Below are 60,948 nucleotides of genomic sequence, written 5' to 3' on the forward strand. Positions count from 1 at the left end.
ACAGGCAATGAATCTCATGAACAGGCACTGATTACAAGTGAAGAATCTCCTTTGGAACAGTCGTTGGCTACAGGCATGGAATATCCACTCGATCGCCCCCCCACTGCAGCACTTGACTTCCCGTATAATCATTTCCTGGATTCAGGTGAGAAACATCTTGAACAGGTGATAACTGCAGGTGAGGAAACAATTGAACAGACACCAACTACAGACAAGGAATTGCTTGAACAGGTGTTGGCTACAGGCGAGGAGTCTCTTGAACAGGTGTTGACTACAGGCGAGGAATCAAATGAACAGACCCTACCTACAGGCAAGCAATCTCTTGAACAGGTGCTAATGCCAGGTGAGAAATCAATTGAACAGACACTGCCTTCTGGGAATGAAACTTTGAACAGACCATATCTTGAACAGACCATATCTTCAGGTGAAGAACGTACAGTTGAACTGACCACATCTTCAGGTGAAGAATCAACAGTTGAACAGACCATATCTTCAGCTGAAGGATCGACAGTTGAACAGACTTTTGATCAGGTGTTGACTACAACTGAGGAATCTCTTGAACAGGAGCTGACTACAGGCGAGGAATCTCTTCAACAGGCTTTAACTACAGGCAAAGAATCACTTTTGGAACCGTCACTGGCTACAGGCATGCACTATCCACTCGACCACCCGCTGAGTACAGCATTGAACTTCCCATTTGACCACTTTTGGCCTACAGGCAAGGAATCCATTGAACAGATGCTGACTACAGGTGAGGAACTTTTTGACCAGACACTTGCTAAAGGTGAGAAAACTTTGGAAAAGGCACTTCCTACAGATGGAAAATCTCAATTGCAACAGATGCTGCCAACGGGCATGGAACCTCCACTCAAACAAGATGAGTCTACAAGCAGGCAAACTCCTTCTCTGGCATATCCGATTGCGGGTGGTGTTTCTGCACCTGGATCAGTGACCACAGTCGAGGACGCTCCTTGTGAAGTTATCTCAGTCACAACCAAACCACAGGACTCACCAGCAGGTACACACTTGGACCCCACAAAATTCCACAATACAGGCAAAGACATCACAGTGGGCCACATCCTAAATGCAAGCAAGGAATCTCTCACAGAACGGGCCCTGAGTACAGGTGAGGAGATACTTGAACAGGCGCTAACTACAGATGAAGAATCTCTTCAACAGGTGCTAGCTACAGGTGAGAAACCTCTTGAACAATTGCTGGCTACAGGGAAAGAATCTCCTTTAGAACAGTTGTTGGGTACAGACATGAAATATCCACTTGATCGCCCTCTCACTACAGCACCTGACTTTCCATATGATAATTTCCTGGATTCAGGCAGGGAACCTCTTGAACAGGTGATAACGACAGGTGAGGAATCAATTGAACAGGTACTGACTACAGGCGAGGAATCAATTGAACAGGTAGTGATGACAGGTGAGGAATCAATTGAACAGGTACTGACTACAGGAGAGGAATCAATTGAACAGGTAGTGATGACAGGTGAGGAATCAATTGAACAGGTACTGACTACAGGCGAGGAATCAATTGAACAGGTAGTGACTACAAGCAATAAATCTCTTGAACAGGTGCCGACTACAGGCAAAGTATCTCCTTTGGAACAGTCACAGGTTACAGGCAAGGAATATCCACTCAACCGCCCTCCCACTACAGCACTTGATTTCCCACTTGGCCATTTCCTGGATTCAGATGAGGAATCAATTGAACAAACTATGACTACAGGTGAGGAATCTCTTGACCAGGCACTGGCTACAGGTGATATATCTTTATTACCAATGGATGTGGAACCTGTATTTGAACACAACATGACTACAGGCATACAAAGTCCTTCGCCACCATCTCTGGTTTTCAGTGGTGTCTCTGCAGCCGGGTCAGTGACCACAGTGGAGGACGCGCTCTGCGAAATTATCTCAGTTACAACTGAGCCACAGGTATCACCTACAGGTGCAGAATCACACCCCACACAGTCCCAAGGTACAGACAAGGGGATCACAGTGGGCCACTTCCTGATTGCAGGTGCGAAATCTCTCTCAGAACGGGGCCTGAGTACAGGCAGAGAGATACCCAAAGTAGATGCTTTGAGTACAGGTGAGGAATCTCTTGAACAGCCTCTAACTACAGGTCGGCTGACTCTTGAACAGGCTGTGACTACAAGCAAAGAATTTCCTTTGGAACCATCACTGGCCATAGGCATGAAGTATCTACTTGACCGCCCTTTCACTACAGCTCTTGACTTCCTGTTTGACCATTTCCTGACTGCAGGTGAAGAACCTTTGGGTGAACAAGTTGCGTCTTCAGGCAAAGAATCAGGCAAACAGGCACTGACACCAGGCGAAGAATTGACAGAGCAGACCATGACTACGAGTAATGAGTCTATAGGATCATTGATCCTGGCTACAGAAAAGGCATCTTCAACCGAACAGCCCCTGTTTTTGGGCCAAGAATCTGCAGGCAAGCAGGCAATGGCAAGGGGCAAAAAGTCTCCAGATGAACAGGACATATCATCAGATGAGGAAGCTACAGGCGAACAGACTGTATCTTCAAGTGAAGGAACTACAGTTGAACAGACCATATCTTCAGGAGAAGGACCTACAGGAGAAAATGATGCACCTTTGGCTGAAGAACCTATAGATGAACAGGCCATATCTTCTGGTGAAGAATACACAGGTGAACATGATGGCTCTTCAGGTGATGAATCTACCAGCAAACATGAAAAGACCATACCTTCAGGTGAAGGATCGACAGATGAACAGAACATATTTTCAGGTGGAAAATCTACAGGAGAACAGACCATATCTTCAGGTGAAGGATCAACAGTTGAACAGACCATATTCTCAGGTGAAGGACCTATAGGTGAACGTGATGTATCTTCGGGTGAAGAACTGACAGGTGAACAGGCCATATCTTCTGGTGAAGAATACACAGGTGAACATGATGTCTCTTCAGGTGATGAATCTACCAGCAAACACGAACGGACCACATCTTCAGGTGAAGGATCGACAGTTGAACAGACCATATCTTCAGGTGAAAGACCTATAGGGGAACATAATGTATCTTCGGGTGAAGAACCTACAGGTGAACAAACCATATCTTCAGGTGAAGAATACATAGGTGAACATGATGGATCTTCAGGTGATGAATATAGCAGCAAACATGAACAGACCATATCTTCAGGTGAAGGATCGACAGTTGAACAGACCATATCTTCAGCTGAAGGAACGGCAGTTGAACAGACCATATCTTCAGGTGAAGAATCTACAGAACAGACCAAATCTTCAGCTGAAGAATCAACAGTTGAACAGACCATATCTTCAGGTGAAGAACGTACAGGTGAACAGACCACATCTTCAAGTGAAGGAACTACAGCTGAACAGACCGTATCTTCAGGTGAAGAACGTACAGTTGAACAGACCATATCTTCAGATGAAGGATCAACAATTGAACAGACCATATCTTCAGCTGAAGGAACAGCAGTTGAACAGACCATATCTTCAGGTGAAGAACGTACAGTTGAACAGACCATATCTTCAGATGAAGGATCAACAGTTGAACAGACCATATCTTCAGCTGAAGGAACAGCAGTTGAACAGACCATATCTTCAGGTGAAGAACGTACAGTTGAACAGACCATATCTTCAGATGAAGGATCAACAGTTGAACAGACCATATCTTCAGGTGAAGAACCTACAGGTGAAAAGGCCATATCTTTAGGTAAAGAACCTACAGGTGAAAAGGCCATATCTTCAGGTGAAGAATACACAGGTGAACATGATGGATCTTCAGGTGATGAATATACCAGCAGACATGAACAGACCATATCGTCAGATGAAGGATCAACAATTGAACAGACCATATCTTCAGGTGAAGAACCTACAGGTGAACAAACCATATCTTCAGGTGAAGAACTGACGGGTGAACAGACCAAACCTTCAGGTGAAGAATCAACAGTTGAACAGACCATATCTTCAGCTGAAGGAACAGCAGTTGAACAGACCATATCTTCAGGTGAAGAACGTACATTTGAACAGACCATATCTTCAGATGAAGGATCAACAGTTGAACAGACCATATCTTCAGCTGAAGGATCGGCAGTTGAACAGACCATATCTTCAGGTGAAGAACCGACAGATGAACAGGCCAAACCTTCAGGTGAAGAATCAACAGTTGAACAGACCATATCTTCAGGTGAAGAACCTACAGGTGAACAAACCATATCTTCAGGTGAAGAACGTACAGTTGAACAGACCATATCTTCAGATGAAGGATCAACAGTTGAACAGACCATATCGTCAGATGAAGGATCAACAGTTGAACAGACCATATCTTCAGGTGAAGAACCTACAGGTGAACAAACCATATATTCAGGTGAAGAACGTACAGTTGAACAGACCATTTCTTCAGATGAAGGATCAACAGTTGAACAGACCATATCTTCAGCTGAAGGATCAACAGTTGAACAGACCATATCTTCAGCTGAAGGAACAGCAGTTGAACAGACCATATCTTCAGGTGAAGAACCTACAGGTGAACAAACCATATCTTCAGGTGAAGAACGTACAGTTGAACAGACCATATCTTCAGATGAAGGATCAACAGTTGAACAGACCATATCTTCAGGTGAAGAACGTACATTTGAACAGACCATATCTTCAGATGAAGGATCAACAGTTGAACAGACCATATCTTCAGCTGAAGGATCGGCAGTTGAACAGACCATATCTTCAGGTGAAGAACCGACAGATGAACAGGCCAAACCTTCAGGTGAAGAATCAACAGTTGAACAGACCATATCTTCAGCTGAAGGAACAGCAGTTGAACAGACCATATCTTCAGCTGAAGAACATACAGATGAACAGAACATATTTTCAGGTGGAAAATCTACAGGAGAACAGACCATATCTTCAGGTAAAGAACTGACAGATGAACAGGCCAAACCTTCAGCTGAAGAACGTACAGTTGAACAGACCATATATTCAGGTGAAGAATCTACAGAACAGACCATATCTTCAGACGAAGGATCAATAGTTGAACAGACCATATCTTCAGCTGAAGGATCAACAGTTGAACAGACCATAGCTTCAGGTGAAGAACCTACAGGTGAACAGACCATATCTTCAGCTGAAGAATCAATAGTTGAACAGACCATATCTTCAGGTGAAGAACCTACAGGTGAAAAGGCCATATCTTTAGGTAAAGAACCTACAGGTGAAAAGGCCATATCTTCAGATGAAGGATCAACAGTTGAACAGACCATATCTTCAGCTGAAGAATCAACAGTTGAACAGACCATATATTCAGGTGAAGAATCTACAGAACAGACCATATCTTCAGCTGAAGGATCGGCAGTTGAACAGACCATATCTTCAGCTGAAGGATCGGCAGTTGAACAGACCATATCTTCAGGTGAAGAACTGACGGGTGAACAGACCAAACCTTCAGGTGAAGAATCAACAGTTGAACAGACCATATCTTCAGATGAAGGATCAACAGTTGAACAGACCATATCTTCAGATGAAGGATCAACAGTTGAACAGACCACATCTTCAAGTGAAGGAACTACAGCTGAACAGACTGTATCTTCAGGTGAAGGACCTATAGGCGAACATGATGTATCTTCGGGTGAAGAACCTACAGGTGAAAAGGCCATATCTTTAGGTAAAGAACCTACAGGTGAAAAGGCCATATCTTCAGGTGAAGAATACACAGGTGAACATGATAGATCTTCAGGTGATGAATATACCAACAAACATGAACAGACCATATCGTCAGATGAAGGATCACCAGTTGAACAGACCATATCTTCAGGTGAAGAACCTACAGTTGAACAGACCATATCTTCAGCTGAAGGATCGGCAGTTGAACAGATCACATCTTCAGGTGAAGAACCAACAGGTGAACAGACCAAACCTTCAGCTGAAGAACGTATAGTTGAACAGACCATATCTTCAGGTGAAGAATCTACAGGACAGATCATATCTTCAGCTGAAGGATCAACAGTTGAACAGACCATATCTTCAGGTGAAGGATCAACAGTTGAACAGACCATATCTTCAGCTGAAGAATCGACAGTTGAACAGACCATATCTTCAGCTGAAGAATCGACAGTTGAACAGACCATATCTTCAGCTGAAGGATCGACAGGTGAACAGACCAAACCTTCAGGTGAAGGATCGACAGTTGAACAGACCATATCTTCAGGTGAAGAATCTACAGAACAGACCATATCTTCAGCTGAAGGATCGACAGTTGAGCAGACCATATCTTCAGGTGAAGAATCTACAGAACAGACCATATCTTCAGCTGAAGGATCAACAGTTGAAAAGACCATATCTTCAGGTGAAGAACCCACAGGTGAACAGACCATACCTTCAGGTGAAGGATCGACAGTTGAACAGACCATATCTTCAGGTGAAGAATCTACAGAACAGACCATATCTTCAGCTGAAGGATCGACAGTTGAACAGACCATATCTTCAGGTGAAGAACCCACAGGTGAACAGACCATATCTTCAAGTGAAGAACCCACAGGTGAACAGACCATATCTTCAGGTGAAGGATCTGTAGGCGAACAGGCCATATTTTCAAGTGAAGAATTTACAGAAGAACAGACAATATCTTCAGGTGAAGAACCCACAGGTGAACAGACTCTGAATATAGTTGAAGACTCCTCTTATGCAGAGATCCAGACTTCAGGTGGAGAACCTCCATCTGAACAGGCCCTGACTGCATATGAAGATTTCAGTTATGCAGGTGAAGAATACCTATATAAACAGGCTCTAGCTATAGGTGAAATTTCCACAAATGTACAGGCCCTAACCACAGATAAAGGTGCTTTTTATGCAGAGATTCTGACTACAAGCAAAGAATCCTCAGATGAAAAGTACCTGATCTCAAATGAAAAATTTTCAAACGAACAGTCTCCAGCTACAGCTGGAAATTCCCTTTATGAACAGTCAACACTTACAGGCAAGGAAACTAATTATGCAGAGATCCTGACTATAGGTGAAAATTCCTCATATGGACAGGTTTTAGGTACAGGCAAAGAGTCTCTAACTGAACAGGTTGTAGACACAGGCGGAGGATACACTTATGAACAGACACTAGCTACAGGCAAAGAGTCTTTAACTGCACTGGATGTAGCTGCAGGTGGAGTCTGGACTTCTGAACAGACACTCACTACAGGTGGAGAGTCTGTAACAGAACAGGATATAGCTACAGGTGGAGAATACACTTATGAACAGCTTTCAGCAACTGTAGAAGAGACTCTAACTGAACAAGATGTAGCTACAGGTGGAGAATACACTTATGAACAGCTTTCAGCAACTGTAGAAGAGACTCTAACTGAACAAGATGTAGCTACAGGTGGAAAATACACTTACGAACAGCTATCAGCAACTGTAGAAGAGACTCTAACTGAACAAGATGTAGCTACAGGTGGAGAACACACTTACGAACAGCTATCAGCAACTGTAGAAGAGACTCTAACTGAACAAGATGTAGCTACAGGTGGAGAATACACTTATGAACAGCTTTCAGCAACTGTAGAAGAGACTCTAACTGAACAAGATGTAGCTACAGGTGGAGAATACACTTACGAACAGCTATCAGCAACTGTAGAAGAGACTCTAACTGAACAAGATGTAGCTACAGGTGGAGAATACACTTATGAACAGCCAGCAGCTACAGGTGAAGTGTTTCTAATTGGACATGAGATAGCTACAGGTGGAGAATCCACTTATGAACAAAGTACAGTTACAGGTGAAGAATCTCTAACTGAGCAGGATAAAGCTACAGGTGGAGACTCCACTTATGAACAGGCATCGGCTACAGCTGAAGAGGCTTTAACTGAACAGGATGTAGCTACAGGTGGAGACTCTATTTATGAACAGACACTTGCTACAAGTGGAGACTTGACTTATAAACGGGCATCAGCTACAGGCAAAGAGTCTCTAATTAACATGGATGTAGATACAGGTGGAGACTCTACTAATGAACAGACATCAGCTGCGGGTGAAGAGACTCTAATGGAACAGGATGTAGCTACAGGTGGAGAATCAACTTATGAACAAACTACAGGTACAGGCGAAGAGTCTCTAACTGAACAAGACGTGGCTAAAAGTGGAGACTTGACTTATGATCAGGCATCAACTACAGGCGAAGACTCTCTAGCTAAACATAATGTGGCTACTGGTGGAGAATTCACTTATGAACAGGCATCAGCTGCAGGTGAAGAATCTCTAAATGAACATGATGTGGCTACAGGTGGAGACTCCGCTTCTGAACAAAGTACAGTTACAGGTGAAGAGTATCTAAATTATCTGGATGCATCTGCAGGCAAAGAATCCCCTTACAAACAGGCTCAAGCTACAGGTAAAGAGTTTTTAATTGAACAGGATGTAGCTACAAGCAAAGAATCTGACACCAAACAGCGTGTATTTACAGGTGAAAAGACTCTAACTGGACAGGATATAGCTACAGGCAGAGATTCCCCTGATGAACTGTTACTGCCGACAAGTGAAGACATCTATTATGCAGAAATTCTTACCACAGGGAAAGAACCATCTTATGAACAGGTTTCAGCTACAGGCAAAGAGTCTCTAACCAAAGAAGGTGCAGCTATAGGCAGAGATGTTTACAATGCAGAGGTTATCACCACAAGCAAAGAACCTACAAGGGAACGGGTGCTGGTGACAGGCAGAGGGGGCCCACAAGGACAGGTGCCCCGCTTGCCCCCGGACCCTGAGAATGTTCTCTTTGGCATCCTCCACCCGCAGATGGGTCGAGGGCAACGGGGCGAGGTGACAGACAGCGAGCTGATGCGGGTTCCCCAGGATGACAGGCACTTCTGGGCAACCCTCTATTTTGCAGGGGTAGGGAGGGCCCGAGACCTCCTGAAACAGAGGGGGCTCCAGGCACAGGGAGCCCCACGCTGACCCTGCAGCGAAGGGATTCATCACGGGAACCTTGACCCTCCTCCTCATCCCCACACCCCCTTCCTCTCACATTAAACGATCGTCCAACTAGCTGCCTGTGTCTTCATATTCTTATCTGTGCACAGAAAGGGAGGGATCTGAGGAAAAGGGGTCAGTCTACACTCAGTAAACTGCCCTCACCACAATTGTAGTGTGTCTCTGACCCTTGTACACTGATGTTCCTCTGTTCCTCAACACTGCCCACCATTCACGGTGTGTGTCCTACTCTTGTATACTGAGGTCCCTCTGCTCCTCGACACTCCCCACTATTCAGTATGTGTGTGTCCTATCCTCGTACACTGAGGACCCTCTGTTCCTCAACACTGCCCACCATTCACGGTGTGTGTCCTACCCTTGTACACTGAGGTCACTCTGCTCCTCAACACTCCCCACTATTCAGTGTGTGTGTGTCCTATCCTCGTACACTGAGGACCCTCTGTTCCTCAAAACTGCCCACCATTCACGGTGTGTGTCCTACTCTTGTATACTGAGGTCCCTCTGCTCCTCGACACTCCCCACTATTCAGTATGTGTGTGTCCTATCCTCGTACACTGAGGACCCTCTGTTCCTCAACACTGCCCACCATTCACGGTGTGTGTCCTACCCTTGTATACTGAGGTCCCTCTGCTCCTCGACACTCCCCACCATTCAGTGTGTGTGTCCTATCCTCATACACTGAGGACCCTCTGTTCCTCGACGCTCCCCAACATCCACAGTGTGTGTCTTACTCTTGTACGCCAAGGTCAGAACCTTTGAGAGAAGTGTCTAGAGGACATTTGCTTAAAGTGAGTGGGGTAAACTTTAAAGTAGATGTGATTTTGTTCCTGTACCTCTTGATCTAGAACTATCAGAGCCATGGATAATGTAAACACAGAACATTTAATCTACAATACAGTACAGGCCCTTCGGCCCACAATGTTGTGTTGACTTTTTAACCTACTTTAAGATCAACCTAACACTTCCCCCCTATATATCCCCCACCCAGCTTTTCTACCATCCATATGCCTATCCAAAAGTTAGCTAAATGTTCCTAAGTTATCTATCTCTACCACCATCCCTGGCAGCATGTTCCATGCACACACTACTCTCTGCGTAAAGAACTTACCTCTAACGTACACACAGTACTTCCCTCTTTGAAATAATGCCCCCTTGTATTAGCCATTTCCACCCTTGGAAAAGTTTCTGGTTACTGTAGCAACACACACAAAATACTGGAAGAACTCAGCAGGTTAGGCAGCATCTATGGAAAAGAGTACACATTCGGCGTTTCAGGCCAAGAACCTTCACTGGATTTTCTTGTTTCTGGTGATCTACAGTAGGCCTTTTGCCATCTTATACACCTCTATCAAATCACCTCTTATTGTCCTTCGCTCCAATGAGAAAAGCCTGAGCTCACTCAAATTACCCTTGTAAACCACACTCGTTAATCCAGACAGCATCCTGATAAATCTTGTCTGTGTCCTCTCCAAAGTGTCCTATTCCGATTACTTTAAGTGTGGTCTAACCAGAGTCTCAGGGAGACCTGGGGGAGACAAGACCTGGCAGCTCTCGAACTCAAACCAGAATCAGAATTAGGTTTAATATCGCTGGCATACGTTGTGAAATTTGTTGTTTTGAGGCAGCGGTACATCACAATATGGAATAATAAATCTATAAATTACAATAAGAAACATATTTCAAAATAAATTTAATAAGTAGCGCAAAAGGAGAAGAAAAATGGTGAGGTAGTGTATGTGGGTTCATTGCCCATTCAGAAATCTGATGGCGGTGGGGAGGTGGGGAGGAGGAAGTTTTTCCCGAAACATTAAGTGTGTGCTCCTGTACCTTCTCCTAAATGGTAGCAATGAACAGAGGCCACATTTTGGGTAATGGGGGTCCTTAACGATGGATGCAGCATTTTTTGAGGGTTCACCTACTGAAGGTGTCCTGGATTTTTGGAAGGCTGTTGCCCGTGGTGAAACAGGCTAAGTTTACAACTTCCTACAGCCTTTTCTGATCCTGTGCTGTGCCCCTCCCCCCATACCAGGCAGTGATGAAACCAGTCAGAATGCTCCCCACAGAACATCTGCAGAAATTCGGCGAGCGACTTTGGTGACGTACCAATTCTCGTCAAACTCCTTATGAAATATAGCTGCTATTGTGCCTTCTTTGTAATTGCATCAATATGTTGGGCCCAGAATAGATCCTCAGAGATATTGACACCCAGGAACTTGAAACTACTCACCCTTTCCACTGCTGATCTCTCAATGAGGACTGGTCTGTGTTCCCTTAACTTCTCCTTTTTTAAGTCCACTGTTCCCCTTGGTCTTATCGACGTTGAGTGCAAGGTTGTTGTTGCAACATCACTTGATCTTGCTTCTCTACACCCTCTCGTCACCATCTGCCAACAATAGCTGTGTCTTTGGCAAATTTATAGTTGGTGTTTGAGTTGTGGGTGGAAAGAGAGTAGACCAGTGGGCTAAGCACGCATCATTAAGGTGCGCCAGTGTTGTTTGTCAGCGAGGAGGAGATGTTATTTCCGATTCACATAGACTGTGGTCTCCCGGTGAGAAAGTCAAGGATCCGGTTTCAGAGGGAGGTACAGAGGCCCAGGTTTTGGAGCTTATTGATTAGAACGGTGTTGAACACTGAGTGGTAATCAATAAACAGCAGCCTGAAGTAGGTATTGCTATTTTCCAGGTGATCCATGGATGTGGACCCCAAGATCCCTCTGTTTGTCCACACTGCTAAATATCCTGTCATTAGTCCTTTATTCAGCCCATCGAGTCTGCTCCATCTCAACCCCATTATTATCTCCTCTCAACCCCATTCTCTTGCATTCTCCCCATAACCTTTGACAACTTTACTAATCAAAAACCAGTCAGCCTCCACCTTAAAATATACTCACTGACTTGGCCCCTACAGCCTTCTGGGGCAATGAATTTCACAGATTCTCCGCCCTCTGGCCAAAGAAGTTCCCTTGCCTCTCTGTTCTGAAGGGAAGCCCTCCTATGCTCTCTGGTCCCAGACTCCCCCAATGGGAAACATCCTCTCCACGTCCATTCTATCATGGTCTTTCAACATTCGATCCGCCCCCCAACCCGAATTTTTTTATATATCAAACCGTCGATCAATGCCTCTTCTCACCTTGTGCAAACTTTATCAAGTCAGCTCTTGTCCTCCATCGCTCCAAGGAGTAAAAAGCCTCAGCTCACTCAACCTACCCTCCTAAGACAGGATCTCTCTAATCCAGGGCAGCATCCTGGTTGGAAGGTCCTCGCAACCTGGTGGGGTTACTGTGCTGAACCGGAGAGCCAGTACAGACACGACGGGCCGAACTGCCTCCTCCCGCGTTGCCGATTGAAATCCCGAGGTTTTTAAAATTTCAGGGTGTGTGTGTGTGTAGGTGATTCAGGTCGCCTGGAGTTACTTTTAATTTGCGATTTTGAGGAATGCGGAGCACACGTGACGGCTGTGTAGTTGTCGGATCCACTCTGCCGACTCGTCTCTCTCTCTCTCATCCCTCCCCTCCTCCCTCCCTATCCACCTAACCTCTCCGAAGAGGGAAGGAAATAGAGTGCAGTGCGGTGGCAGTCGACTCAGTTCTCACCCCTGCTCCGGGATTCGCCAGCACTCGACTTCTGGTGAGTTGTTCACTCCTGAGACAGTTTTTCTCGCCCCCCCCCCCCGGTATTGCTTTAATCAAAATGACTCGCATCGGGAAAAACGACAACACCCCCCTCTCCCAACACTCGAATCCCGCGAGGAAAAAAAAGGTAGAATTTTAACTTGCAATTAAAAGCAGGTTTGAGTAAACGAGTGTGGGGTGGGGGGTAGGAGTTAAAGAGTGGGGGAGGGGGAGGGGGAGGGGGAGGTACCTCTCAGGTAAAACGAATCTAGTATTAAACCAGATTTTCAGGTTTGACGATTTTTATACACCGGCTGGAGTTACGACATGGTTGTTCCCGGCTGGCGGCGGGGATGGATGATGGCAGAGGTGTGTTTGTTGTCTGTGATTCGATCCTCTCGCTGTGAAGCCGTGTGGGTTTTTATTTTCGGGATTGTCAGAGAGTGAGAGAGAGGAGACCCTGTGTTTTCCACACCAAAGGCACCACCACAGTTTATACTGAACTCCCGGCGAGTTTTCGTTTCTTCTGACGCTCTTTTCCTTGGGCATTTCTGTCTAAACTCGACCTTGTTTATTTACCTCGGAGGTCCTCTGGCGTTGGGGGGGGGGGGGGAATCGGTGAGGTATCGGAGCAGAATTAGGTCGTTCGGCCCCTCGAGTTCCGCCATTCCATTATGGCCGCTTGATTTTCCCTCTCAGCACCAACTTGCAGCCTTTGACGCCCTGACTAATCAAGAGCTATCAACCACCGCTTTTAAATATACCCAATAACTTGGCATCCACGTTCGTCTGTGGTGATGAGTTCCACAAATTCACCGCCCTCTGGTCAAAGAAACTCTTCCTCATCGTTGTTCCCAAGGAACGGCCTTCTATTCTGAGGCTGTGCCCTCTGATCCTAGACTCCTTCGCAACAGGAAACATCTTCTCCACGTCCACTCTATCTAGGCCTTTCAATGAGATCTCCTCCCGCCCATTCTAAACTCCAGCCGGTATAGGCCCAGAACCATCAAACACTGGTCGAAGGTTAAATAAAAAAAGGGGGGGGGGGAGGATTTTGATTCCTTGAGGGGGGACTATTCTAAAAATCTTACACCACCTGTGTTGAATTGTTCCTGAAAAGTATTGGGGGATTTTTGTCTTTAAAATCCCATTCCAAAGCATCTTTGTTCACCCTATTCTCAAATTTATTCCTTAGCTATTTGGAAAGTGTGCTCTGTCCTGGAGTCTATGGTGGACAGGGTGCAGGAAAAGATTTGGGAGGATATTATTGGCACCTTAGGGCTATCTAGACTGTGACATTTTTTTACTCTGGAGTGTAGGGGACTGAGGGATGACCCTCATCAAAACATGAGGGCCAGAAATAAGATGAAGGGCTGCAATCTTTACTGTGGGGTAGGGGGGATCTTAAACCAGAGGGCATAGGTTTAAGGGAGACTGAGTCTGCTAGGGAAGTTTGGGCCCGCTGACTTGCGAATCCAGGAGTCGGCTGCAGGCGGAAGATGGCCTGCCCTGGGGTCAGTGGTGTGTGTGTGTTTGTGTGTTTTGCACTTGTAGTTTTATTGCTTGTTATATACCCTGTGGTTCTGATGAGCATTGTGACAGCAGATGTTGACAGCAGAATGTGTGGCTGCCCGGGTACATCCTTGGGGTGTTTTGGTTGTTGATGCAAATGGTGCATTTCACTTTATGTTCTGGTATACATACGATAAATAGCTCTAAATTTAAAAGCTTTAAAAGGGGACCGGATGGCAAACCTTTTCACACAGAGTATATGGAACAAACTTGTAGAGGCAGGTACAATTACTGTATTTGCAAAATTCTTGGACAGGTACGTGGATAGAAAAAATTAAAAGGGGCCCCTACCAATAACTGAGGGGCCCATGGACCTCAGGTTGGGAACGTCTGGTTTAGAGGGACATGGGTCAAACACAAGCAGGTAGGACTAGCTCAGATAGATATCCTGGCTAGTATGGACCAGTTGGGCTGAAGGGCCTGTTTCTGTGTTGTAATGACTTTAAGAGATTCAAGTTTTATTTATTTTCAAAGAATGTGTGAATTATACAGCTTTGAGATTTGCTTGCTCACTGGTAGCCACAAAGCAAGAAACCCAAAACAACCCAATTTTAAAGAAAATAAAAATAAAAGACACACTCAATGTGCAAGAGAAAGGAAAGAAAAATCATGTAAACAATTGAAATGAACAATCTGAACCAAAATTGAGCCCTCAGATCCGCAGCCTGGAGTAGGCCCAAAGCCTTACTTATCAGTTCATCATGTTAGCGGGCACAGAGCACAGCTGCCGGGGCAGTCTTCGTAGCCTCAGCGCCATGGAGATGACCGTCTCAGAGAGCAAGTGAAATTGGCTCTCATCCCGGCCGACACGCTGTCTTTTCAGTCTGTCTGAGCCAGACTTTGAATTAACCCAACGATGGAACAGCGAAAAGCTGCAGGGCTCTGGAGAGAGGAGTGAAGATCGTGGAGAGCGAGCAAAATCTGTTCTGGCCTCCAATGTGGGCTGGTGCTTAAATTGTCGGAACAGCGTATCGTACCTCACACTAAGGCCTGGGCACCGCTGCTGTGAAAGGCCCCGGCCAAGACCACCGAGTCTAGCAACTCGCTCTGGGCTCAGATTCCGTCGCCCAGCCTGAAGCTGCTCTCAGGGTCTTCAGATCAGCTTGCTGCCCAGAGCGATACAACTTCACGCCCTTAAACGTGACATTATAGACTCCTAATTTTGCAGTCAGTTTTTGAAGGAAATGGGAACCGGGTGTCTGGGTGAGTTGGGAACAGGAAGGAAGTGCTGGCTCTTGGTCACAGGTTGAAGTTCAACTAGCTCAGCTCAGGAGTTGGACTGCAAGTCAGGCAGGACCGAGGGTGAGTCCCTGTGTCAGGTGGAGGCGACGACAAACCGGGTGCTTTTGGGTTAGTACGGCGCAAGAACAGGCCCTTTGGAAGACAATGTCTGTGCTTAACATGGTGCTGGATTAAACCTCTGCCTGTTTGTGATCCATGGCTCTCTGTTCCCTGTGTACTCACAAGCCAACCTGAAAACCTTGTGAGCATCCCTATCGCCTCTGCGAGACCCTTGTAGAAAAGCTTTGTTCTCCCCAGAGGTTTGGCCAATATTACCCGTGATCAATGTCAATAAAACAATCGGCTCAATACACACAAAAAAAAGAAAGTCTGCAGGTGCTGGAAATCCGAGCAACACATACAAAATGCTGGAGGAATTGAGCAGGCCAGGCAGTGTCTATGGAACAGAGTAAAGAGTCGACGTTTCGGGCTGAGAACCTTCAGCAGGACTGGAGACAAAAAGGTGAGGAATAGATTTAAAAGGAGGAGAGAGAGAAGCACAAGGTGATGGGTGAAATCAGGAGGGGGAGGGATGAGGTAAGGAGCTGGGAAGTTGGTGAAAGAGGTACAGGCTGGAGAAAGTGGGGGGGGGGTCTGATCGGAGAGGACAGAAGGCCATCGAAGAAATGGGGGAGGAGCACCAGAGGGAGGTGAGGGGTAGGCAAGGAGAAAAGGTGAAAGAGGGAGAAGGGGATGAGGAATGGTGAAGTGGAGGGGGATTACCAGAACTTCAAGAAATGGATGTTGGAGGCTATGCAGAGAGAATATAAAGTGTTGATCCTCCAATCTGAGCATGGCCTCATCACGACAGTGGAGGAGGCCAGTGCTGGAGTAACTCAGCAGGTCAGGCAGCGTCTCTGATGGAAATAAACAGATGACAGTTTGGGCCGAGACCCTTCATCAGGTCACCATTGTGCTGGTGGAGATGACAGTTCCCTCCTGGTGGCACCTTCACAGGACAGCAGTATCCATTTGGTTTCCAAAAGATTCTGTTCCTTACCTTCAGTAAAGAGGAGATACTTGCCCCAAAAGAAAAGAGCACAGCAGCAGTACCCTTAATCATAGTGAAACAGTCCCTGAATGTAGACAAACCTGTGGGGCCAGCGACCCAGTGAGTGGTGGGATTAGACAGAGACAGTGGGCTAGACAAGATGGGGCTCGACATCATCATTGTTATGTGCCGTGTTGTATGATGTAGACGATCATGCAGTGATCAAGGCTCTGTGGAGCCCATACCATTTGAAACCATATAAATTTTAAATTTATACGCTTTCATATTAAAGTTCCATAAGACTTTAGCACAGTCCAGTAAGTCCATGGCTTGGAAATGCTGCCTATGCTTTGAAACCCAGTCTAGTCCCATCTGCTTGTGTACAGTGATGTGTCTGGATTGCGTGTAAGTGAGCCAATGAGACTGCCGCGAGGAGCGAGGTACAGGATCATGCGACCCACGCCACCCAGGTTCAGGAACGGTCATTACCCTTCATCCATCAGGTTCCTGAACCACTGGGGATAACTTCACTCACCTCAACTCGGAGCTCATTCTGTAACTGGAGACTTCTTAAACCACATGCTCTCCAACATGTTGGTCCATGGCTGCCTCTTGTGCCAAGATGAGGCCACACTCAGGGTGAAGGAGCAGCCCCTTGTGTTTCTTCTGGATACCCTCCAACTTGGTGGCACGAATATCGATTTCTCCTTCCAGTTTAAAAAAAAAATCCCCTCCCCCTCCCCCTCCCCCTCCCCTCCTCAATTCCCCACTATGGTCTCTTACCTCTTTTCTCCTGCTTATCACCTCCCCCAGGTCCCCTCTTCCTTCCCTTTCTCTGATGGTCCCCTCTGCTATCATATTCCTTCCTCTCCAGCCCTTTACCTTTCTCACCCACCTGGCTTCACCTATCACCTTCTAGCTAGCCTCCTCCCCCCCCCCCCCCCACCTTTTTATTCTGGCATCTTCTCCCTTTTCAGACCTGAAGTATGGACTGTTTGTTTATTAATTTCCTTAGATGCTGTCTGACCTGCTGAGTTCCTCCAGCATTTTGTGTGTGTCAATATGTTTTATTTGCATAGTTTGTCTTTTGAACATAAGTTGTTCGTTACAGTCTTTGTTTATGTATTGTTTTTCGTAAAGTCTTTTATAGTTCCCCGCCCCCCCCCCCCCCCCCCCGTAATTGTCTGCAAGAAAATGATTCTGAACGTAGTATATAATAATATTGATCCTGAGTAGGAAATTCTTTTGTTACAGGAGCAACATTTAAAAACACACTTAACAGTCTGCAGACTTGAGTAATAATAAAACGCAGAATAACAATGTACATAGTAATGTATGAAATAATAAAGCAGAGATAATATATGTGTACTTTGATAGTAAGTTTACTTTGAGCGATGAACTTTGTCGCAAGGGATGGGTGTGTTCGAGAGAGAACAAGTGCAGGCAAGCAGCCCAGTCTTGTCATATCCATACCTGACTCAACTATAATAAATACTCGACCCTGACATTCACCACGGTTTTAGGAAAACTTTTGACCTTGGCACATGAGTAGTCGCTGTATGGGGAACTTTGTGACCATTCTCTGCCCTGGTATCTACTTGGCTGGCAGCGGAGAGGTATATCAATGGACTCTCTGTCCGTTGAAAGGTGTACATAAAATGCCGACCACACTTGCTACATCACAAAGGCAATTACGGTTCAAAAATACTTTATTGGCTGTATAGGTTGTTCCAAAAGGGATGTGAAAGCAGGTCCTGAGTTCCACTTGTTATAATCACTGTGATGGGCATTAACTCTCAAAATTCTGGAGAAACTCAGCAGGTCAGGCAGCATCTGTGAAGGGAAATAAGCAGTCCACATTTCAGGTTGAGAGTCTTTGCCCACAGCTGCTGCTTTGCCCGCTGAGTTCCTCCCACTCTTTGTGTGTTGTAGGTCTTTGTTGGAGTGGACCAGTGTTAGAGTGGGGGAGGCTTTGCCTCAGCAGGCTTGGGCAAGCACAAGCAAAGATTCTAAGTAAGTTAATTGTACATAGCCACTGTGTTGAGAATGGGTCCAGAGTTAGTGGTATGTTTTTTGTGTGTGATGTGGGAACTTCGGGAGGCCGCCAGTCTCCCTTGTAACTACATTCGCCTGAAGTGCATTGAGTTGCAGCTCCTTGGAGACCGCGTTAAGGAAATGGGAGCTGCATCTCGATGACCTTTGACTCGTACAGAAGAATGAGCAAGTGATAGTTAGGAGCTACAGGGAGGTAGACACCTTAAATTACAGGAGGCAGGTACCTGGGTGACTTTTAGGAGAGGGAAAGGAAATGGGCAGCCATAGGAGAGTAATCCTGTGGTCCCTTGATCTTTCCCCTTACTGGTTTTTCACCTGGACAGCTGCCTATCACCTCCCTCATACCACCGCCTCCTTCTACCACCCATAATGCTTTCCCTTTGCATTCCTTCTTCACCTTTCTTGCCTATCCCCTGCCTGCTTCCCCCCCCCCCCACCCACCGAACTTTCCCTTCACTGGTTTTTCACCTGGCACCTACCAGCCTTCTCCTTCCCACCCTCCCCCCACCTTCTTTATAGGGCCCCTGCCCCCTCCCTCTTCAGTCCTGACAAAGGGTCTCGGCCCAAAACATTGACTATTTGTTTCCACGGATGCTGCCTGACCTGCTGAGGTCCTCCAGCATGTTGTGTGTGTTGCTTTCATCCTGTGGCCATTCCCCTCGATAATAAGTACCATGGATTCCAGTTAATTGGAACACATCGGGACTGGTACGTTTTGACCCAATTAAGCAGCTGCCCCAATTACCTGAAATTTCATGGAAATAGTTAAAAAGGTATTAAAAAAAAACTATTGTTTTAACTGAGTGACAGACTATGTATTTAAATGAATTGCAGAACAAATTAGAACACTATCAAACTACTACAACACTACAAAACTGTGTATTAGTTCCTAAAAGGTATCAATGGAGGAATTAATCCAGTGTACACTGCCATGTTCCTTTGACTGTAAATGAACAAAATCAGTGCAGACACCTAGTGCAGATAATGGACTGTCTTCATACAATGCTTTCAACGATAGTGTCCTCAAAATCTAAATTTTCATTCTAACATTCATGATGTTTGCCAATACTTTCAAATTCTTCGTAGTTCCTAACTTGCTGAAGTCGCAAAATTGTTCCTTTTGTGACTCCCGGCCGTTTCTGGCATCTCCAAGCCTGAATGCTTGAAACTGCAGTGAGCAAAACAGTTCTGAATTGTCTTACCCTTTATTTCTAGCCAACTATCAATAACAAAAATTAATATTTTTTTTAAACATATATACATGCAATTGATATTTAAAAGTTGTTCACGTGAAGCACAGTGTAGTATCTAACAGCCACACAGTACACGCAACTGACACTAGTTCGAAACTGTTCGGCAACAGCTTCCTGTCCCAGATAAGCAGCATAGTGTCCCAAATAAGTGAAAGGAATCACTGCTAATTCCCCTGTTTTTGTTCTTTAAAAGTCGTCTAAATAAGCATCTGCTCTGATTAACCGATGGCCCCATTAACTGGAATCCGCTGTATAATGCTTTGAGCACTGTTGGGGGGGGGGGTGGGGTGTATGACCTACTGGGGAAGCAGCAGTGACTGGCTCTCTGGGTCTGGGTCAGTAGTGATAGGGGATTCCATACTTGGAGCAGCCAGGAGATTTTGAAGACGTGAAAGAGATATCTGGGTGGTACGTCGCGTCCCAGATGCCGGGGTCAGGGATGCTTTGGATTGAGTCCACAGCATTCTAAAGGGGGAGGGTGAACAGCCGGAAGTTGTGGTATGGATTGGTATCAATGACAGGAAGGCAAAGGGAGGAGGTCCTGAAGAGAGAATATAGGGAGCTGGGTAGAGCTGAGGGAGCAGGACCTCCCAGGTAGTAATCTCTAGATTGCTGCCTGTTCCAGTGAGGGTAAGAATAGGATGATTTGGCAGGTGAATGTGTGGCTGATGAATTGGTGCAGGGGACATGGCTTCAGGCTTCTGGATCATTGGGCTCTCTTTTGGGGAAGGCATGACCTGCACAAAAATGATGGATTGCATCTGAATCTGAGGGGATTAATGTCCTTGTGGGCAGGCTTGTTAGGGCTGTTGGGGATTGTTTAAACTAATTTGGCAGGGGGATGGGAGCCAGAGTGATGGACTGAGGTTGGGGCAGTTGGTATACAAGTAGGTGCAGTGTGTAGTGAGTCTGTGAGGAAGGACGGGCAGGTGACAGGGCAAAATTACGGTCAATGGCATGAGTTGAAGTTTAACATGGAGGCAAAATTGAGAAGGGCGACAAATACAGGACTGGGGGTATAACATTTGAATGCACACACTGTGCAGACTAAGGCAGATGATCTTGTAGTGCAGTTAGAGATTGGCAAGTTTGAAGTTGCAGGCAGCACTGAACCATGGCTGAAATAGGATCACAGCTGGGAGCTTAACATATACTTTGTATTGAAGGGATAGGCAGAGGGGTGGGTGGCTCTGTTGGTTAAAAAAAAATCAAATCCTTAGAGATGACGTGGATCAAAAGATGTAGAGCCCTTGTGGGTAGAGTTAAGAAACTGCAAGGGTAACAAGACTGAGTTATAAACAGACCTCCAAACAGTAGTCAAGATGTGGGATACAGCTTTCAATGAGAGATAGAAAAGTCATTTTAAAAAGGGCAGTGCTGTGACTGTCATGGGGGATTCCAGTATGGAGGTAGATTGGGAAAATCAGGTTGGTGCTGGATCCCAAGACAGGGAATTTGTGGAATGCTTATGAGATGGCTTTTTAGAGTAGCTTGTGGTTGAGCCCACTAGGAGAAAGGCAATTTTGGATTGGGTGTTGTGCTATGAACCAGATTTGATTAGGGAGTTTAAGGTAAAGGAACCTTAAGGAGGCAGCGATCATAAAATGACAAAATTCACTCTGCAGTTTGAGAGGGAGAAGATAAAGTCAGATGTACTTGTATTGCAGTGGGGGAAAGAGAATTACAGGGGCATGAGCGAGGAGCTGGCCGAAGCTAGTTGGAAGAGGATATTAGCAGGGATCACAGTAGGACAGCCATGGCTGGGGTTTCTGGGAGCAATTCAGAAGGTGTGGGATAGGTGCAGCCCACAGATGGTAAAGTATTCTAAAGGGAGGAGGCGGAGGCAAGCGTGGCTGACGAGGGAAGTTAAAGACAGCATAAAACCAAAAGAGAGGGCATATAATATAGCAAAAATTTGTGGGAAGCTAGAGGTTTGGAAAGTTTAAAAACCAATAGAAAGCAACTAAAATAGTCATTATAGGAAAGAAAAGATTAAATATGAAGGTAAGCTAACCAATAATATAACGGAGGACATCAAAAGATTTTTCAGATCTATAAAGAGTAAAAGAGATGAGAGTGGATATTGGACTGCTGAACAATGACACTGGAGAGGTAGTAATGGGGGCAAAAAAATGGCGGATGAACTTATTAAGTATTTTGCATCAGTGCTTACTGTGGGAGGAAGTGGCGGTATGCTGGAAATTCAAGAGTACTGGGGAGCAGAACTGAGTGTAGTTGATATTACTGAGGAGAAGGTGCTTGAGAAGCTGAAAGGTCTGAAGGTAGACAAGTCACCTGGACCAGATGGACTACACCCCAGGGTTCTGAAAGAGGTAGCTGAAGAGATTAAAGAAAATTCAAAAATCAGAGGTGCAAAGGGTCGTGGGAGTCCTTGTGCTGGATCCCCTAAATGTTGCCTTGCAGGTTAAGTTGGAGTTAAGGAAGGCAAATGCAGTGTTAGCATTCATTTTGAGAGGAAGGATGTAATTCTGAGGCTTTATAAGGCACTGGTCAGATCACACTTGGAGTATTGTGAACAATTTTGGGCCCCTTATCTAAGAAAAGATGTGCTGGCATTGGTCTGAGTGCAGATGAGGTTCTTGAGAATGATTCTGGGAGTGAAAGGGCTAATGTATGAAGAGCGTTTGATGGTTCTGGACGTCCTCGGTGGAGTTCAGAAAGGTGAGGAGTGATCTCATTGACACCTATCACGGCCTTTCAGTATTCGATAGGGTGGATGATTGGTGATTCTAAGTCCAGAGGGCACAGTCTCAGAACAGGGGGCATCACTTCGAGCAGATATGCGGAGGAATCTCTTTAGCCAGAGGGTGGTGAATCTGTGGAATTCATTGCCGCAGACAGCTGTGGAGGTAGAGTTGTTGGGTATATTCAAAGCAGAGATTAATTGGTTTTTGCTTAGTCAGGGTGTCAAAGGTTATCGGAAGAATGCAGGAGGGATAATAAGTCAGCCATGATGGCATGGTGGAGCAGACCTGATGGGCCAAATGGCCTAAATCTGTTGCTTGTCCTGTGGTTATGGTCTAGCAGGTCAAGCAGCAGGTAGGATGGGGAATAAACAGCCGGCACATCAGGCAGAGACTCTTCAGCAGGACGAGAAGGGGCGGAAGACAGAATAAGAAGGAGGGAAGAGGGGAGAGAGGTCAGTTGGCAGGTGATGGTGAGGGGAAAGGTGGGTGGGGTGGGAGGATGAAGTTAGAAGCTGGGAGGTGATGGGTAGAAGAGGTAAAGGGCTGAAGAAGAAGGATTCTGATAGGAGAGGAGAGTGGGCCATGGGAGAAAGGGAAGGAGGAGGGGCACTAAGGGAAGGTGATGGGCAGTGAGGAGAAGAGATGTGAGCAAGAATCATTCTTTTGTTATGTGTCTTGTCTTAACAAGAATGTGAAATGGAAAAAGAGAAGGATGGAGAGGCTATAAATTGCTATTAAGTTAGAGAAATTGATGTTTACATTATCAGATTGGAGCAACATTCTTATAATGGCTTCTAACCCATCCTTTCAAGTCCTGATGAAGGGTCTCAGCCCAAAATGTCACTTATTCTTCTCCATAGAATCTTTCTGAGCTGCTGAGTTCCTGCAGCTTTTTGTGTGTTTTGATCAGCAGTCCCTCGTGTCTCCAGTTTAATGGTAGTGTTCCTTTAAGGCACCCTTTTGACCTGTTGTCAGCCCTTGGTAATAAAGGGTTACTGTTGGTCCAGAGTCTTTCTTAATGACTAATGGATGACTCAGTGAGTTCTGGCATTTCCTGAGTCAGCAGCTCCTCGATTGAAGTCCCACTCCACGGACTTGAGCACAAAGTCTAGATTGCCGCTTGGGGGGGGGGGTTGGGGGGGGGCCGCTAAGGGAGTATTTTAAGAGTCGTTCTTCAGTGGAGATGTTGACCCTACACCTCATTGCTGTTTAATAGAGCTGGTGAGTTACTCTGGCAAAGGCAATGTTTTACCCGACAGTCACTGTCACTTGAGGGTGTTTGTTCGTCTCCTTTCCTCCTGTACAAGCATGGCCAAATGTCAAAAATACTCTGGGCCGCCTTGAGATCATGTGATGTGTGTTGTAAATCTGAGGTTTCTTTCATTCAGCATGAACGAGAAGCTGCCTCCTCGCACAGGAGATCCCCAGGTTAACTGTTACGAGCTCTGAAATCATGTTTTACTGTTTTGGTGTTGCAACCAACATCCTGTTGGTTTACTGATTAGCCACATCACATTGTTTGCAACTTCTGGAGTTCAAGTTTCTTGCAAAGCCTTATTTTAGAGTATTACAGAATGGAAACAGGCCCTGGTCTGAGCCGACCACAGCATCCTCTCTGCTGGTCCCAGTCACCACGTTTGACCTGTAACCCTCCAAACTTCTGTCCTCCAAGCTGCTTAAATGTTGCATTTGTACCCACTTTGATTACTTTGGCAACTCATTCCAGGTACTTTGTGAGAGTAATTAACTCTCAGATCTCTTTTCAATCTCTCTCTCCCTTATCTCGTATTTATGCTGTCTAGTTTTGGATTGCCCAGCCCCAGGGGAAAAACAGATGTCTTGCGGGCAGCCCTGGTGGGGGGGGGGCGGGGGAACAGACTGTCCTGTGGGCAGCCCTGGGGGTGGGGGAGAAGACTACCCCATCCATGGTTTTATGAACTTTGATGAGGTCACCTCCCATTCTCCAAGAAATGAAGACCCAGTGTGGTCAGCCTCTTATAACTCAGGACCTTTAGCCTAAGTAGCTTGTTCACATCCCTTGGGCAGCTCTTCAGCTTGACCGCGTCTTCCTACAATTGGGTGACCAAAACTGTACGCAATGCTACAAGTGCAGTCTTGCAAATGACATATATAATTGCAACAGGACCTACTTGCTCCTAATCTGAAACCCTGACTGATGCACAGTGCCTTGAAGTATTCAGCCCCCAGCCCAGCTGTTGCACAGTGCATTAGATTTATGCAACACTTGTGGCATAGCATTGAGGCCAAAATATTCCATTTTAATATCATTCGACCACAAGAGCTTCTTCCACACCTTTTCATTGTCTTTGTGACACTTTGCAAAGTCTTTCTGCTCAAGGCTGTTTTCTTTTTAGTGGTACATGTGGTGTAAATCTAATACTGCGCATCAGCCGGGTAATGCCATCCCTCTGGTGGAGGTAGCATCGTGCTACGGGGATGCTTTTAGCAGCAGGGACCGGAAATCTGGTCAGGACTGATGGGAAGATGAATGTTGCTAAATACAGAGAGATCCCGGATAAAAACCTGTTGGCCTCTGTCACAAAGCTCAAACTGGCAGGGAAGTTTGTCTTTCAACAGGACAATGACCCAAAGCACATTGCCAGAGTGACCATGGAGTGGCTTCGAATGAAGAAAATTGGTGTATTTGAGTGGCCCAGTCAGAGTCCTGACATTAACTCTCGAACATCTCTGTCAAGACCTCAAGATTGCTGTCCACTGCCGCTCCCCAGCTAACCTGACACGGCTTGAGCAATTTTGCAAGGAAGAATGGGCAAATCTCACTCCATGCTGTGCAACAATAATGGACTTATTCAAAAAAGACCACTGCTGTAATAGCTGCTGCGAGAGGTGGTTCAACTAAATACTGAGCAAAGGGGGATGAATACTTTTGAACAGCTGACATTTCAGTTTACGAGTATTTAATTTTTCACGCTTTGCAATTTTCCCTTTTGTTTGGGCTCTGCTGTGGGGGAGAAAAAGCATGAGGTTCACAAATAAAAATTCTCAGTTAAATTAATCAAAATCCCTGGTTGTAATACTCATTGATTTGAACAAAGGGTTGGGGGCTGGATACTGCAACTGTGCCCTCTAATTCTGGACTCGCCAACCCTGAGGAAAAGACTATGACTGTCCACTTTATCCAGACCCCTCATGAGTAAATAAACTTCTGTGAGGTGATCCCTCATTCTCCCAAGCTCCGGGGAATAAAGATCTAGCATAGCCACCCTCTTCTATAACTAGGCTCTCAAATCTCATCTGCGCCCTCTCCAGCTTGAAGATGCCTCTTCTGTAGGAGTCAGAAAGTTGGTTGAGATGTTGATGGTCTGTCTGGCTTAACCCTTGGACGTGTTACTACTTAAGCAGTCAGTGAGCGTGTAACAATATTTTTGTCAGAATCCTGGCAGCCCCTCTGTAAGACACAGGAGCAGAATTGGGCCATTCAGCCCATCGGATTTTCTCTACCATTCCATCGTGGTTGATCCCGGATCCCACTCAACGTCATGCACCTGTCCTCTCACCATATCCTTTTTATGCCCAATCAATCAGGAAACTTTCAATTTCCATGTTGAATATACCCATAGACTCGGCCTCAAACGCAGTCTGTTGCAGGGCAATCCACAGATTCACCACTCCTTAGCTAAAAAAAAATCCTCCTTATTTCTGTTCAAAAAGGTTTTTTTTTACACAGAGAATGGTGGGTTCATGGAGTGTCCTGCCAGGGGTGGTGATAGAGGCATTTAAGAAAGGGATGTTTAAGAAGCTCTTAGATAGGCACATAGATGTAAGAAAAATGGAGGCTGATGTTGGAGGGAAGGGTTAGGTCAATTTTAAAATGGGTTAAAAGGTCAGCATGACATTGTGGGCCGAATAGCCTGTATTGTACTGTTCTATGTTCCCGTGTTTTGTTACTGAATTTGAGATGTTTCCCTGATCCGTATCTGAGTCCCGCGTCATTTTGGTTTCATCATCACTCAAGGTCTACGTGACCAGATGGTTCAAGAAGGCAGTTCACACACCCCCCCAAACCCCCAAACACCTTTGATAAATGCTGGCTTTGACAGTGATGTTCACCATCCCTCTCGAGAGCAACATGAATGCTGAGGTGGGGCCGTCCCATGTTTTCTGTTGGCAACTCGAGCACCTGATTGGTGTGGCGTTAAAAGTGGAGCCCGGGGCAGAAGTTTCTGTGTGACTGTGCAGTGTGTGGCAAAAGAAGTGAGCGAATGGTTTGTAGGCCTCCGGAGCGAGTGTGCTGGTAGGAAGGAAGTGGTGGAGCATTTCAATTTTAATTCTGCATCTGTGGTCCCGGTATTAGATTCCACTGACTGTATCAGTGAAGGAAGTATCAGCAGAGATCCAGCTGTTCAGGGAGCCCATTGAACACTTGTGTCTGGTGCTGTAATTTATCGCTGGCGAAGATAATTCTAAGGTTACTCCTCTTTTGCAGTTCCCTGTGCCTCAAAGAACGTAGAACACTGTACCTCAGAAACAGGCCCTTTGATCCATGGTGTCTGGCAAGATGCCAGATTAAACCAAACCTATCCCACCACCAAGCATGTCTTTCCCTCCCTCCACTTTCTGCTTTCCTACGCGACTCCCTTGTCTATTCATCCCTCCCTACTGATCTCCCTCCTGGCACTTATCCTTGCAAGCGGAACAAGTGCTACACCTCCTCCCTCACTACCAGCCAGGACCCTAAACAGTCCTTCCGGGTTAGGTGACACTTCACCTGTGAGTCTGTTGGGGTCATATAGTGTATCTGATGCCTCTGGTGAGGTCTCCTGTATATTGGTGAGACCTGATTATTGACTGGGAGGGACTTCACCGAGCGCTTCTGCTCCATCTGTCAGAAAATGCGGGATCTCCCCGTGGCCACCCATTTTAATTCCACTTCCCATTCCCATTCCAAAGTATCAGTTCATGGCCTCCTCTACTGTTGTGATGTCCACACTCAGTTTGGAGGAGCGACACCTATTCCATTTGGATAGCCTCCAACCTGATTGCACGAACATCAATTTCTTGAACTCATGGTAATACCCCCCCCCCCCCACCATTCCGCATTCCCATTTCCCCCCTCACCTCATCTCCTTACCTGCCCCTCTTCTCTCTCCCATAGCCTTCTGTCCTCTCCTATCAGATTCCCCCTTCTCCAGCCCTGTATCTCTTTCACCGATCAACTTCCTTACTTTGCCCCTCCAGGTTTCACCTTTCACCTTGTGTTTCTTCCTTCCCTGCCCCCACCTTCTAACTCTGACTCTTCATCTCTTTTTCTTTTCCCCCTCCAGTCCTGATGAAGGGTTTTGGCCCGTAACGTCGACTGTACTCTTTTTCATAGATGCTGCCTGGCCTGCTGAGTTCCTCTAGCAGTTGATATATGTTGCTTGGATTTCCAGCTTCTGCAGATTTTCTCTTGTCTATTTTGACACCCCTTGGCATGGTAGCGTAATGGTTAGGATAATGCTGTACAAAGCCAGTGATTTGGGTTCAATTCCCACCGCTGCCAGTAAGGAGTTTGTACCTTCTGCCCATGACTGTGGGGGTTTCCTTCCACAGTCCAAAGATGTAAGGGTTCGTAGGTTAATTGGTCATATGGGTGCAATTGGGCGGAACAGGATCATTGGGCTGAAGGGCCTGTTGCTGTGACATATCTCTAAATAAATTATATTAAAAAATAACTTGAAACAAAGTTCAAGTTTATTCATCTGACTGTACATGTATAGAACTAAATGAAGCAAGGTTCATCCGGACTATGGAGCCCCCATAAAGTCAAGTCAAGTCACTTTTATTGTCATTTCGACCGTAACTGCTGGTACAGTTGTGGTGAACTACATATACCTGTCTGGACACGCCCCCTGCTGACTGCTCCTGTGGCTCCTCCCACTGACCGTGGCTCCTCCCACACTGTCTCCCTGTGGTGAACTACATATACCTGTCGGGACACGCCCCTCTGCTGACTGCTCCTGTGGCTCTTCCCACAGACCCCGTGTGGTGAACTACATATACCTGTCGGGACACGCCCCTCTGCTGACTGCTCCTGTGGCTCTTCCCACAGACCCCGTGTGGTGAACTACATATACCTGTCTGGACACGCGCCCCCCCCCCCCCCAACTGACTGCTCCTGTGGCTCTTCCCACAGACCCCGGTATAAAGGTGATTGGAGCCTGAGCCCTGGTCTCAGTCTCCAGGATGTAGTATGGTGGTCAATTGCTGCTTGTTCCTTCTTCCAGCCAATAAAAGCCTTTATCTCGCCTCACGTCTCGGAGAGTTATTGATGGTGCATCAACAGTACACAGTAAAAATGAGACAACATTTCTTCAGGACCATGGTGTTACATGACACAGCACAAAAACTAGACTGAACTACGTATAAAAAAAACCACAGGAAAAAAAACTACACTAGACTACAGATCTACCCAGGACTGCATAAAGTGCACAAAACAGTGCAGGCATTACATTAAATAATAACCAGGACAATAGGGCAGTAAGGTGTCAGTCCAGGCTCTGGGTATTGAGGAGTCTGATAGCTTGGGGGAAGAAACTGTTACATAGTCTGGTCGTGAGAGCCCAAATGCTTCAGTGCCTTTTTCCAGACAGCAGGAGGGAGAAGAGATTGTATGAGGGGTGCGTGGAGTCCTTCATAATGCTGTTTGCTTTGCGGATGCGGCGTGTAGTGTAAATGTCTGTGATGGCGGGAAGAGAGACCCCGATGATCTTCTCAGCTGACCTCACTATCCGCTGCAGGGTCTTGTGATATGAGATGGTGAAATTTCTGAACCAGGCAGTGATGCAGTTGCTCAGGATGCTCTTAATACAACCCCTGTAGAATGTGATGAGGATGGGGGGGTGGGAGATGGACTTCCCTCAGCCTTCGCAGAAAGTTGAGATGCTGTTGGGCTTTCTTTGTTATGGAGCTGGTGTTGAGGTACCAGGTGAGATTCTCTGCCAGGTGAACACCAAGAAATTTGGTGCTCTTAACGATCTCTACCGAAGAGCCATTGATGTTCAGCGGGGAGTGGTCGCTCTGTGCCCTCCTGAAGTCAACAACCATCTCTTTTGTTTTCACATTCAGAGACAGGTTGTTGGCTCTGCACCAGTCCGTTAGCCGCTGCACCTCCTCTCTGTAAGCTGACTCGTCGTCCTTGCTGATGAGACCCACCACGGTCGTCTCATATATCATACACAACATGTGTCACACACAGCACATAAAACAAAATATTACCACAAATAAGTTAATAAAATATAATTTCAAACTGCATTAGTGAGCAGCACAAGTGAACAGTTGGCTGTCCTTTGTGTTGAGGCCTCGGTGATGGCAGGGTATTCATTATTCTCTGCCTGAGGGAAGAAGCTGTTACCCAGTCTGGCAGTCCTAGTCCTATCACCTGGTGCTGTGTCTGTGATCTTTCTCTTCCTGTTCTATTATAGCCATAATTACATCAATATCACCATGAGTTGTAAAGTGCTGCAGATCTCTGAGCTTGACCAGGAAGTCCTAGAAACAGGTAACAGACACACGATAGAGGAACTCAGAAAGTTGAGCAGCATGCATGGAAGGCAATAATAGAAACGCAGAGCACTTCCCAGAAGGAAGTGACTCCCTACGTTCTCCCTGTGGGTTAACTCCGTGTGCTCCAGTTTCCTCCCACATTTCAACAACGTACAGGCACGTAGGTTAATTGGTCAATGGGTGTAATTGGGCGCAGACTTATTGGGCTGGAAGGGCCTGTTGCCATTGCTGTATCTCCAGATAAAATATAAAAGCAGTCGACATTTCGGGCCAAGATCCTTCATCAGGGCTAGAAATGAGATTGTGTTATCCCTGCAAACACGAGGAAATCTGCAGATGCTGGAAATTCAAGCGACGCACTCAAAATGCTGGTGGAACGCAGCAGGCCAGGCAGCATCTACAGGGAGAAGCACTGTCAACATTAACAACAACACACACAAAATGCTGGTGGAACGCAGCAGGCCAGATAGCATCTATAGGGAGAAGTACAGTCGACATTTCGGGTTGAGACCCTTCGTCAGGACTAACGGGGGAAAAGAGATAACAAGAGATTTAAGAGGGGGAGACCCAAAATGATAGGAGAAGACAGGAGGGGGAGGGATGAAGCTAAGAGCTGGAAGTTGATTGGCAAAAGGGATACAAGGCTGGAGAAGGGGGAGGCCTTGGAAGAAAGAAAGAAGGAGAGGAGCACCGGAGGAAGATGGAGAGCAGGCAAGGAGTGATAGTGAGAGAGAGAGAGAGATAAAAAATTAGGGATGGGGTAAGAAGGGGAGGAGGGGCATTAATGGAAGTTAGAGACATCAATATTCATGCCATCAGGTTGGAGGCTACCCAGACAGAATATTAGGTGTTGTTCCTCCAACCTGAGTGTAGCTTCATCTCGACAGTAAAGGAGGCCATGGATTGACATAACGGAATGGGAATGGGACGAGGAATTAAAATGTATGGCCACTGGGAGATCCCGTTTCCTCTTGCGGACAGAGCGTAGGCGTTCAGCAAAACGGTCCCCCAGTCTGCGTCGGGTCTCACCAATATATAGAAAGGCTACACAGGGAGCACCCAACACAGTCTATCACAGCAGCAGACTCACAGATGAAGTATATCTTGTCCTCACCTACCACCCCACCAGCCTCCGTGTCCAACATATAATTCTCCATAACTTCCGCCATCTCCAGTGGGATCCCACCACCAAGCACATCTTTCCCTCCCCCCACCCCCCCCACTCCACTTTCTGCTCTCTGCAGGGATCGCTCCTTATGTGACTCCCTTGTCTATTCGTTCCCCCCATCCCTTCCCCCCGAACTCCCTCCTGGCACTTATCCTTATAAGCGGAACAAGCGTTTCACCTGCTCTTACACTCCCCCACCCCCTCCCACCATCATTCAGGGCTCCAGACAGTCCTTCCAGGTGAGGTGACACTTCCTGTCTGTTACATCAGGCCATAAGACACGAGCAGAATTAGGCCATTTGGTTCACCACCTGCTGACTGAAGAAACTCCTCCTCATCTCTGTTCTAAAGGGTCGTCCTTGTATTCTGAGCTGCGCCCTCTGGTCCTAAACTCTTTCCCTATTGGAAACGTCTTCTGTGCGTCCACTCTATCTGGGCCTTTCAATCTTGCTCTCGCTGAGAAGTGCTCTCCCCTCTCCCGCTGTCACACAGGAGGGTGGCTAGAAGGTGACAGGTTGGAAATTTCAGGATTTATCCAATCAGAGATGGCTACACAGCTGCTAGGAGTTTACCCCACCACACACACAACAGAGGTGTGTGGATTGGTCAGGTTAGGTAGGAGAGAATCAGTTGACCTTGCAGACTTTGAGAGAGGAACTTTGGGGTGACATGGTTAGGGTAAAGTTATTACAGTAAAGGCTGATTTATACTTGTGCGTACGGGCTACGCCGTAGCCATGATTTTGACTTGTGTGTAGGCTCTACGCCGTAGTGAGCATGTGTTGGTGTGCTCCAAAACGCTAGTTGGCGTTGGGGTTTCTATGCCACTATGTTGTGTTTCTTCGTGAGAGACGTAGATGAGGAAGTGTATTTCAAACGCTTTCGCATGTCGGCACGTAGCTTTGACGATTTGGTTCATCTATTTTGCATCGGTGTACAGACATGGCGGAGAAGAAGCAACCGGAAATGTGTAGGAGGAAATGCGGTGCTACCAAGCCGACCAATCACAGTTGCTGCGGTTTGCGTTGCCGCGATGTGCGAGTTACTTTTTTGGGGAGGTGCACGTCACCCTACAGTGTAGGGTACGCGATACCTATGGCGTAGATTCAACGCACAAGTATAAATCAGCCTTAATAGTTGACCCGGATTCAATTCTGCTGTTTGCACGTTCTCCCCAGACTGCATGGGTTTCCTCTGGGTGCTCTAGTTTCCTCCCACGTTCCAAAGACGTAGGTTAATCAGTCACATGGGTATAATTGGCCAGCACAGGCTCATTAGGCCAGAAGGGCCTGTTACTGTGCTGTATCTCTAAATGCAACTTTAAAAAAAGTGACAGAGAGGAGTTGTATCCAACAGGGGATGACTGAGTTTTGTTTTTGTTTCTAGGTTCCATTGTGCTTTTTTTGCACCACGACAAGCCAACATGGTCACCCGCTGCTTTCTGCATGGCGTGTTTCTGTTGTGGGTGCTGTCCAGTACTCACTGTACCGACGCACGTGCACTAACCCATCAAGGAGATGCTGGACAGAAAGGTGGGTAGACTCTCTGGTAAAGATGCCTCCCGGAGAGGTTAGACTACCTCGTTGGAGAGGCTGTCTAATGGGGCATAAATTGGGAAAAGATTAAAGATTAGTTTTATTTTTCACACATACGTTGAAGCCTGCACTGAAATGTGTCGTTTGGCTCAAAGCAGATCATGAAGGTTAGTGCCCGCAAGTATCCCTGCGTTTCTGGTGCCAACATAGCGTGCCCACAACTCACTAAATCTCCTGTTGTCTGGGGGGGAGGGGTCCCCTCTGACTCAGCCCCTCTGTGCCCAAGCGGCTGTGTATCAGAGGTCTCTTCGATCTGCTGGGCTGTTCCCAAGGGCACATGTCCAGACAGGCATGGAAGATCACCGGAGTTTCTTTGGTCGGCCCGAAACTTGTGGGTCTACCGGCACGTTGAGAGGTCCGTGGTGGAAAGCTGCTGTCTGGCACACCGGAATGTGCTGAGGGACACACTGGAGCTCGGTGGAGTCACTGCGAGGGCTCAGTGGAAAAGGACTACAGTCCGGCTCCATCCACCATCATGTAGGGGAAGTATTTCTGCTGATAAACATGAGCAAAGTAGAGGACGTTAAATATATTCCATATATATATGAATGATAGTTCCTGTTGAGAATTCAGTAGAATCCTTTATAACCTTTTTTTCTTTTTAAGGGCTTTACACAGATTGTTGGAAAGGGAAAAGGAAAAGTGAGAGAAAGTGACAGAAATTTTATTGAAAGAGTGATGGGGTCATAAATTTTGAGGCACACACGTGCATATTTTTGAGAAAGAGAGAGTTGGGGGAGGAAGGTGTGACACAGACACACATTGAGAAACAGAGAAAGTATTTTTTTGGAGAGACAGTGGGGACAGATGTGTGTTGTGATTATTAAAACATTTTAAAATTGCTTTTAGTGTTTATGGATGAACGTGAAGCGGCCACCTTCTTAAACCGCAAGCTGCTCTACAATAGCTGGGATTTTGAGCTCTTAACTCCAGGAAATGTTGAACGTGAATGCTATGAAGAAGTGTGCAATTACGAGGAGGCACGTGAAATCTACGAGGATGATAAGGCGACGGTAGGGATCCTCCCAGTTTGATTTGCTTTCAGGCATGTAAGGCACCTTCAAGGCTAGCATGCAGGCTGAATCGGTGGTAAGGAAGGCAAATGCAATGTAAGCATTCGTTTTGATAGGACTAGAATATAAAAGCAGAACTGTAATGCTGAAGATTTATAAGGCAGTGACTGCTGTTGGAGTATTGTGAATATTGAGCCCCTTATCTAAGAAAGGTTGTGCTGGCATTGGGTAGGATCCAGAGGAGGTTCATGAGATGATCCCAGGGATGAAAGGGTTAACATGAGCGTTTGGTGGCTCTGGGCCTGTACTTACTGAAGTTTAGAAGAATAACGGGGTATCTCATTGAAACAGGCTGAGATAGAGTGGATGTGCAGAGGATGTTGCCAATTGTGTGAGAGTCTAGGACCAGAGGGGACAGCCTCAGAATAGAAGGACGACACTGTAGAACAGAGGTGAGGGGCGATTTCTGTAGTCAGAGGATGGTGGATTGATGGAATTCATTGCCATAGATGGCTCTGGAAGATGTATTTAAAGTGGAGATTAATAGGTTCTTGATTATTAGAGTGGCAACGGTTACAGGGAGAAGGCCTTTGACAAGGTGCCACACATAAGGCTGCTTACCAAGTTAAGAGCCCATGGTTTTACAGGAAAGTTACTAACATGGTTAGCGCATTAGCTGATTGGTAGGAGGCAGTGAGTGGGAATAAAAGGATCCTTTTCTGGTTGGCTGCCAGTGACTGGTGGTGTTCCGCAGGGACCAGTATTGGGACCGCTTCTTTTTATGCTGTATATAAATGATTTAGATGATGGAATAGATGGCTTTGTTGCCAAGTTGGCAGATAATACGAAGATTGGTGGAGGGGCAGGTGGTGTTGAGGAAACAGGAAGGCTGCAGAAGGACAGATTAGGAGAATGGGCAAGAAAGTGGTAAGTGAAATACAATGTTGGAAAATGCCCTCAATCCACCACAGTGTCCATCATAAAACTCCTCCCACAGCATACTAAATCTCCTCAAAGCTCCTACTGAAATGTAGCCTCTGCCATCCCTCCTTCATCCCGATTTCCTGCTTTCGGCCCATAGTCTTCCAAGCCCTTTCCCCTCCATGCAACTATCCAAATGTCTCAAAAGTTGTAACTAACTTGGTCACTTCCTCTGCCACCTTGCTCCGGGTGCTCACTGCATCACTCTGTAAAGAAGTTGCATCTCCAATCTTTTCTCACTTTTACCTTGGATCGGTGCCCTTTGGTTTTTCCCCCGCCCTGGGAAAAAGTCTATGACTGTCTACCCCATCCAGACCTTCCCCCCCCCCCACACACCCACTGTTTTTAAAGCTTCAATGAGGCGACCCCCTCATGGTTCTACGCTCCAAGGAATAGAGACCAGCATGGACAACCTCTCCCTGTAACCCAGGCCCTCAAATCTCTTCTGCACTCTCTAGCTGGGCGACACCTCTTTCCTATAAGAGGGAGACCAGAACTGGACACGGTACTCCCAGCGAGGTCTCACCAACACAACTGCAACATATTGTCTGTACTCCTAAGCTGGATGTCCAGACTGAGGAAGGTCGATATGCTAAATGCTTTCTTCATCACTTTAAAAATGCCTTCAGGAGGGGTAAATGATGAATTGCAGTTGATTGTCACGCATTCAATGTTTGGATTCTTACTCCGGGTCATTTTGTCGGCAATTACACTGGACAAAATTATTTTTTTTTTTGGAAGTGTTGCTTTCTCAGAATTTTTTTTTTGTTTATGATAGACGGCTTGAAGCTGAACACAAATTTAATATCAGACTACTTGTATCATGTAGGAATTTGGAGAAACAAAAAATTAACTTTTATTGAATGGTTGGTTGACATCTGTCTGTCTTGAAGGACAATGTGTGATGATCATCATCATCACAAGCCTGGGTGGAAGGTACGGAGACCTTGAGATGCCCAGTTGTCAAAATCCCCCTCTTGGCCCCACCAGTGTGGTCCACAGGAAAGCTTATAAAACAATATGTATGGCACCAGCTTGGCTGCAGGAGCTGCTGGAAGGATGTTCAGTGATGCCCAGATGCCTTAGGGGCTCCACTCCGGATTTGCTGTCTGGGTTTACTCCCGTAGCCTTCGTCTCTTCTGAGGCTGCCCACAAGGCAGTTGGGCTATTTACCCATAGCTGGGGATCTGGTTCACGAGCACCAGGGTGCATCCACACACTGGTGGTCCTGTGTGCTATGTGTGCAGGACCAGACCTCCTCCCCGTCCTCTGTCATTCTGCCTGAGTCTAAAAGGATTTCAGTTTCCATGTGTCACCAGCAAGGAGGCACTACATGAGGCTTGCTGTTGGAGAGGCTGTATAGGGGCAGGGAGAGACTTACACATTCAGCTCTCTTTTTGTTGGCCAGCGGTGGAAGCTGAAGCTGAGAGCAGTAAGCACTATCCAGTACACTACAACACTAGACACAACAACCATTTTGACACATTTAATAGCACAGCGGTGCTGATGATTTGCAATAGTTCAACTAAGCTAAAATGTCCAATAACTTCCGTTTGTACTCAGTGTCTGAAGCTTCTCGCTTAATTGTCCAACAACAACTAGCCAGCGTTAATGGATTCCAATTGCCCTGATACCATTTCTCCATGACCACTATGTCCTGGTGAAACCTTTCTGACAGCACCAAGATTTGCAGGGAAGAGGTCTAAGTGGAAATGCAGACAATGAATCTTCAGTGACATGTTGCTCTTCATGGTTTTGTGTGCTTGATGCAGGTTGTCAACCAGCTGCACGTAGTCTGGTGGTCCGTAGTTACCAAGAAAATTTCAAACAACAGCCTTGAGTGCCTTCCATGTGATTGTCTCTGGTCCCTCTAGAAGTTCTTTGAATTGACTGTCACTGATGACCTGTTAGATTTGTGCACCAACAAAAATGCCTTCCTTAATCGTGGCATCAGTTATTCTGACTTGAATTATGAATTGAAATAACAAATATAGGTGATTTTGAAGAAAAATGGTGCATGATAGGGAAATTTCATGGTTTTTTTCATGATCAGCCCAAAATCCATAAGGTACACCCAAAGTATTCAGGAAGCAAAATCTTTGTTGTCCAGTGTTATTGAAGGTGAGTTAGATTTAGAATGTGATTTTTTTTTTAAATCTACGCTAGTTGCTATGGGCTTTTCCTGTGGTGGAGACAAAGACAGTTGCTGATCTTTCCCACATTAATTGCAAGTGGGAGACAAGAACTGGGTTCTCAAAATCATTTGAATGAGGAGGATGGAGACCAAGAAGCAGACCATCTTATGGTTGGATATGTTTGTGCATGTGAGGGGTGGGGAAAGGGTCTTTCCCCACCCCTCGCATGCTGCTGTTCTGCTGAACATTGGGGGAATGCTACGTTGGTGCTGGAATGTATGGTGACACCTGGGCAGTGTTGGTCGTTAACACAAATGGCGCATTTCACTGTATGCTCCGATGTACATGTGATAAATCTAAATCCAACTCCTGCTCTATCTAGCTCTAACCTCGGTTATGTTTTCTGTTTTATGATTCCAAGTAATTCTGTTTTTTTGTGTTTTTGTGTGTGTTTCTTTCCTCCAGCTTCAGTTCTGGGAAGAGTACCAGCAGAACCAGAAGCCGGGTAAGTGATCACCTAGTGCAGGGGTGGGCAAACTTTTTGACTTGTGGGCCACAAAGGGTTCTAAAATTTGACAGGGGGGCCGGACCAGGAGCAGATGGACGGAGTGTTTTGATAATACACCTCATAAGAGAAAATAAAATATCATGGGATAAGTAGAAAACATGTGCTTTAATTTCAATTGAAAATGAACAAATGCATTACAACAAAATATCTGTCTTTGAAGTCCCATGGTACTTAGCTATTTATTGAAATGACTTTTAAAACACTGAAAATTAAATGAATAAAATACAGCTTTTTTTAATAGTAACAGTTATTATTTTAAAGCACTGAAAATTCTGTTATCCTTCAAGATATTATCATCATCAGTCTCCTCCTGACTTTCTTTATTTCAAAAACGGTAGGAGATGCAGGTCTACTTGTCCTGCTCCTTCTTATTCAATTGTCCCCTGTGCCAAAACTCAACAACGACCCGCACAATGACAGAACAGTGAGAGCGCGCCAGTATGAAGAGCGCGTTATTTGATCTGGAGCGCATTTTTTATTTTGAGAACGTATGTACACCTGCGCACTACTCATGTCCATCACTTAACAGAAATGACATGTAACATGTAAGGCTTATTGAAAAAAATATTTTCAAATGCATTTTTTACATAACACAACGAAGAAACTTATTTTTAATTTCAGTGGAACAGTGTTGTTGGTCTCTCTTTTTAGCCAGCGCATCAAAGTCTGGATTTAGTTTTGTTGTGGCGATTCTCAGGATGGATCTGAGGTGTTGGTCAGTTACCTTGGATCTGTGGCTGGCTTTGTTGATGTTCATGACGCTGAATGCCTGTTCACACAAATAGGTCGAGCCGAACAAAGAGTAAAGCGCAAATGTGGAGTAATACGCTGCACCTCAACAAAGGTCAATGTGTAGTGGTGTGCTACATGCAGCGCTAAAATTACGACACAGAGTCGGTAACTGCAGTCGAAGAAAAAAACTTTATTCGAAATCCCCAGCCTCACTCTTAAGCCTCCCTCAACCTGCCCCCCTGCGCAGAGGCTCCAAAACTCTGTGCTCACAAATCCCCGCAGGCTATCTCCCTTAGCCGGAACGCTGGCTAATTGTGAGCCGGTTTGGATGTGCCAGGAAATGTATATAGAGTGCGTCATCTATTGGGAAAACGCCAGAATTGCAGGGAAAAAACGTTAACAAGGTTTATTAATATAATTTCATCAAGTTCTGCGGGCCGGATTAAAAAGCTTAACGGGCCGCATATGGCCCGCGGGCCGTAGTTTGCCCATGCCTGACCTAGTGCCTGATTTCGGTGTAAGGCTACTGAGGCTGTGAACGCACCGTTCAATGTGAACATTTCCCCTGCTGGGACAGACGTTTTGCCCCTCTGACCAAATCATGAGGCTTTGTAGATCCCCGTGGTTTTTCCAGAGGACGTCTGTCCTCTGAGGCCTTCCTTTCACTTTTCAGGAGTTTCAGAACGTAGAACAGTATAGGCCCTTAGGCCCACAATGTTTTAACCTATTTAACCTATTTTGAGATCAATCTAACCCCTGCCTCCTACGTAGCCCTCTATTTTTCTTACATCCATGTGCCCGTCTAAAAGTTTCTTATACACCCTTAAGGTAACTGCCTCTACCACCACCTTTGGCAGGATATTCCACGCACCCATTTTTCTCTTATGTTTTAAAAAAAAAATGCATACCTCTGATATTCTTCCCCCCCCCCCCCCCCCCGTACTACCCTCCAATCACCTTAAATCTATTAGCTATTTCTGCCCCGAGTGCAGGTCTCTGGCTGTCCACTCTATCTATGCCTCCAATCATTCCGTTCACCTCTGAGCAGCCTCCTTCTTGCCTTAACCTTCCCATAATTCTGTACACTCTTCTGCCATTTGTCGCCTGTGATTCGATGCCAAATGCAATTGGAGTTACAGACAGACAGGGTGGTGAAGGCCTTCATCAGTAAGGGAACTGAGTCTCGAAGTTGGGATGTTGCAGTCCAGGACGTCGGTGAGGCTGTGTTTGGAATATCGCGTTCAGTTTTGGTCACCCTGGTTTAGCTACGGAACCAAAGCAGTTAGCATTGTGCTTTACAGTGCTGGCATTTGGGGTTTCATTCCCACTGCTGTCTGTAAGGAATTTGCATGTTTTCCCTGTGACCGCATGGGTACTCCAGCTTCCTCCCACGTTCGAAAGCAGTGCAGATTGTGATTCTTCCCACTGCCTTCACAGGGATGGAGTCACTCCTGTCCTCACCTCCCACCTCAAGAGCCTCTGCATCCAACACATCATACTCCGCAACTTCTGCCATCTTCAATGGGACCCCACCACCTCCCCCCAACTCTCTGCCTTCTGCAGGGATCATCCTTTTGTGATTCCCTTGTCCATTCATTTCTTCCAACTAGCCTCCCTCCCGGCACTTATCCCTGCAAGCAGCCAAGGTACGACACATGCCCATACACCACCTCCCTCACCTCCATTCAGGGCCCCAAACAGTCCTTCCAAGTGAAGCAACACTTTACCTGTGAATCTGTTGTGTCCGGCGCTCCCGACGTGGCCTCTTCTACATTGGTGAAACCTGCCCTAAATTGGGGAACTGCTTTATCAAGCACCTCCACGCCATCGGCCACCAAAAGCCGAATGTCATTTTAATTCTGATTCCTATGCACATTCTGACATGTTGATCCATGGCTGCCTCCGCTCCCACAGTGAGGCCACCCTCGTGGTGAAGGAGCAATACCTCATATTGTGTCTGGGTGTCCTCCAACTTGGCGGCGTGAACATCGATTTCTCCTTCCAGATTAATAAAAAATCGCTCTTCTCTCCTATTCCCCACTCTAGCCCCTTGCCTCTTCTCACCTGCCTGTCACCTCCTCTGGGGTCCCCTCTTTAGGGCAGAGAATATAGAACACAGGAACAGCACATGAACAGGCCATTCGGCCCACAATGTTGTGCTGAACCAGCTAAAAAGCAAATCAGTAACCCAAACACTAATCCCTCCTACCTGCACAATCTCCATATCCCTCCAGTTTCCTCACATCCATGTGCCTATCCAAATGTCTCTTAAAAGCCTCTAATATATTTGCCTCTTCCACCATACCAGGCAGCGCATTCCAGGCATCCACCACTCTGAGTAAAAACCTTACTCCTCAATCCCCCTTGAACCTACCCCCCTCACCTTAAATGCACGCCCTCCGGTATTAGATATTTCAACCCTGGGAAACAATATTTTCTGTCCACTCTATCTATGCCTCTCATAATCTTGTAAACCTCTATCAGATTTCCCCTTAGCCTATGACACTCCAGAGAAAACAACCCCAGTTTGTCCAGCCTCTCGTGTCAGCACATGCCCTCTAAACCTGGTAGCATCCTGGTAAACCTCTTCTGCACCATCTCCAAAGCCTCAACTGTACTGGGTGCCCAGAACTGTACGCAATACTCCAGAGGTGGCCTAACCAGAGTTTATCAAGTTGCAACATAACCTCCTGACTTTTGAACTCAGTGGCTTGACTAATAAAATCAACTGATCCATAAGCCTTCTTAACCACCTTATCAACCTGTGTAGCCATTTTCAAGGAGCTATGAACTTGGACTTCAAGATCTCTCTGCTCACCAACACTGTTGAGGACCTTGACCATAAATGTATACTGTCTCCTTGCATTTGTTCTACTGAGATGCAACACCTCCCATTTATCTGGGTTAAACTCCACCTGCCATTTCTCAGCCCTTTTCTGCAACTGATCTATATCACACTATTCTTTGCCAGTCTTCTACACTGTCCTCAACACCAATCTTGGTATCAACTGCAAATTTACTAAATCACCCATCTATATTTTCATCCATATCGTTTATATACATCATAAACAGCAGTGGTCTCAGCACAGATCCCTGTGGAACATCACTAGTCACAGACCTCCAGCTTGAATAAATCCCTTCAACCACTACCCTTCTGTGTACAAGCCAGTTCTGAATCCAAACAGCCAAGATGCGCGGACCCCATGCACCTTAATCTTCTGGATTAGCCTTCTATGAGGGACTTTATCAAATGCCATGTAGACACCACTCACCGCCCGACCCTCATCAGTCTCTCTCGTCACCGTGTCAAAAACTCATTCAAGTTGGTAAGACACAACCTGCCACACACAGACCCGTGCTGCTCTCCCTAATGTGTTTCCAAATGCACGTGTATCCTATCCTTAAGAATTTTCTCCGGCAATTTCCCTACAACTGATGTGAGACTCATCAGTCTGTAGTTTCCAGGATTTTCCCTCATTTCCTTCTTGAATAGAGGTATAGCCACTCACCAGTCCTCCGGAACCTCATCTGTTGCTAGAGAGGACATGAAAATACTGGTCAAGGGCCCAGCAATCTCGACTCTTGCCTCTTTCAATAACCTGAGGTAAATCCCATCAGGCCCTTGGGACTTGTCCACCTTAATACTCAACTGCCCGACACTTCCTTCTCTTTGACCTGTAAACATCCTAAGCTATTTGTACACTAGGCACTGATCTCCTGGTTCATTTCCTTGGTAAATACTGATGCAATACTTGATAAATATAGGAAAAAAAGAGGAATTACAGTAATTATATATGTATATTAAATAGTTAAGTTAAAACGAGTAGTGCAAAAACAGAAATTATGTTTTTTTAAAAAGTTGTGAGGTAATGTTATGGGTTCAATGTCCATTTAGGAATCTGATGGCAGAGGGGAAGAATCTGTTCCTGAGTCACTGAGAGTGTGTCTTCAGGCTTCTGTACCTCTTTCCTGACGATAACAATGAGAAGAGGGCATGTCCTGGGTGGTGGGGGTCCTTAATGATGGACGCTGCCTTTCTGAGTCACCGCTCCTTGAAGCTGTTTTGGATACTGTGGAGGCCAGTACCCAAGATGGAGCTGACTAACTCTACAACTTTCTGCAACTGTGCAGTCGCCCTCTCCTCCCCCTCCGCCTCATACCAGACGGCGATGCAGCCAGTCAGAAAGCTCTCCATCGTACATCCATAGAAGTTTTCTCCTCAAACTCCTAATGAAGTCTTGCCTTTAAAGCGGCATCAATATATTACAACCAGGTTTGGCCCTCAGAGATATTTGATGGGGATGTGGGAAGAATTAAAATGGGAGTAGGGTAGCTGGGAGATTAAGGGTGGCATGGTTTGAAGTTTGATGGGCCAGTGGAGCTGTTCCCCACTATAACTCTCTGGTAACTCTTGCCAACACTTTAGGAGGCCCCACTGCACACAAGTTTGACGTCGCCGGCTTGGTGGCAGGCCTTATCGCTGCCCTCGTCCTCCTCATCCTGATTGGACTCCTGGTGGCCTACTTCTGCAAGCAGAGTGGGAAGCGGAGTGAGAGGTTGGTGTCAGACGTCAAGCCCCCCCCCCCCCCCACCAGAGCGAGAGTGGGCTCGATTAAAAACATTGTGCGTTTGAAAGGTTTGAGACGGGTGGGATCAGCGTGGGGTGAGACCTTTTCAGTTAAATAACGTCTGATCTGTGTGCCTGGTGGAAATAATTATGTGGCTGACTTTTCTGAATGTATCTGCACCCCTCCACCCCTGCTCTCGTGGGTGAAAGGGGGTGAAACACGAAAGGAAGTGTGACTAAGGGGCAGAATATCCTCGACCACTGCCGCATTATTTCTAACACCTTGCTTTTTTCTCTGCCAGACCTCCAGGGTACCGCGGGCAAGTCACAAACGTGGCCAGCCAACCAGCCCCGAGACCGAGCGAGGAGCTGCCCCTGAACACCCTGGAGGCCAGTGCTCCTGGTCTTCCTTCCTACGAGGAGGCTCTGAGGAGATCGGGCCATTACGATGCCCCACCCCCTCCGTATGCTGGGTCTGTACAGTCACTTGTTTTAAAGCCATCATTGATTTGAACAAAGTTTTGTACAGCTAGGAGAATCCACACGACTCCTCACTCCCTGGTGACTAAAGGCGCAGTGATTGGATAGCCAGCTCTGTGGTGGACATTTCCAGAAGTGTCACATGACCCTTCTGCCCACCCCCTCCACCCCCACTATTGGTCACTCAACGTGCCAATTAATATGCCCTTCCCACGGGCAATCAGGAAGTGAGTGAATTATTCACAGGAGGTTCTGCCGATGCTAAAAATCCAGAGCAGCGCGCACAGTGAATTATTACTCATGTGGAGAGTATTATTGTGATTGTCAATCAAACATTTTTAATTCTTGTCTCAGATATTTTAATAAGCAATCTGCACAAAGAAAATAAAATTAAACAGTTTCTCTTTTGCCTTTCTATGAATTTTCTAGTTGTACAAGATGTTGGTGAGGCCACACCTGGAGTATTGTGTACAGTTTTGGTCACCCTGTTATAACAAAGGTGTCATTACTGGAAAGAATGCAAAGAAGATTTACAAGGATGTTGCCAGGACTAGAAGGCCTGACTTATAGGGAGGGATTGGACAGGCTGGGACTTTATTCCTTAGTGTGTAGGAGAGTAAGGGATGATCTGACTGAGGAATATAAAATCACAGAGGAACAGAGATAAAGTGAATATATTTAACCTTTTTCACCAGAGAATTGAATTGAATTGATTTCATTTCTTACATCCTTCACATACATGAGGAGTATAAAATCTTTGTTACATCTCCCATCTAAATGTGCGGTGTGGCTTAGACAGGCATAATGGTCAGCGTGGATGAATTGGGCTGAAGGGCCTGTTATTGTGCTGTATCGGTCTATAACTCAATGGACCTTCGGTCATTATTTGGAGTCTGCAAGCTTCCTAAAGGGTCTGTCTGGGTTCAATGTCCAATCAGATTCATAGTTGCCATGGCAATGACCATAGGTCTGAACTCCGGAGATCACTGGTTGGCTGAAGTCGGCTGTGCTGCTGGTACTGGGAGGGTGGGGCCGTTGACCAACGATGGATTGCCCAGTGCGGGAGAGGGAGTAGGAAATGATGGGAACTCAATCCCAAAAATCCACATAGGAGTTGGTGTGATGCTTTACAACTTCGGCGAACAGGGTACAATTCCCGCCGCTGTCTGTAAGGAGTTTGTACGCTCTCCCTGTGACCACGTGGGTTTCCTCTGGGTGCTCTGGTTTCCTCCCACATTCCAAAGTCGTACAGTTAGGGTTAGTAAGTTGTGGGCAGTGGAAGTGTGGCGATGCTTGCTGGCTGCCCCCAGCACATCCTCGGACTGCGTTGGTCATTGTTGCAAACGGTGCATTTCACTGTATGTGTTGATGTACATGTGACAAAGCTAACAATCTCTCATCTTTTTCTTTTAGATGGTAAGGTTGAGAAATCTTTGCATTGATTAATAAGGAGGCTGAGCAACTCCCACTTTCTACCCACCAAACTGTTGTTTGTTTTTATATTATTTTATTTAGAGATTTAGTACGGAATAGGCCTTTCCGGCTCTGCCGCCTGGCAATCCCTCGGTTTCAACCTAGCCTAATCACGGGACAACTTACAATGAGCAATTAACCAACTAACTGGTACGGTGGGAGGAAACCCGGGCACTTGGAGGAAACCTGTGGGGAGGAATGTACAGACTCCTTACAGATGATGTCGGAATTGAACTCCCAACACCCTGCGCCACAATGGCGTGGTGCTAACAGCTACGTTACCGTGGCTCCCGTAGCATACTAATATTTGCAGGTTGGTCATCAAGAGATCTCCTCCATTTTGTCCTGAGGTGGAAGTTAAGGTGGCCTTGTCCTTGCCTACCCTGGAGGGGAGTGAAGGCTACGTCACCAGGAACCGAATGGATAAATCCTTGAAAGCTCACAAGACTGAAGGGAGCTTGGAACATAGAACAGTAGAGAAAGAGGCCCTTCAGCCCACAATATCTGCGCTGGACACAATACTGAATTAATTCAGTCTGCCTGAAGATGATGCGTATCTGTTCATTCCCTGCACATCCACGTGCCTGTTTAAAAAATTTGAACATGCTGTCATGTCTGCTTCCTCCACTACCCCTGACGGTCTGTTCCAGGCCCCCACCACTCCGTGTGCTGGGCCCCACATATACCCCCTTTACATCTTTCTCCTCTCACCTGAATTGCACGTCCTCTGGTGTTGGGCATTTCTACCCTGGCAGAAAGATTCTGGCAACTTTGATGTCTGTATTGTGTCTGCTTCCACTACTCCTCCCGCTTTTAGTGTGTTTAAAAAAAAATTAATTAAACCTTGTCCCATGCATCTCCTTTGAACTTTTCCCCCTCTCAACTTAAAGGCATGCCTGCTCGAACTAGACATTTCCACCCTGAGAAGAAGATTCTCTCTACCCTCTCTCTGCCTCTCATAATTTTATAAGCCTCTCTCAGGTCTCCCCTCAGCCTCCAACACTCCAGAGAAAACAACCCAGGCTTATCCAATCTCTCCGGGTAGCTCGTGCTCTCTAATCCGAGCAGGATCGTGGTGAACCCTGCCCAGTGCCTTCACATCTTTCTTGTAATGGAAGACCAGAACTCCATGCAGTACTCCAAATATTAGGTGCAGCTCAACTTACTAATCTTTTAGTCTTTGAATATGTATGAGAAAGGTTGAGGGTTGGGCTAGATCAGCCATGAGCAAATTGAATGGTGAGGGAGGTTTGAGAGTTCTTCTCCTATTTCCTCGTGCTCTAACCTGTCTTCTCACCTCTCCAGGGGGTCCATGCGGGAGCAACAACCCAGCTGAAACTTGGAATTCCACTGGAACTTTTCCTGAATGTTTTTTTTTACATCCGCTGGAAAAGTCCTGTAACGTGGAGAGGAAAAGGTACCAGAGAGTATTTGAAGAATCACGAGACAAGATTGGGGGAGGGGGGAGGTTGAGGGAAGGGGTGGGAGTTCCTGAAAATGTCTTTGGGATTCCTGGGGTGTGTCCTTTCTCTCGGAGAATCATCGGGATCCAGCAAACCCTTGCGGATTTTCCCCAGTGCAAGCACTTCCAACCTTTGGGTTCTGTGAATAATTATCACTCAAAGCTGAACATTACTGTCCTCTGATTCGATCTTCGATTGAATGATTTTCCCCACTCTTCATGTCGTCGGGGGAAGCACCTGTTAAGGAACATTCGGGTCACGTTTGAGAGCACTCTGCCTGATTTGGGTCGTCTGATGTCTTCCATCGTGGCAAGAGACAACTTAATAGACTCTGGTTCCACCGAGAAACTTTGGAGAGGGGTGGAGGTGGAACAATGGGTGGAGAGGGTATCCTGTGAAACTTTTGTAATGACAGCACCAGTTCGGCAGCAGATAGGTGAGATAAATGAATAGATCGATGGAGAAGTCCTGCACAGAGCTTCCATTGAGCAGGTATTCAGGTGAGAGGGTTGTGTGGGTGGGGGCGTGCCAGTGATGGGAGAGGCTGTGTGCATTTCGCTGCTATTGAGGTGGTGATCCTCCAAACCTCACCGGACGGACCCAACAGTCCACCTCGCCAATACAGGCAATCCCTGGATTATGGCAGGGCTCAGTCCCTGAGAACAGTTTGTACTTCAAAAATTATTCCCATGTCAGACGTCGCAATTGGGCAGATGGGAGAAGGTGTCAGAGATGGTTGTGATGGGTGTCAAATAAGGGGTGCTGGCTTGGCTTTGCTGGGAGGGAGGTCCACTCGGTGCTCCCAGTTCAGGCTCATGTCCCACATCAGTCAATTGTAACCCTGGGACGGCCTGTAACCTTATTGTTCTTAACCCCTATCTAATGTGTGCGTATTTCTGGGAGCTGATCTTCTTTTCTCTGCCTTTTCTGCTCACAATCTCCTCCCTGGGGCAGAAGCCACACCCTTGGAATAGGTGGGAGGGGGGAGGGTTTAACCCCACTAGAGATCCAGGGTGAGGTGTTAATTAGGGGCTGGATTTTTCTTGTAGATTTATACCTGTGTCAATACCTGTTTGAGAAAGAGTTGAATAGGGTGCAAGTCCAACCCAAACCTGTGTCTACCACAGGGCTTCTGTTAAGTCCACGCTTTAACGGGATCATTCCCTGCAGACAGAATTCAAATTGCCAGAATTTCTCTGATGCTGGATTTTAATTCTCAGCCGAGAACCTGTGTTTCAGACACAGTATCAGGATATCCCTGCTTTCCTGTGACCATCCAGTCTATCAGCCAGTGGAAGGAGGAACCTCCTTTACAGATTGTACCAGAAACCACAGCAGCGTGCAACCTCAAGGGTTTCCATGGCATCCGGGCCTTGGCCTGTGACCACACTCATCCCTTCCCAATCGATTCCCACTGATCCTGGGTGCTCGCGTTGAAATGAGGCGGGCGTTGGGTGCTTTTTTCCCCCTAAAAATAGGCTGCAGTTGGATGCAGGAGAAGGGGGAGAGTTGTATGGATAATTGGATAATCATCCAAGTAGGAGGGAAAAATACACTGGGATTTGGTATTGAGGAGGAGGATGAATTATGAGTGGGAAGAGGGGACATTGTGGGTTGGTAATCTCTCTGATTGTTGAGTAAAGGGGGCATTGGGTGTGGTCTGATTTAACAGGACAGTGTCTTGGGAGTGTGGACTCTGTAACTCTGGAAGAGGATTACTTCCTCACAGGATACGATCATACTCCGGTAGACGTCATTCAGTCAAATGCTGACAGGAAGCAGACACTTTGGCCCAACTTGCCGGTCTAATACAAGTTTGTTTATCACGTGTACATGGAAACAGACTGTGAAATATGGTGTTTGCATTAACAACCAGCACACCTGACGGTGTGCTGGGGCAGCTCGCGAGTGTCGCCACACGTTCCAGTACCAACGTAACGCCCACCGTGCTCGGCAAAATGAAACAGAACACAGCAAGCAACAAAACAACAATGGAAAAACAAGCCCCGTTGTGCGCTCTCTCTCCCCCCTCCCCCTCCCTCTCCCCCTCCCCACCCGCAAGCTGGGTCGTCGGCCTCCATCCTCCAGTGGACTTGGACTCTCAGACTTCCAGTGGGGCTTCAACCTGGCTCGTGGACTCACAGAACTTTGCAGACCCAATTCTGACTGCTGCGCCTCGACTTCCGTTGTGACCGCCATGTGCACCTATGCTAGTCTCATTTGCTTGCACTTAAAACCTGACCCAGCAGGAACCTGACCCGGGTGAGGACTTAAATTTTTTCTTCATAGCTAATTCAACCCTGAAGCACTTCAAAGTTCAAAAGTAATTATCAAACTACATATATGTCACCATATACAATCCTGAGATTCCTTTTTTTTTTGGGAAAACTCAATAAATCCTTAGAATAATAACCAGTTGTGGATAAGCATCGGAATAGCCTTGCCCCACCTATGCTGCTACTGATTAAGACCGGAATACAGTGGTACCCCTTCCTTGCCGATCCTGAGATCCAGTACAATCCCGACCTTGGGTACTGTCTATGTGGAGCCCGACGTTCTCCCTGTAAGTACGTGTTTCCCCGGGGAGGTCCAGTTTCCTGCCACATCCCTAAGTCCTGAGGGTCTTTGGTGGGTTGATTGGCTTCTGTAGTTTGTCCTCAGTATTTGTGGATGGGTGGGGAGGGTATAATATCTGGGCAGTTCAAGGGAATGTGGGGAGACCAGTGTAGACACATTCTTGATGGTTGATGCATACTTGGTGGGCCGGTACATGCTGTGTGACTGCCATCCATCCCAGATAGAGTACTCAAGGAGGATTAGCCCATTCTGAGCCACGCCCAGATATTTTAACAGGGCTCGGCATCTATGGAAATGAATAAACAGTCGACGTTTCGGGCTGAGACCCTTCCTCAGGATTCCATAGGTGCTGCCCGGCCTGCTGAGTTCCTCCACCATTCTGAGTGTCCAGCTCTGGATTTCCAGCGTCTGCAGAATTTCGTGTGTTTTGTGTTTCATCGGAACATGCTTTAGACTGGGCTCCCCGCCTGGCATGGGTAATTGTGAACCCCCACCCACACATTCGTACTGTTGTCCCTGGGTTGATGTCAAGTCCCTAAGACAAAGACTGCTTCACAACCTGTTGTTCCCACCTCTGCTGGACAGCTGCCCGATTGGAGTGTTGAGTGGCCCATTATTTGAAGGAAATGAGATCGGGTGTTTCTGAAATAATTTCCCTTAGGGAGGTACAGTGGGTAAAGCCACTGTCCGTGCTCCAGAGACCTGGGTTCAATCTTGACCTCCCGAGTCTGTTGTTCTGTGCGGAATGTGCATGGGGTTTTGTCAGCTGTTCTGGTCAGTTGGCTGCTTCATTGAGGACAGTAAAGTGCATCTAGGGCGGGGGGGGGGAGGGTAAAATCTGTGGAGTTAGGAATTGGGGGAAAGTGGAGAGTATAAAATGAGATCAGTGTAAATCATAGAACATAGAAGATCTACAGTTCATTACAGGCCCATCAGCGCACAATGTTGTGCCGACCATGTAACCAACTCGAGAAACTGCCTGGACTTGCGGTACCGCATAGCCCTCTATTTTTCTAAGCTCCATGTATCTATCTAAGAGTCTCTTAAGAGACCCTATTGTATCTGCCTCCACCACCGTCACCGGCAGTGCATTCCACGCACCCACCACTCTCTGTGTGAAAAACTTACCTCTGACATCCCCCTTATACCTGCTTCCAAGTGCCTTAAAAACTTTGTTTCCTCGTGTTAGCCATTTCAGCCCTGGGGGAAACCTCTGGCTATCCGCACGATCAATAGGAGGTTGGTGATTGGCATGCATGGATTTGATGGGCTGAAGGGTCCAGTTCATTGTTCTCTGACCCTCACTGCCATCGTTGCTGAGAACAGCATTAAACTGGGGGCAGCCACTGAAGCATTTGGGCTCACAATGTAGGAGAACAGAAGCAAGGTGAACTGGGGTCCTCCCCACCTCAAGCCGCCTCCTATAACCACCCCCATCCACACGCACTCCCTCTAAACACCTTATCATTCCAGTATTTGGCAGCAAGGCCTTGACTGGCTTCAGGGAAAGCCGGGTTATAATAAATTTATCATCATCACTATGCCGAATCCTATGACGTGGGTGATCATGGTCTTTCCAAGACCACCATTGTTCTTGGCAAATTTTTTTCTACAAAAGTGGTTTTCCATTGCCTCCTCCTGCACAGTGACTTTACAAGACGGGTGACCCCATCCATTGTCAATACTCTTCAGTGATTACAACGCCAGGAACCATCAGTCGCGGTTGACTCCTGGTTGTCTGGAAGGAGTTTGTGTGTACTCCCCCGACCGCAAAGTCTTCCTCTGGGTGCTCCGGTTTCCCCCCACATTCCAAAGTCACGAGTTCCGTTTAGTGCGCTATAACACGACATGCCGGTGACACTTTCGGACTCCCCCGGCGCAGTTTTTGTAACGCAAGCCATGCACCTCAGTCTTGTGTTTCGATGTACATGAGACAAATAAATCTTTATCTTTAAAATCTTACTGATAATGTCCATCGGACTTTTGAGAGGTGGATAAGGAAGTGCATACAACAGAGTGCGTGACATCTCCACCCATAACTATTGGGGAGGGGGTGGGTGGGTCTCCTCGTTGACGTACCAAGAGCTAAGGACACGAGACCAATGTGACAGCAGTGTTAACTGACCTTCCAGCTGGGGATCGTGTGGGCCAGTCTGATCGGTAGACTCCACAGATGGGTTTCTCGTGGAGCCGCTTTGCTGCATCCCCCACATAAGGTGAACTTTCCCAGTGAATCTCCCCCCTTTCCACCACCCCATTTTAATTCCTATTCCCATTCCGACATACACGAGCAGCAACATTTCATATTCTGTCTGGGTAGCCTCCAACCTGATGGCATTAACATCGATTTATTGAACTTCCAGTAATTTCTCCAGCCTCCCTGGCCTTCTGGTCCTCCTCTCACCCTTTCTTTTCTCACCTTCTCATCATTTCCCTCTGGGTCCCCTCATCGTTCCATTTCACCCTTGGTCCACTCTCCTTTCTTATCAGATTCCTCCTTTATCCTTTTAATTCTTCCACCTATCACCTCCCAGTTTCTTACTTCATCCCCTCCCACCAACCTTCCCCCTCACCTGGTCTCACCTACCACCTGCCAGCTTGTACTCCTTCCCTTCCTTTCCAGTCCTGATGAAGGGTCTTGGCCCGAAACGTCGACTGTTTATTCTCTGGATTTCCAGCATCTCTCGTGTTTGAGGTGATTTTTTTTTTGTGCCTTCAAAGTTGACACTTGGAGAAGAGGAATGGGATTGGGGTGGGGGTGGGGGGAATGGTGGGTGGGGGGGTAAGTGATTGGTGTTGTGTAAAGAAAAACTCCTGTGTTAATCTTTCTCTCAGACAGGGAAATACTGAGTCATTGTGCCTTGTATTGGATGTTAATATTTTACATAGATTAACATAATTATATAATAACTCCATTGTAATAAACTGGCTTGCAATAGAGTTCCTTGTTCCATAGACTCTTTAATAATTATTCCTATTGCAGGCTTTGGGTTAACATGAATGACTTCAATAGGTACATTTAATGTCAGAAAAATGTATACAATATACATCCTGAAATTCTTTTTCTTAGCAAACATCCACAAAAACAGAATGCCCCAAAGAATGAATGCCAGTTAAAACATTAGAACCCCAAAGCCCCCTCCCACGCACAAGCAGCATTAAAAGGCAACGACCCCCCCCCCAAACCCCCACATATGACTTCTGAGCAGATTTTTCAATGAGATCTCCTAATTCCCTCTAGTGATATGAAGACTGCTCGAAAGCAGCAAAATAGAGTCAGTTTACCCCTCTCGGTTGTTCATACTGCTGATGTGAGCAGAAGTTGGTGTGAATTTGGGTTTTACTTGTTCCTGAGGCATCAGCAACAATGCCAGCACTGACTGCCTAGTGGCCCCAGAACTGAGGGGCAGTCGAGGGACATTAGGATGGAAGTCGCTAGGTACATAGATCACGTAAGGGCAGCAGATTTCCTCCCTGGCGTCACATTTCATTGTACAAATAAAAAAAATCCTGCAGTTTCTCGGTCACTGTAATGAAGTTTTTTTTTAATTGAATTTTTAAAAAAATTACTTAAAACTGTTTCGTCATTGCCGTGGTGGGATTCGAATTTGCTCTTCTGGAAAAGTGGTCCAGAATTCTTTTCTGATTCTGTAACTTGCAGGTAACAACGAACTGTGTTTGGTGTGATTCACCCTGTGTGAGGAAAGATGCCGTTAATAATTGTAAACTGTCCTATTGGTTAGGTTAGGGTTAATCGGGTTGTCTGGTGGTTGCTGGGGTGGTGTGACTCGAAGGGCCTACACCGCACTCTGTCGCTAATTAATTAATCTGGAAAGCGTGTAGAACTGATTAACGAGAATGTTGCCAAGACTCGGGGGACTGAGTTATTGGAAGAAGTTTAGCAGGCTGCAACTCCTTGGAGTTTGGAGAATGAGGGGAGACCTTATAGAGTTGAATAAAATCATGAGGTGCATGGGGGGGGGGGGTGAATGCACACACTCCACCCCTCCCCCTCAGAGTTGGGGAATCAAGAAATGGAGGGCATAGGTTTTAAGGTGAGAGGTTATAGGAATTTGAGTGGTGACTTTTCGCACAAAGAGGGTGGTAGGCCAGACGAAATGGTTGAGGTAGGTACATTCGTCATTAGGTCGCATCTGGAATTTCTAGTTGGTGGACGATTTCCCTCCACGCCACTCTGACGTATTGGGAAATCATATTCGTGGCAGGTTACAGCAGTGGCTTGCCTTTGCCTTCTGCCGGGTGAGGTTAAAGAGATCATCGCCTTTTGTAATGGATGACAGGACACCTAAGTGCGTTGTTGTGCTCTTAGCACTCCACCAATGCCTGCTGGGCCTGCCTTCTTGACCATTGGACCATTAATTGGTCTCTTCCGCTCAATCTGCCAGGGCCAGACATCACACGCTGGGATAGACAGATCCCCTACCTCACTGAGGGTCAGAGACCGGTCTGCTACCCTCACCCGGTTTGGCCCGTCTGCCGAGACGGTTTACCGGGGTGTGGCCGGTACAGCTACTTGGAGCCACAGGTGAGAGCTGAGCACCAGGTGGGGACCAAAGGTGGATGAGCTGCCCTGAAAAAGGGCATGGCAGGCCCCCCCACCACCAGAGGTGCTACCCCTCCCTAGACACCCTGTACATTACCAATTTTAAATGATGCCTGGTCAGCCTGTTGTAGGAAGATGGGGTTAAACTGGAAAGAGTGCAGACAAGGTTGTTGCAAGGACAACAGAGTCGAAGAGGGAGAAGTTGGCCAGGCTAGGTCTATATTCCTTGGAACGTAGGGGGATCAGAAAGGATAAGACGAGGGCACACACCACCAGTCCTCATCGAGGGGTCAGAAGTGGAAAGAGTGAGCAGTTCCTGCATGTCAACATCTCTAAGGATCTAGCCTGAGCCCAACATATCGATGCAGTTACAGAAAAGGGAGCTCGGGGAGATTTAGTATATGGCCAAGGCGCTTGCAAATCTCGATAGAGGTAGTGAAGAGCATTCTAACTGGCTGCATCACTGTCTGGAATGGGGTGGGGGGGGGTGGAGGTACTGAACAGGATCAAAATAATCTGCAGAAAGTTGTAAACTCAGTCTGCTCCATCATGGGAATTAACCTCACCAGCATCCAGGACATCTTCAAGGAGCAATGTTCAATAAGGTGCCATACATCATTAAAGACCCCCATCACCCAGGACATGCCCTCCTCTCGTCACTACGATCAGGGAGGAGGTATAGAACCCTGAAGGTACATACTCAACAATTCAAGAACAGCTGCTTCCCCTCTACCATCCGATTTCTGAATGGACATTGAACCCATGAAAACTACCTCTACTTTTTGTTTTGCTTTTTGCACTACTTGTGTATATTTTTTAAGTTAAGTAAGTTGTGAACCCTTTGGAATGACCTGGTTTTCTGCATTAATTAGTCATAAAATGTGGACTGATCTTCATCTAAGTCACAATAGTAGACATATACAATCTGCCTAACCTGATAACACACAATTGTACTTTTCATCAACGCTAAGTACACCATTTAAATAATCACAGTCTAGGTTCCAAAAAAAAAGTTTATGAACCTCTGGGATAATGCCTTCTACAAAAACTATTTAGTCAGGTATTCCAGTTGATGAGATGAGATTGGAGGTGTGAGTTGTAGAGGTGTCCTGCCCTATTTTTAAAAAAAAGTCAGGTTACTGACAGAGCCTGCTCTTCTCAAGAAAGATCTGTTTATGTGCACCATGCCTCAATCAAAACAACTTTCAGAGGACCTTAGAAGGAGAATTGTAGAGATGAATGAAGCTGGAAAAGGCTGCAAAAGCACTTTTAAAGGCCTAAGTGACCATCAGTCCACAGAAAGAGAAATTGTCTACAAATGGAGAAAATTCAGTACAGTTGCTCTCTTCCTAGAGTGGGCATCCTGCAAAGATCACACCAAGAGCACAACGTGCAACGCTGAAGGTGAAAACGAACCCAAAGGTAACAGCAAAAGACCTGCAGAAATCTCTAGAACTTTCTAAAGTCTCTGTTCATGTGTCTGCTATAAGAAAAACACCGAACAAGAATGGTGCTCATGGAAGGACACCGCAGAGGAAACCAATGCTTTCCAAAAAAAAAACTGCTGCACATCTCGAGTTTGCAAAAGACCACCTGGATGTTCCACAACTCTTCTGGGACAATGTTCAGTCGATAAATGAGAGAAAAGTTGAAAGTTCTGGCAGAAAAGCACACTGCTATGTTTGGGAGAAAAAGGGCACTGTACACCAACACCAAAACCTCATTCCAAGTGTGAAGCACGGTGGAAGGAGCATCATGGATTGGGGCTGCTTTGCTGCCTCAGGGCCTGGACAGCTTGCAGTCCTTGAGAGAACAATGAATTTAAAATCATATGAAGACATTTTACAGGAGAATGTCAGGGTAGCGGTCCATCACCTGAAGCTTGGGAGATGCAATATAACAATGATTATAACACAAGAGTAAATCAACAATAGAGTAGGTTAAAAAGGAAACTTATGCTTTGGAATGGCTAAGTCAGAGCCTAGGCCTTAACCCAATTGAGATGCCTGAAGATGGTTGTCCATGAAAAATCTCCCAGAAATATTGATCAACTGAAACAGTTTTGTATGGAGGAATGGTCTAAAATTCGTCCTCATCATTGTGCAAATCTGATCAGCAGCTACAGGAAACATTTAGTGGAGATTATTGCTGCTAACGGAGTTTCTACCAGTTATTAAGTACAAAGGTTCACATACTTTTTCCAGCCTGGACTGTGAATAATTAGACAATGTGTTCAATAAAGACATGAAAAGTACAATTGTTTGTGTGTTATTAGTATAGGCAGATTGTGGTTGTTTATTATTGTGACTTCGATGAAGATCAGACTTTATGAGTACAGAAAACCAGGTATCTACAAGGGCTCACAAACTTTCTCTTGCAACTATATATGCTTCTGTAATGTACAGTTTTTTATTATGTATTGCAATGTACTGCTCTGCAAAACAACAAATTTCACAATATATGCAAATAATTTCAAAGCTGATTCTGAACAGGGATGGCCTTTGAAGAGGCATTGAAAGGTGGGTGGCAAGTCTTTTCCCCAGGGTAGGCACAGGATTGGAGGGCAAAGATTTAAGAAGAGTCGGAGAGGCAGCTACTTCCTTGCAGAGTGTGGGGAGTATGTGGACCGAGCTGCAGAGGAGGTGGTTGTGACAGGTGCAATGGTATCATTTAAGAAACACTTGGACAGGTACATGGAGGGGCAGGTCTTAGAGTGATTATGGACCCAACACTTGAATTTCTGACTGGCAGGGTGGGCATTGTGGATGGTGTGGTGTCAGTGAGCCAAAGTACCTGTAGGCATGCTGCAGCATTACATGGCTCTCTAGCATATGGAGCACATGTGTGTTTCGATGGTTAGTGTGAATCATTTGGGTCAAAGGGCCGGTTTCTGTGCTGTATGGGTCTGAATCAGTGCCTGCACAAAAAGCAATCTGTTAGAAGAGCTCAGAGTTCAGGCAGCATCAGTGGGGGGGAGGGGATGTGGTATTGAAACCCTATACCAAGACAGCATCGACCTGAAATGTTAACGATTCCTTCTCCGCAGATGCTGCTCGACCCGCAGAGCTCCTCCAGCAGATGGTTTGTTACCCCAGATTCCAGCATCTGCTGTCTCTTGTGTTTCCAACTTAAATCGTAATGCCAAAACGTAGCTGGCAGTCAACAGAGGCAGCAGTGGGATTGTTTGGTAGTTCTGTACAGGTATCATGATGTGAAATCTGTGAACATACCCTACGTTTCATGGCGTGGGCAACAGGGTGCTGGACCCTGGACCTCTTCTTCCCCAATCATCAGTGGAATTGCCTCCCACTGATGGGTGAAGTATCTGGATCTGTTGAAGGGGGAGATGTCCCTCTTCTGCAGTGAGTCATTTATAGATTTGATTAAGACAGCACGGAAACAGGCTCAGATTTGCTTATCACATCCACATCAAAACATACATTGAAATGTGCCATTTGTGTAATTGACAAACAAACTAAGGAATGCTGGGGTAGTGCACAAGCATTGCCACACATTCTGGCACCAGCATAGTGTGTACACGATGCTTTGGAGAACAACACTGTGGATGCTATAGAGAGAGAATGCAGAGGAGATTTACAAGGATGTTGCCTGGATTGGAGAGTGTGCCTTATGAGAATAGGCTGAGTGAATTTGGCCTTTTCTCCTTGGAACGACGGAGGATGAGAGGTGACCTGATAAGGTTTATAAGAGGCATTGATCATGTGGATAGCCAGAGGCCTTTTTCCCCAGGGCTGAAATGGCTAATACGAGGGGGCATAGTTTTAAGGTGCTTGGAAGTAGGTATGGGAGGATGTCAGTTGCAAGTTTTTCACACAGAGAGTGGTGGGTGCATGGAATGGGCTGCCGGTGACTGGTGGAGGTGGATACAATAGGGTCTTTTTAAGAGACTCTCAGATAGGTACCTGGAGCTTAGAAAAATAGAGGGCTATGCAGTAGGGAAATTCTAGGCAGTTTCTAGTGTTGGTTATGTGGTTGGCACAACATTGTGGGCAGAAGGGCCAGTAATGTGTGAAGATTTCTATGTATCTAACACAGAACATAACAATAAAACAAGTCTCTCTCTCTCTCTCTCTCTCTCTCTCTCCCCTCTCCCCCTCTCCCCCTCTCCCCCTCTCCCCCTCTCCCCCTCTCCCCCTTTCCCCCTCTCCCCCTCTCCCCCTCTCCCCCTCTCCCCCTCTCCCCCTCTCCCCCTCTCCCCCTCTCCCCCTCTCCCCCTCTCCCCCTCTCCCCCTCAACTTCAGGACAGACTTCCAGTCTTCAAGCTTCAGCTACTGGACTTCCGATCGTCATTCGAGCTGTGATAGTCAGTATCAACCCCCCCCCCCCATACTAGCTGATTAGAGGGACCCTGCTTGGGCTGTTGGAGGTGTACTTTTCCCACGATGCAGCTTCTCTGTCCCTCATCGTACTTATAGATTGGTGTAATACAGTACGGAACCAGACCCTTTGGCCCAGCTCGTCTACACTACTCAACCAGGAGGCCCAAAGTCATGGCAGACACTCAGTGCTTCCTGTTGCCTCACCAGCTCCTTTGGATTGTGGCACCAATAATTGGCCGGGACCAAAGTTCACAGTAAATTTATGATCAAAGTACATGAATCTGTCACCATATACAACCATGAGATTCATTTTCTTGCAGGCATACTTAATAAATCCTAAATAGGGTCAATGGAAGACCCCACCAACTTGGGTATTCAATCAGTGTGCAAGTACAAGAAGAAAGAATGATAAATAAATAAGCAATAAATATGGAAAACATGAGATGAAGAGTCATTGAATGTGAGTCCGTACATCGTAGGAACTTCTCAATGATGGGACAAATGAAGTTAACCCCTTTTGGTTCAAGAGCCTTTTTCTTGAGGGGTAGTAACTGTTCCTGTACCTTCCTCCTGATGGCAGCAGAGAGCATGTTCTGTGTGGTGGGGGTCCCTGATGATGGATGCTGCTTTCCTGCAACAGTGTGTCATGCGGATGTCCTGAGTGGTAGGCAGGGCTTTACCTGTGTTGGACTGGGCTGCAACCACACTTTTTGAAGGATTTTCTGTTCACGGGCATTGTTGTTTCCATACCAGGCTGTGATGCAGTCAGTCAGTCATAGCATAGAGGTCGCCAGTTGGTGTACCAGGGACCCCAAACAGCCATTCCAGGTGGGGCAATATTCCAGCTGTGAGTCTCACCCACAAAACGTTGGAGGGACTCAGCAGGTCAGGTGGCATCTGTGGAAATGAACCAATCGTCAACGTTTCAGGCCGAGACCCTCCATCAGGGTCTTCTGTTGTATCCAGTGCTCCTGTTGTGAACTTGGTGAGACCTGATGCAGATCAGGATCTCCTGATGGTCACCTATTTTAATTCGACTCCCCGTTCTCATGCTGACACATTTCTCCATGGCGCCCTCGACTGCCCCAATGAGGCCAAATTCAGGTCAGAGGAGCAATACCTCATATTCCATCTGCTTGCCTCTAACCTGACAACATGAAATTCAAAGTCTCCATCTTCTGGTCATCTCCCACTCCCTCCTTTCTTTTCTCTTTTTCCAGTCCCCATTCTGGTTACCCTCTCACCTCTTCTCACTTGGCCATCATCTCCCTCTCCTTCCATGCTCCGCTGTCTTCTGTCAGATTCCTTCTTCAACCTTTTACCTCCTCCACCTTTTTAATTCATCCCCCCCCCCCAATCACAGTCCCACCTTCCTCCTCACCTGGTCTCACCTATCACCTGCCAGCTTGTATTCCATCCCCTCTCCCTGCCCCACCCTTATTCTGGCTTCTTCCCCCTTCCTTTCCATTCCTGATTAAGGGTTTTGGCCCTTCCTCACAGATGCTGCCTGATTTAGTGAGTTCCTCCAACATTTTGTGAGTGTGCTGCTCTGGATTTCCAGTATCTGCAGAATCTCTTGTCTTTACCAGTTGGTTTATGACCAATGCTTGGCCCCTGTAGAAAAGACTCCGCAGAGATGCTTAAAATCAGTAAATACTGTCAGCACTCTCTCCTATGTTTTCACATCTTTGCTGATTTGTGACTCCTAGGACTGTTCAAAGCAAATCAATTATCAAAGTACATCTATGTCACCATATACAACCCTGAGATTCATATTGTTGCGGACATTCGCAGTAAATACAAAGAAACACAATAGAATCAATGAAAGACCGCGCACAAGAAGGACAAACAACCAGTGTGCAAAAGACAACAAACTGTGCAAATACAAAAAGAAAATAATAAGGAATAGATATCAAGAACATGAGATGAAGGGTCCTTGAAAATGAATCCATAGGTTGTGAGAACATTTCAGTGTTGTGGTGAGTGAAGTTACCCCTTGGGTTCAAGAGCCAGATGGTTGAGGGGTAATAACTGTTCCTGAACCAGGAGTGTGGGTCCGAAGGCTCCTGTACCTCATTACCAATGGCAGCAGTGAGAAGAGAGAATGGCCTGGATGGTGGGGGACCTTAATGATAGATGCTACTATCCTATGATGGCACTGCTTGTACATGTGCTCAATGGTGGGGAGGGCTTTACCTGTTCTGGACTGGGTCGTTGCCTCTACTTTTTTGTAGACTCGACTCTTCTAGGACATTGGTGTTTCCATGCCAGGCCATGATGCAAACAGTCAATATACTCTCTACCACAGATCTACAGAGGTTTGTCAGAGTTTAGGTGACATGCCGAACCTTCACAAACTTATACGTGAGTAGAGGTGCTGCCATGTACTCTTTGTAATGGAAGTTACATGCAGGGCCAGGACAGGTCCTCTGAAATGATAACACTAAGGAATCTAAAGTTGGGGGTCACCTTCCACTTCTAATCCCCCGGCTCACGGACCTCCGGTTTTCTTCTACTGAAGGCAATAATCAGCTCCTTGGTCTTGCTGACATTGAGTGAGAGGTTATAGTTGTGGCACCGCTCAGCCAGGTTTTCAACCTCCATCCTAGTTGATTTCTCACCATCTTTGAATTGGCCAATGACAGTGGTGTCGTCAGCAAACTTAAATGTGACATTGGAACTGTGTTTAGCCTCACAGTCATAAGTGTAAAGTGAGTAGAATAGGGGACAAAGTACATAGCTTTGTGATGCACCTGCGCTGATGGAGATTGTGGAGGAGATGTTGTTGCCAATCTGAATAGACTGAGGTCTGCAAGCGAGGAAATCTGGGATCCAGTTGCATAGGGAGGCATTGAGGCCAAGGTCATGGAGCTTATTGATTAGTTTTGAGGGGATGATAGTATTGAATGCTGAGCTGTAGCTAATGAAGAGTATCCTGATGTATGCACCTTCAGTGCCCAGATGATCCAAGATTGAGTGACGAGCCAATGAAATGGCATCTGCTGTTGACCTGTTGTGACAGTAGGCAAGCTGGAGCAGATCCCAAGTCACTTCTCAGGCAGGAGTTGATAATGTTTCATCACCAACCTCTCAAAGCACTTCATCACAGTGGATGTAAATGCTACTAGACAGTAACTATTGAGGCAGGTTACCACGTTCTTCTTAGTCACCAGTATAACTGAAGCTTGCTGGGAGAAGGTGGGTACCTCAGACTGCCAAAGCAAGAGGTTAAAAATATCGGTGAATGCTCCAGCCAGTTGATCAGCACAGGTCTTTAACACTCAGCCAGATACCCCATTTGGGCCAGATGC

At 46.4% G+C, this 60,948-nt stretch overlaps 1 protein-coding gene across 4 annotated transcripts; it reads left to right on the plus strand.

Annotated features, from left to right (window-relative positions):
• Positions 1-12,464: 12,464 nt before the first annotated feature.
• Positions 12,465-58,066, plus strand: prrg2 (proline rich Gla (G-carboxyglutamic acid) 2). 4 transcript variants are annotated; one of them, XR_009508549.1, is made up of 8 exons: positions 12,465-12,611; positions 32,536-32,681; positions 33,594-33,757; positions 37,339-37,378; positions 42,600-42,729; positions 43,043-43,213; positions 45,999-46,110; positions 57,560-58,066. XR_009508549.1 is itself a non-coding variant. In XM_059953929.1 (7 exons), the coding sequence occupies exons 2-7, from the start codon at positions 32,573-32,575 to the stop codon at positions 46,027-46,029; spliced, it is 645 nt and encodes a 214-aa protein (XP_059809912.1). In that variant the 5' UTR covers positions 12,465-12,611; positions 32,536-32,572; the 3' UTR covers positions 46,030-47,988. The 4 variants fall into 4 exon arrangements, 3 of the variants coding, with proteins under 3 accessions (XP_059809912.1, XP_059809915.1, XP_059809913.1); XM_059953929.1 differs by lacking the exon at positions 57,560-58,066 and having other exon boundaries at positions 45,999-47,988; XM_059953932.1 differs by lacking the exons at positions 12,465-12,611; positions 57,560-58,066 and adding an exon at positions 12,841-12,964 and having other exon boundaries at positions 45,999-47,988.
• The last annotated feature ends 2,882 nt before the right edge of the window (positions 58,067-60,948 follow it).

Source organism: Hypanus sabinus, chromosome 29 (genome assembly GCF_030144855.1).
Source record: "Hypanus sabinus isolate sHypSab1 chromosome 29, sHypSab1.hap1, whole genome shotgun sequence".
In the NCBI taxonomy this organism is placed as follows: Eukaryota; Metazoa; Chordata; class Chondrichthyes; order Myliobatiformes; family Dasyatidae; genus Hypanus; species Hypanus sabinus.

Excerpts from the sequence above, each read along its gene's own strand:
- prrg2 (XM_059953929.1), top strand. The coding sequence starts at position 32,573 with ATGGTCACCCGCTGCTTTCTGCATGGCGTGTTTCTGTTGTGGGTGCTG. Across the intron at positions 32,682-33,593 it reads AGGAGATGCTGGACAGAAAG|TGTTTATGGATGAACGTGAA; the intron begins GTGGGTAGACTC and ends AATTGCTTTTAG. Across the intron at positions 33,758-37,338 it reads ACGAGGATGATAAGGCGACG|CTTCAGTTCTGGGAAGAGTA; the intron begins GTAGGGATCCTC and ends TCTTTCCTCCAG.